This window comes from Rana temporaria, chromosome 12 (assembly GCF_905171775.1).
Source record: "Rana temporaria chromosome 12, aRanTem1.1, whole genome shotgun sequence".
NCBI lineage: Eukaryota > Metazoa > Chordata > Amphibia > Anura > Ranidae > Rana > Rana temporaria.
The window spans coordinates 138,866,741-138,929,398 of NC_053500.1; the positions used below are offsets into that span (position 1 = coordinate 138,866,741).

At 47.3% G+C, this 62,658-nt stretch overlaps 1 protein-coding gene across 3 annotated transcripts; it reads right to left on the minus strand.

Annotated features, from left to right (window-relative positions):
- Positions 1-14,600: 14,600 nt before the first annotated feature.
- BAHCC1 (BAH domain and coiled-coil containing 1) lies at positions 14,601-57,280 on the minus strand. Of its 3 annotated transcripts, none has more exons than XM_040330957.1 (18): positions 56,662-57,280; positions 48,889-49,082; positions 47,457-47,593; positions 46,091-46,201; positions 39,513-39,627; positions 38,156-38,405; positions 36,579-36,770; positions 34,989-35,224; positions 34,249-34,344; positions 33,396-33,516; positions 33,189-33,303; positions 31,907-31,982; positions 31,038-31,146; positions 28,000-28,116; positions 26,005-26,181; positions 24,655-25,730; positions 21,074-21,310; positions 14,601-18,949 (listed from the first exon to the last, which is right to left on the minus strand). In XM_040330957.1, the coding sequence occupies exons 1-18, from the start codon at positions 56,981-56,983 to the stop codon at positions 18,743-18,745; spliced, it is 3,888 nt and encodes a 1,295-aa protein (XP_040186891.1). In that variant the 5' UTR covers positions 56,984-57,280; the 3' UTR covers positions 14,601-18,742. The 3 variants fall into 3 exon arrangements, with proteins under 3 accessions (XP_040186891.1, XP_040186890.1, XP_040186892.1); XM_040330956.1 differs by having other exon boundaries at positions 36,579-36,773; XM_040330958.1 differs by lacking the exon at positions 26,005-26,181 and having other exon boundaries at positions 36,579-36,773.
- Between the last annotated feature and the right edge of the window lie 5,378 nt (positions 57,281-62,658).

Below are 62,658 nucleotides of genomic sequence, written 5' to 3' on the forward strand. Positions count from 1 at the left end.
CCCCAGTAAACAGACTGTACATTGTAAGTTTGTATAAGTTACAAGGTTAAAACCCGAAGCGTGGGACTGAGGAGGTCGCGTGACGTAACGCGTAGGGCGTGGCCGGAGCACATGGCGGACCGTGACGTGAGAGGTGGAAACCGCTGATGTATTATCATTTTGAGTGCTAATTATTATATCTTTATCTTCATACGTTAATACACTATTGGAGGCTTGTCTACGTTACCCTTCTATGTGAGACGGGATCTGCGGAGGCGACTCCGGGGGGAACGTTGCGCTCATCCCTATTGGATTTGAATCCAAGGCTTATGTTGTATGCCTGTGAGCGGGGGTGTTGGTAGGTCTGCAAAAGATCTGGGGCTGGAGCCCATAGCAGCGGCCACCAACCTTTGTAGGCCCCAGGGGGCGGTAAGAAAAAGGCTGGTGTTGGCGCTTCAATCATCACGGCCGCACCTTGGATATTGAAGAGGCCCGGCTGTGAGGGCAGCAGATGCAGGTCAGGCGGAGAGAGATGATGCCTTCCTGGCTCTCTCGTGCAGCCCGCCTACTTGCCGCCCGGCTGCAGAGAGGCCACGGCCCGCTGGTCAGGTAGAGACCCCCTGCAGTAAGACACTGGGGGTGACGGGCCCTAGATTCAGGGCTATAGCCCCAATAGCCACCCCCTAGCGACACCACTGCCTGTGAGGAGTTTTGTGAGCACTGAGGTGTTGGTTGGCGCTAGACTCTCTGGGAATCCTACCAATGTACACTATTTGCATGGGAACATTTGTATTGGGTCACTGGATTTGCTGCGTCTATTGGACTTTATTCACCATTCACTGATATATAAACAATAAGTGATAAATCGATCAATATATCGCCATGGATTTGATTATGTTGCTCCGTTGAAGGATTTGCGCAAAGATCACTGTACATTACATCCTTGCCCTGTTGCTGATGAGTACTCCTCGCCCTGTTGCTGATGAGTACTCCTCGCCCTGTTGCTGATGAGTACTCCTCGCCCTGTTGCTGATGAGTACTCCTCGCCCTGTTGCTGATGAGTACTCCTCGCCCTGTTGCTGATGAGTACTCCTCGCCCTGTTGCTGATGTGTACTCCTCGCCCTGTTGCTGATGTGTACTCCTCGCCCTGTTGCTGATGAGTGAGTACTCCTCGCCCTGTTGCTGATGTGTACTCCTCGCCCTGTTGCTGATGTGTACTCCTCGCCCTGTTGCTGATGAGTACTCCTCGCCCTGTTGCTGATGAGTACTCCTCGCCCTGTTGCTGATCTCTACTCCTCGCCCTGTTGCTAATGTGTACTCCTCGCCCTGTTGCTGATGAGTACTCCTCGCCCTGTTGCTGATGAGTACTCCTCGCCCTGTTGCTGATGAGTACTCCTCGCCCTGTTGCTGATGTGTACTCCTCGCCCTGTTGCTGATGAGTACTCCTCGCCCTGTTGCTGATGTGTACTCCTCGCCCTGTTGCTGATGAGTACTCCTCGCCCTGTTGCTGATGAGTACTCCTCGCCCTGTTGCTGATGAGTACTCCTCGCCCTGTTGCTGATGAGTACTCCTCGCCCTGTTGCTGATGAGTACTCCTCGCCCTGTTGCTGATGAGTACTCCTCGCCCTGTTGCTGATGAGTACTCCTCGCCCTGTTGCTGATGAGTACTCCTCGCCCTGTTGCTGATGAGTACTCCTCGCCCTGTTGCTGATGAGTACTCCTCGCCCTGTTGCTGATGAGTACTCCTCGCCCTGTTGCTGATCTCTACTCCTCGTCTTGTTGCTGATCTCTACTCCTCGCCTTGTTGCTGATCTCTACTCCTCGCCTTGTTGCTGATCTCTACTCCTCGCCTTGTTGCTGATCTCTACTCCTCGCTTTGTTGCTGATCTTTACTCCTCGCTGTATTCCTGATCTCTACTCCACGCCTTGTTGCTGATCTCTACTCCTCGCCTTGTTGCTGATCTCTACTCCTCGCTGTATTCCTGATCTCTACTCCTCGCCTTGTTGCTGATCTCTACTCCTCGCCTTGTTGCTGATCTCTACTCCTCGCTGTATTCCTGATCTCTACTCCTCGCCTTGTTGCTGATCTCTACTCCTCGCTGTATTCCTGATCTCTACTCCTCGCCTTGTTGCTGATCTCTACTCCTCGCCTTGTTGCTGATCTCTACTCCTCGCTGTATTCCTGATCTCTACTCCTCGCCTTGTTGCTGATGTCTACTCCTCGCCTTGTTGCTGATGTCTACTCCTCGCCTTGTTGCTGATCTCTACTCCTCGCCTTGTTGCTGATCTCTACTCCTCGCTGTATTCCTGATCTCTACTCCTCGCCTTGTTGCTGATCTCTACTCCTCGCCTTGTTGCTGATCTCTACTCCTCGCTGTATTCCTGATCTCTACTCCTCGCCTTGTTGCTGATGTCTACTCCTCGCCTTGTTGCTGATGTCTACTCCTCGCCTTGTTGCTGATGTCTACTCCTCGCCTTGTTGTTGATCTCTACTCCTCGCCTTGTTGCTGATGTCTACTCCTCGCCTTGTTGCTGATGTCTACTCCTCGCCTTGTTGCTGATCTCTACTCCTCGCCTTGTTGCTGATCTCTACTCCTCGCCTTGTTGCTGATCTCTACTCCTCGCCTTGTTGCTGATCTCTACTCCTCGCCTTGTTGCTGATCTCTACTCCTCGCCTTGTTGCTGATCTCTACTCCTCGCCTTGTTGCTGATCTCTACTCCTCGCTGTATTCCTGATCTCTACTCCTCGCTGTATTCCTGATCTCTACTCCTCGCCTTGTTGCTGATCTCTACTCCTCGCCTTGTTGTTGATCTCTACTCCTCGCCTTGTTGCTGATCTCTACTCCTCGCCTTGTTGCTGATCTCTACTCCTCGCCTTGTTGTTGATCTCTACTCCTCGCCTTGTTGCTGATCTCTACTCCTCGCTGTATTCCTGATCTCTACTCCTCGCTGTATTCCTGATCTCTACTCCTCGCCTTGTTGCTGATCTCTACTCCTCGCCTTGTTGTTGATCTCTACTCCTCGCCTTGTTGCTGATCTCTACTCCTCGCCTTGTTGCTGATCTCTACTCCTCGCCTTGTTGTTGATCTCTACTCCTCGCCTTGTTGCTGATCTCTACTCCTCGCCTTGTTGCTGATCTCTACTCCTCGCCTTGTTGCTGATGAGTACTCCTCGCCTTGTTGCTGATCTCTACTCCTCGCCTTGTTGTTGATCTCTACTCCTCGCCTTGTTGCTGATCTCTACTCCTCGCCTTGTTGCTGATCTCTACTCCTCGCCTTGTTGCTGATCTCTACTCCTCGCCTTGTTGCTGATGAGTACTCCTCGCCTTGTTGCTGATCTCTACTCCTCGCCTTGTTGTTGATCTCTACTCCTCGCCTTGTTGCTGATCTCTCTACTCCTCGCCTTGTTGCTGATCTCTACTCCTCGCCTTGTTGTTGATCTCTACTCCTCGCCTTGTTGCTGATCTCTACTCCTCGCTCTGTTGCTGATCTCTGTACTCCTTGCCCTGTTGCTGATCTCTGTACTCCTCGCTCTGTTGCTGATCTCTACTCCTCGCCTTGTTGCTGATCTCTACTCCTCGCCTTGTTGCTGATCTCTACTCCTCGCCTTGTTGCTGATCTCTACTCCTCGCCTTGTTTCTGATCTCTGCTCCTCGCCTTGTTGCTGATCTCTGTACTCCTCGCTGTATTCCTGATCTGCACTAAGCTGTGTGGACAGTCCCATAGACAACAATGCATCTATACTCAGATGGGTATAAAACGCTGAGTTTCTCTCTCCTGTGAGGCCCTAATAATGCACAGCAGCAACGCATCTCCAGAAATTCTTCGTGTGGCGGATTTTTTTGCTTTAGTTCTTCTGGGTAACTTTTTGGGGAGGAAAAAACTTGAAAACAAAAAAGTAACAATTCCACCTGAGCAACATCCCCTCCCCCCCACGTTGAAGGAAGTAGGAGGAGGAAGAGGAAACAGATGCAGAAGTAATGCGTCCGTCCGGTATAACTGGAACAAACGCGCGGCGTCCGGATCACAGCTGCAAGAAAATCCTGGCCAATGTAATCGCTGACTTTACTTATCGATATGGGATGTGGGAAGGTGTTAATACATAATTTTACCCCCCCCCCTTTATGACCAGGCCATTTTTTGCAATACGACACTGCATTACTTTTACTGACAATTGCGCGGTCGAGTGACGTTGTAGCCAATAAATAATACTTTCCCCCCCCACAGAGATTTATTTTGGTGGTATTTGATCACCCCTGCGTTTTTTAATTTTTTGTGCTGTAAACAAAAAAATTGTAAAAAATCGAATTTCTTCATCAATTTAGATCAATATGTATTCTTTTACATCTTTTTGGTAATAAAAATCCCACCCAGGTGTATTGCAATAACGAATGAATATTCTCTGTTGCAACACTGATCCTCCACCCGGCTAATCGGGAAGTGGGTCTGATACCCGTCACCCGAATGGCTGAAAGGACAGGCGATCCTGTTGGACGCCTAGTTGGAGGGGAGGAGACGCACGGCGGAAGCGAGGAGGAGAAGAGCCGCTCCATCCGTCGCTCCCTCGGGTGCCCAATTTTCCCCCTCGATGCCCAATTTTCCCCCTCGATGCCCGCCGCCTAGATGGGATGCCCTCTGATTGGCTCTCCCCCTAGTCCATCAGCGCACACCCCCTAGAGGCTATTGCAGGAAATTACGTACAGGTACATGGTTTCGTACAATAGAGCCGACCTGCCGCAGTACTGAACCCCATGACTAAGCTCCGGGGGGGGGCAGAATAAAAAAAATGTGTTGGGGGCGTGGCCTGGTTCAGAGTTTAGACTGAGGCTGCTACCCCATTCATTGTAGCAGGACATCATAGATGTGCGACTTCCAGGGGGGGGGGGGGGTCACCCTTTTCTTCCTTGAACGCAGTACAAGTACTTTAGGTGGTTGGAAAGTGTGTGTGTGTAAAAAAAAAATAATAATAAAAAAATATATAAGTAAATATATATATATGTGTGTGTATGTATGTATGTATGTATGTATATATATATATATATATATATATAAAATTACGTTTCGGATAGAGTGCAGAAGGATTAGACCCCCTGTCAGCAATAAAAACTGTCTGTACCCCCGTTAAGGAGATTCCCCCTCTCTATTTGTCCTATTTTACCATTAAAAGAAAAGGAAAATCCCAAATTTTGGGTTGTCCCCAGAGAAGTAATAGAGGAGAGATCTTCCAATGGGGACACTCAGGGCCGGCCTTAGGTGTTCAGGCGCCCTGTGCGAGCTAATCATGTGGCGCCCCCCCATCTTCACCCCTCGCCCTCTGGTCACCTAAACTGACTTACCTTTCGGTGGACGGTGCGGCTTTACATTTAAAAATGACGCCGCCGCCCGGCGCTTAGACGCCCCTGCGCATGCACCGTCTGCCCGAGAATAGCCAAGCGGTTTCTGGCTTTCCTGTGCAGCGGCGGCACATGCGCAGTGTGCCTGTCGGGGCCGGCAGCAGACATTTTTTTCAGGTGCCGCAACCGATGCATTGCTCTTCACCCAGTCCCAGGGCAGGGAGACCTGGCAGCGCCTGCTGCTGTGACTCATAGGAATCGGACTCCGGTGATGATCATGTGAGTAACTGACTGCGACGCACATTCTGCAAGCTGTGATGGCTGCATGGCGCCCCTGTTGCCCATGGTGCCCTGTGCGGCCGCACAGCCCAAAGGCCGGCCCTGGGGACACTAGTTCTGGTGACCTGGAGGGTCCCCAAAGAATTCCCTTAAAGCGGTAGTAAACCCGCCAATTATTATTTTTTTCTTTACACCTGTAAGGGAAAAGACATAATGAGCTAGTATGCACCGCAATTTAGAAATTGGATGAAAGGTTTAGCGCTGGAAAATGCTTTCTGAAGGATAAAAAAAAAGTGCATTTTATAGACTACTACATAGATCAGACCAACATGAGGGACAAATCAGGAGGGACAGAGGGATTTGCTCCAAATCAGGGACAGTCCCTCGAAGTAGTCACAGGCTGGGGAGATGGGTCCAGGATGACCTGGGCTCAGCAGAAGTGGATTGGATGATGCTGGCCTTTAGAAAGAGGACATCTAGTGGCAAAAAAAAGGTACTGCAGGGGAAAATCTTTGTGTTAAGAGCGAATCTATCGCAGCAAATGCTGTTTTTGTTGTTTAATTTTTTAAGAGGCTCTTCATTTTATTGTTATTTTTAGTTGGAGTTCTGTCTTAAAGAGCAACTTCGATCCCCCTGTAATGACGGCCTATGTTCGATGTTGTGGCCATCTTTGAAAATCTGGCAATTGCGCCAAAGGGCTCTGCCTGTCTTTTGGTACCCACCCCATCTTTGCATGGGTGGACACCCTGAAATCCAAGACCTTCCTACCTACGACATCTTTGCGCATGCGCGGGAAGCCCCTACAGGTCCTGAGACCCCCGCGGCTCATCTGCGCTCACACGTGAAATCTGAAATACGTTTGGCTTCAGATTCGTCCTCCTAGAAGGGCGTGAGGAATGTTTTATGGATCATCCTGGATCCAGTCCAGCCAGCAAGTTTGGCTGCGCGGTCCCGACTTTCCCAATCCTTCGGGGGGCGCTCCCGCAGAGTTTGCGCGCTCCCAGCACGACAGCTGCATTAATCGCTGCGCACGGGGTTCTTATTCAGCCGTCATGGAAATATTTCTCTCAAGACAATGCAGCATTGTGGACGGCGGCGTGAAGACGACAGGTGCGGGGTCAGCCGGATCAGCTGATGCGCTCACATGTGCGCCTGACGTTAACTTCCTGGATTTTTTTTTTTTCTCGGTTCAAAGGACCGATTCGCCTTTTTTAAAGTGAAATTCCCTCTGAAATGGCTGGATGGAGAAGGCAAGGGGTTTTGCACCCCCAACCAATCTACCGCCATCCAACGCCAGCGACGGGCTGCACTCAGGGCTTCCCCAACAGATCGGGTGGCCTGAGACTTTCTCAGGCCAGAGCCGAAACCGGGGGGGGGGGGGGGTTAGTAGGGGCGGCTTCCCTGGGCACTGTGGGTATCATTTGAGTTGGGGGGGGGGGGTCCCACAAAGAGATTAGAAGTGAGGTGATTTGTAATGGTAGAGGGAACTTGGGGGGCAGCAACGGATAAGAATTGTTATAGGAGGGGGGATTTGGAGAGTGGGGGGGCTCCTAGAAGTGGTGATTTAGGGGGCTTCATGTTGGGGAGGGGGCCGATGGGGGAGAAAAGGAATTGTGCTATGAAGGGGGGGCAGGGCGGGGTTTAAGCTAGAAGAGGTCATATTGTGGAGGGGGTAGGGGTATTGTACTGGGAGGAGAAATTTGGAGTGGGGGGGGGGTGCTAGGAGTGGTGATTTAGGGAGATTTGTGTTGGGGAGGGGGGAATTGGGAGGGGGGTTAAGTTAGTAGAGGTGACATGCTAGAGGAATTGTAGTAGGAGGGGAATTTTTTTTTTGAGGAGGGATTGGTGCTAGTAGGGATAATTGGGAGTGTTCTTACTAGGAGTGATTGGGGGGGGGGGGGGGGGTTTTTTGTTTGGGGGGGGGTAGAGAATTTGTGCTAGGAGGGGTGATTTTTATATTTTCTGTGTGTGTGTGTGTGTGTGTGTGTGTGTGTGTGTGAGTGTGTGAGTGTGTGATCACCGGTCCTCCTGTAGAGGGCCCCAGGCACACAGCGGGGCGGGGGATCGGTGTGGCAGAATGGGAGGACAATTACAGAACAATGCCCTATGTCTGTGTCTCTCCCTCCAGCAGATGAAAGTCGGTTTCCCCCCCCTCTCCCTCCCTTTTAGCTGCTGGAGGGAGAGACACAGACATAGTGCATCATTCTGTAATTGTCCTCCTGTCCCACCACACCAATCCCCCCCCCTCCACGGGGCTGCCCACATCTGATTTCCCTGCCCTATGTGCTGCCGGCTTTCCTCTCCCACTGGCTGTTGCGGGTACACAGACGGGTGAAGGGTGGAGAGTATGCCATTTACCGACTCCCCCCCCTCCCCACTTCCTTTTCTGAACTGGATATAGTGAGTGATCGGTACTGATTGCTCCTGTGTCCATTCATAACTGAGCATAGTAAACGGTGTCTGTGCTTCAGTTTATGAATGGGAGGAGCCTCCTGTTCATTCATCTTTAGTGCAGCTGAGGCTACAAAAGAAGAATCTGTGTCCACAATTTTTCTCTGTCTCAAAAGAGAGATGTCAGGGGGTCTGTTTAGATCCCTGATATTACATCCAATGTCCCCCAAAACGGTGTTTTTTTTTTTAAATGTATGTTTTATTTTTGTAATTTAATTTGGGGGGGCTGTAAGGCACCCTGTGATTTCTAACAGGGCTGTCTTAATGAGAGGGCACTGCCCAGGGGCCCCAGCTGCATGGGGGGCCCCCCCTGCACTTTGCCCAAAGCAGCTGGTTCTTGAGTCCATACTGCCCCAAAATTGTGGGCTCCATGATGGCACTGAGAGTGATGGATACACAGGGGAGGCAGTCTGCCTCCTACCTACTTGATATCTGTTTACCTTCACTGTCATCATTGTAGGGGCCCCAGAGCATTACTTTGCCCAGGGGCCCATGATGCTATTAAGACGGCCCTGATTTCTAATGCGGGGGGGCCCTGGGTGCAACCAAGAGCAAGTCCGCTTCTGTACATTGGGCAAGCTTATTCATTTCAATGGGCTGCCCCACTATGTGTGAAAAATTAATGAGTCATTTGTTAACGCACGCGTTTGAGCGCACCAAACCCGCATTTTGGAGAATGGTCAGGAACTCCCTTTTTCGCGTTTCTCGCACGCAGGACAGTCCATTTGAAACGAATGTGCTGCCATGTTATACGCCGCGCATGGAAACGCATTCGCACCTGGAGGGGTGCGCCTTTTTGTGTGAGTGTTGTTAGGCTTTGTCCATAACCTGTATACTAATATGTGTATATCAGTAAATATTTGGAACACAAAAAAAAAAAACTGGTACATATGTTTCTAATCTCTGACATTCCACAATGTATCCAGTTATACAATATTTATAATTTTTTTATGAAATTAGTTTCTTTTATGAAGAGATCAGCAGCTTGTGTGTGTTTTTTGCATTACGGCGGTGACACGGAGGCCGCCAACGGCGCCTCGTCCAATCAGAGGAGAGAAAAAGTTTTCTCCAACAGTAACTGTGTGTTCTTTGTCACTCCTTTAAGAGCTTCTGGTAAACAACTTCCTTCGCTCAGGCAGCCAACATCTGCGCGTCTGGATCTGTGTCAGTTCGGTCGTCATCTTCTGGCAGGTCATCACAGCGCTTTCGCTGAGAAAGTGAGAGACGCACGTGACTGCGCGGGAGGCGCGAAAGGCGAGGGAGTTAAAGTGAACCAGTCACAAGATACGGTCCTGAAGTGTTCTAGCTGTGCAGGCGCCAGGGCTGTCTTAATGAGAGGGCAAAGCCCAGGGGCCCCTGCCCTTTCCCCAAAGCAGCTGTCCTTGAGCCCGGGCTGCCTTGAAATTTGGGCAGCCCCTCTACATCCCAGATATCCCCCATCACTCTGACCCCTCTACACCCCAGATATCCCCCCAGAACTCTGACCCTTCTACACCCCAGATATCCTCCCCAGCACTCTGACCCCTCTACACCCCAGATATCCTCCCAGCACTCTGACCCCTGTACACACCAGATATCCCCCCAGCACTCTGACCCCTCTACACCCCAGATATCCCCCCATCACTCTGACCCCTCTACACCCCAGATATCCCCCCCAGCACTCTGACCCCTCTACACCCCAGATATCCCCCCAGCACTCTGACCCCTCTACACCCCAGAAATCCCCCCATCACTCTGACCCCTCTACACCCCAGATATCCCCCCAGCACTCTGACCCCTCTACACCCCAGATATCCCCCCCAGCACTCTGACCCCTCTACACCCCAGATATCCCCCCATCACTCTGACCCCTCTACACCCCAGATATCCTCCCAGCACTCTGACCTCTCTACATCCCAGATATCCCCCCAGCACTCTGACCCCTCTACACCCCAGATATCCCCCCAGCACTCTAACCCCTCTACACCCCAGTCCCCCCCATCACTGACCCCTCTACATCCCAGATATTCCCCCAGCACTCTGACCCCTCTACACCTTAGATATCCCCTACCTACTTGATTTCTGTTTACCTGCACCGTCTCCATTGTAGGGGCCCCAGAGCATTACTTGGGGGGGGGGGGGGGGGGTGCCCAAGAAAATTTTTGCCCAGGGTCCAGTCAATATTAAAGATGGCCCCGGAATATGGAGTAATAAGGTGTAATATTCAGGGGCGCCCGGCCTATATTTTTAGCCCCGGGACTCTTTGTACACCAGAGCAGCGATATTCTGCCCAAAAATAGATGATTGCGCGGATAACGAGCCGGTTACAGTCTGCGGCGCTGGCAAGATAATGATAATTACGGCGCGATTTTCTTCCCTTCTGGGGAAATCTATTCTTCACATATCTCCATCAGGAGCCGGTTCAACACTTAAAGGATCAGTCCACAAATCACAAGCCGGGCTGCCTGAAAGAGTTTTTAAGTAACGTTCACCACGGCTGATAAATACGTTTTGGAAGGCACGCTTCAGTAAAAGTGTGGGGGAGGGGAGTGGGTCGCAGGAATTCAATATTTGTTTTTTTTTATAAAAGATTACAGTCAAATCCGTTTTGTATGGCAATTTTCAATCTTTTTTAAGTTGAAGTTTAGGTATGACAATTTTTACATTGGTCCAGTATGAATGTATGATACCCAGGGGCCAGGAAAAGGGGTGGGCAAGAGGGAAAGGTGTCCTTAGGCACAGCAGAGAATGGGCACAGAACGGTACGCTCATTCTACAGCATACATTAGCAGCAGTGGCGGCTGGTGCTCAAATTTTTTTTTGGGGGGGGGAGTGCAAACAAACTGAGAAAAAAACCCCCTCAATTGCCGCCACTGTGCCCATGAAACGCAGCCACTGTGCCCATCATTTGTCACCACTGTGCCCATGACACGCAGCCACTGTGCCCATGACACACAGCCACTGTGCCCATGACACGCAGCCACTGTGCCCATCAATTGTCACCACTGTGCCCATGAAACGCAGCCACTGTGCCCATCATTTGTCACCACTGTGCCCATGACACGCAGCCACTGTGCCCATGACACGCAGCCACTGTGCCCATGACACGCAACCACTGTGCCCATGAAACGCAGCCACTGTGCCCATGAAACGCAGCCACTGTGCCCATCAATTGTCACCACTGTGCCCATGAAACGCAACCACTGTGCCAATTGTCACCACTGTGCCCATGAAACGCAGCCACTGTGCCCATGAAACGCAGCCACTGTGCCCATGAAACGCAGCCACTGTGCCCATGAAACGCAGCCACTGTGCCCATGAAACGCAGCCACTGTGCCCATGAATTGTCACCACTGTGCCCATGACACGCAGCCACTGTGCCCATGAAACACAGCCACTGTGCCCATGAAACACAGCCACTGTGCCCAGTGGGTCATGGCGATGTCCTCCACGCTCCTCAGTGTCTTCTCCCGTCCTCTTTCCCATCCTCTGCTATGATTGGATGCCCGATAGCATTCCAATAACAGCGCCTGTCATTTCAGCCAATTAGGTGACAGGTAACAGACCCCCAGCGCCTGATTGGCTGAGAGGCAGTTCAGTGTTAGAATATTAATTTGCTTTCCTAACACAACGCTGAGTGAACAGCAAGCGCCCAGCATGGCACCTGCTGTTCCTTCTTTTTGCACGCCTATGGCTCTAATCTGGTGCTTGCAAAAAAAAAAAAAGCGCCGCTGTAATTCAGGCCACCGGCGCCCAAAAAGGGGCCAGACACCTAAACAGCGACCATGAAAAGATTCACGCAATGCATGAATATCTATGGTGATAGTGGGGTGGCAGGCCGCAGGAGAAAGGGTGCGGCGCCCCTTATGGACGCACCGATTAGCAGTGGGGGCGGGTGGCGCAGTTCCTCAGCGTGTGAGTAACTTTTGCGGGTTATTGTATATAGCAAAACCTTGGATTGCGAGCATAATTTGTTCCAGAAAAATGCTTGTAATCCAAAGCACTTGTATATCAAAGCGAATTTCCCCATTAGAAATAATGGAAACTCAAATGTTTCGTTCCACAACCATTTATTCATAAGTCCTTCAGTTTTATAGTCCAAATAAAAAAAAGATTGTAGCAATGTGATAAATTGTATAACTATAAAATGTCCATCCACAAATGGAAGCCTCCGCAAGGGGATTAGAAGCAAAATCCAGCAGGAGCTCCAGAGTATAAAAGAGAAGAGAGGAGCCTCTAAGTGTAGCAACATGTTGTCCCTTCATTAAATGTAACCATATTGCTACACTTAGAGGCGCCTCTCTTCTCTTTTATACTCAGTTGTGACATGACGCTACTTGTATATCAAGACAAATTTTATTTTAAAATGTTGCTTGTCTTGCAAAACGCTCTCAAACCAAGGTTTTACTGTCTATTTACACACATATACGATCTGTAAAGAAGAGCGGAGCAAAATCCCTCCTGAGATGTGACAACCTGGAAACCAACCACAAGGAACCTCACACATCTGATTGCCAACAAGGGTTTCTCCACCAACCACAAAGTCTGTTTTGCTTGGGGCTCAAATACTTATTTCACTCACTGAAATGCAACTTAATAACATTTGTATCGTGTGTGTGTTCTGGATTTTTGGTTGATATTCTGTCTCTACCATTGAAAATACAAAGAAATGAAGGAGCCATCATTTTTTTTATCATAGGTGTAAGTGGGCAAGCTGCTGGTGGCAGGCGACAGTGGCAAGCAGCATCTGAAGACAATTGACGTGGCAAGCGAAAAACGCTGCATCTGGTGGCAGGCGACACACTCTGGGCTTCCATGATTCGGCATTATGGCGAGTTGAATGATTTCATTTTATAATACAATGTAATAATAGAAATAATGCACTTCAATCATCCTGACACCATATCAACCGTGGTGCCGTGATGATTGGAGCGCCAACACCAGGTGTTTGGAGGATCTTTAATCGACTGATTGTTAAACTTCCTGGAATACACATTTTTATTGTGGTGTAGGATCTGGACTCTCTCTCCCCTTCCTTCTCCCTCCTTCCCTCTCTCTGTTCCTTCCTTCCCTCTCTCTGTTCCTTCCTTCCCTCTCTCTGTTCCTTCCTTCCCTCTCTCTGTTCCTTCCTTCCCTCTCTCTGTTCCTTCCTTCCCTCTCTCTGTTCCTTCCTTCCCTCTCTCTGTTCCTTCCTTCCCTCTCTCTGTTCCTTCCTTCCCTCTCTCTGTTCCTTCCTTCCCTCTCTCTGTTCCTTCCTTCCCTCTCTCTGTTCCTTCCTTCCCTCTCTGTTCCTTCCTTCCCTCTCTCTGTTCCTTCCTTCCCTCTCTCTGTTCCTTCCTTCCCTCTCTCTGTTCCTTCCTTCCCTCTCTCTGTTCCTTCCTTCCCTCTCTCTGTTCCTTCCTTCTCTCTCTCTGTTCCTTCCTTCCCTCTCTCTGTTCCTTCCTTCCCTCTCTCTGTTCCTTCCTTCCCTCTCTCTGTTCCTTCTCTGTTACTTTTCTCCCTCCATGTCTCTTTCGTTCCTTTCTTCTCCCTCTCCTTCCCTCCCTACCTCTTTCCTTTCTTTCCTTCCTTCTCCCTCTCCTTCCCTACCCTTTTCTTTCCTTCTCCCTCTCCTTTCTTTCTTTCCTTCCTTCTCCCTCCCTCCCTACCTCTTTCTTTCCTTCTCCCTCTCCTTTCTTTCTTTTCTTTCCTTCCTTCCTTCCTTCCTTCCTCCTCCTCCTTCCCTCCCTACCTCTTTCTTTCTTTTCTTTCCTTCCTCCTCCCTCTCCTTCCTTCCCTACCTCTTTCTTTCCTTCCTTCCTTCTCCCCCTCCCTACCTCTTTCCTTCCTTCCCTCTCCCTCTGCTTCCTTCCCTACCTCTTTCTTTCCTTCCTTCCTTCTTTCCTTCCTTCCTTCTCCCTCTCCTTCCTTCCTCCTCCTCCTCTCCCTTCCCCCTCTCCTTCCCTCCCTACCTCCTTTCTTTCCTTCTCTCCCTCCATATCTCTCTCTCTGTTCCTTCTCCCTCTTTCATCTCAGACTCTAACCACACTTAGTTTAAACCATGCCCATTTTCACAGCTTTTTTTTTTATTTTAATTTTTTTTAAGTACACTGCATTTCATGGACTCTGAAGTCCAGTCACATCCTTGAAATTCTCTGTGAACAAAATAAATTCAGTTCCTAAATTGGTACCCCTCTTTGCTAAGATGGCATGAAGGTGAAGTGTAGCGGTTTAATTGCCAGAATTACTTATTTTAAAAAATTAAATAAAAAATAAACACACAGAGCATGTCAACCTTCCCTGTTCACCCTAGAAAGCCCAATGAAACTCATACACACACTCACAAGTATATACTCGACCACTGTTAGCTTTGTTTCTTTAACAACTGCGGAACTCTTCGATTGAAAGAACTGAAGACAGACCACACCACTCTTAATTTATATAATATATATTTATATAATAATTTCCTTTTTATTCCATCGGACCATATTGACATTCCCAATACATTTTCTTTTACTTTTTTTCCTTAAAAAATGTCTTAAACAACACAAAAAAAAATATTTCAGACAATCTATTTACATATTTTCAGGAATTTGGTGGTTTTTTTTTTTAACAATAAAAGCATTTAAATGTGACGATTTTTTATTTTTATTTTTTTAAGATATTTAAATTGTCTCTCATTGCCCCCTTCAAGTCCCTGCCTAGACCCCCAAGTGCTTTTTTTTTTTTTTTACTTTCTTCAACTCCCAATATAATTACAAATTATACATAATTCCTAAATATTCCCAGCCTTGCCAAGAGGACACAGTGCATAATTTATACTTTAGCGACAGCAAAATAAGGGGGTTTTTTTTTTTCCCGTCGAGTTTTTTTTTTTTCTTTTTTTTTTCCTTTTTTGGAGGATTTTTTTTTTTTGTACTTTTTGTTTTGTTAATAAAAATTTTCCAAAAGTTCTGTATTTACACAGTGAATAAATAGAATATTATTACACCTGATCTTGCCTTTCGGGAAGAAAAGCTGAAAGAGGTACTGGGGAGAATATGGCTTGAAACTTGAGGCTGTTGAAGATAAATTAGGAAAAAAAATAAAAAAAATACAAACACGCCCACCCTCCCCAGTAAAAAAAAAAATACAAATAATTACAAAAAAAAAAAAAAAACGTAATGCAAAAAATAACAAAAGAAACATTAAGATGGATGTAGCAGTTTTGCTAGAAAAAATCAGTTTGATACGTGCATCTCAGAATCGACAAAATGTTGAGGACAATTTTTTTTGAGCAGCCTGAAGGCAAAAAAAAAAAAAGTTTCACAGCAGTTTTAATGCTTCGTGTGTAATATTGTGTGTAGATTTTGGGCACTGTGTAATTCAGTATTTATTTTTTTTGCCTGCAAATACTGTTAAGTGCCCTTATATTATAAGCACCCTCATGGTTTAGCAGACTTTTTCTGTAGTAGGTTAGGTTTTTTTTTATTTTATTTTTTATTTACTGTAGTGTTCTGAAGTGCTACACTGTACCAGCTGACCAAAAACGGTTGCAATGTAAAAAAAATAATACTGTAAACTGTTTAGGAGCAGACATATTTTTTGGGCAGGTATCAAATAAAGGACAATCCTAGCATTTGCTGCCTGTAGCCCTTCTGGGTTCAGTCTTGCATTTTGTTCTGTGAGATACATTGCTCTGCAACGTACTTGGGCAGGGGAGGGAAAAAAAAAATCAAGATGTTAGCAAGGCTTAAAATGCACAGGATTGGTTGTACCTTTTTGTGTCGATTTTAAATTTGTTCAACGTCGGCCTTAAAATCCAAAAACGCCCATTTAAAGATTTTCAATTTTTGGACATTTATGAAAAACGTACACAAAAAAAAACACATTTTTTTAAAAATTCTGGTTCTTGGGCTTGATATCAACACTCATTCAAAAATCAGTCACTCGAAAGATTCCAATTTTTGGATCAATATCAAAATAGATCTAAACATCTATTCACAGATTCTGATTTTTGTAGCACCACAAACAGGAATTTAAAACCATCTATTCAAAAAAAACAATTAAGGTTCTTGGGCCAATTTTAAGATGGATCAAAAAAAAAATATATATATATTTTTAAGGATTAACATTTTTGAAACATCACAAAAAAGATCCAAAAAAAATAAATAAAATCAGTAATTCAAAGATTCCGATTCTTTGACTAGATGTTTTCATCATTATAGATCCAAGATTCAGATTTTTGTAGCAACACAAACAGGAATTTAAAAAAGTCCATTTTTTTTTTGTTTTTATCATTCTTGGATCAATTTTAAGATGGATCCAAAAACTTATATTTAAAGATTTGGACCGATATCAAAATAGTTCCAAAAATCAGTCCTTCGAAGATTCAATTTTTTGGATAAATATCAACATGAATCCAAAAACATCTATTCAAATAATATGATTTTAGGAAATGTATTTAAAATTGAAAAAACTTTTTTGGACCACTTTTGAAATGAAACAAAAAATGAAATATTTAAAGATGTCCTTTTTAAGAAAAAAAAAATTACTAAAATATTTCCATTTTTGGACCAAAAATCTAAATAGAGCCAAAAAACATCTATTTAAATATTTCTATTTTTAGACCAAAACGCAAAATAAATCCAAACCCCTCATCTATTTAATTATTTCAATTTGTTGGACCAATATCAAGATCGTTCCAAAATTCAGTCCTCTGAAGATTAAATTTCTAGGATAAATATCTCAACATCGGTCCAAAAACATCATCTATTCAAAGATTTTGATTTTAGTAACAATACAAAAAATGTATTTAAAATAATTCATATTTCTTTGGACCAATTTTAAAATAGACTAAAAATAAATGTATTTATTTTTTTTAGTTTTTGTACCGATATCAAAGAAAGAACCAAAAACCATTAATTCAAATATTTTAAATACATTTTTGTATTGTTACCAAAATCAAAAACTTTAAATCGCTATCAACATCGATCCAAAAACCGCTATTCAAAAAGCTAGATTTTAGTAACAATACAAAAACGTATTTAATTTTTTTTTTAAATTGGTCCAAAGAAATCTGAATCAACTAAAAATAAATTCAAAAGATTTCAGTTTTTGGACTAATTTGAATTAATGGATCTTATTTTGATATTAGTCCAAAAACTGAAATATTTGAATTTAATGGTTTTTGGATCTTATTTTTGATATTGGTCCAAAAAACTTATAAATATTTGAATAAATGTTTTTTTGGATCTATCTTGATATTGGTTAAAAAAATTGAAATATTTGGGTTAATATTTGTTATTATTTGCACTGAAGCAGTAGGACACCAAAGGAAAGTTGAACTGTGCCTTGTTTACATGTGCCTCTTCATGCTGCGACATGTGGCTTTGTGTTACGCAAGATATGTACTCCTTTTTCTTATTTTCAATAAAAAGTTACTTGATAAAAAAAATTGAAATATTTGAATTAATGGTTTTTGGATCTTATTTTGACATATTTAAATTTCTTAACCAATATCAAGATAGATCCAAAAAAAACATTTATTCGAATATTTCTGTTTTTGGACCAATATCAAAAATAAGATCCAAAAACCATTAAATTCAAATATTTCAGTTTTTGAACAAATATCAAAATAAAAAAAATCTTTTGAAGATTTCGTCTTAGACAAATTTCAACATGGATCCAGAAAACATTGATTCAAAGATTGTGATTTTCAGGATAATACTACATTTTAAATTTAGAAATTCAGATTTCTTTGGGCCAATTTTAAAATGAAACAAAAAAATATAATATTTAAAAGATTTCAGTTTTTGGACCAATATCAAAATAGACCCAAAAAACATCTATTCAAATATTCAGATTTTTGGAGCATTTTTGAAAGAGATCCAAGGAACAACATACTGCTTCACGTGGCTTTTGAACCCCTAGACCAGCGATGGCGAACCTCGGCACCCCAGATATTTTGAAACTACATTTCCCATGATGCTCATGCACTCGGCAGTGTAGTTCAGCATCATGGGAAATGTAGTTCCAAAACATCTGGGGTGCTAAGGTTTGCCATCACCGACCCTAGACAATTGTCCTAGGGAATGGGTAATTTTTTTTCACATTTTTACTCCTCACTCTATCTTCAAGATCATCCAGCTTAAAATGGCCCAAAAAACAAAACCTGTGCAATTTCACCTTCAGATAATTAAAGGACAAAACAAAGTTTTGGACTGTCAGAGAACTGGTCTACTACGATTGTCTTACGTGTGGCGATATCTAGACACGTCTGTGATAATAAATCACTGAGGTTTTGACAAAAGAAAAAAAAAAAAAGGAATATAAAGAGTTGCTCAGGTTTGAATAGGCCGGAACAACAGTTCTTTAGTGTGGGGTGCCCCCAATGCCTCGTACATCATGGAGCTTCAGACCTGATCAGAAATGTGTAACCATCATCTTCCCTAACAGAGAAGGATCTGCCGATTTCAGGAACAGTCCAAGTAAACTCGACTCCTGGAGGTGCTTTAGGAGCCCGTTGTCTTGTAGTAGTGTTGGCGTGTCGGTTCACGCGTTGTTCGCCTCTTAGGTGGCCAGGAATTGTGCGTATTTGTTTCTGTGAGGGTTGGTGGATGTGACAATTGTTCTGTGTATCGAGGATTCTGGATTGGTACATGCTACCGGCGAGCCTTTGATGTACGATGGTGCGAAGTGCTGTCTAGTAAGAGTGATAACCTCCCCCCCCCCTCCCCCCCAGTCAACTCCCGTGTGGCATTTCAGCACAGCACTGGCACACCCTCCGCAGTTACCAGCCTCCCAGTTCCTGGGTCATAAGTCCCTGCCAGGTAGTAGAGGTTTTGCCGGTCCTGGTAGCGTTTGCTGTGGCTCATCTTTTCATACTGCTGGCGGCTCACCACCTGGCACTTGTGTGAGATTGTCTGTACGTCATTTTCATCCTCGTGCGACGACTGGTACAATGCGTTCTGCAGGGGTGGGGAAAAGAACATAAGATGCTCAGTAAATTGCATTAGGAAAGAGACAAGGGGCAAATCTTAATTCAAGTGTACCAGTGCTCAGACAGTAGGGTATGGAGGATTATAGAAGACCACCTAGTATGACATTTCTGGAACATTGACCCTTTCTGAAGGTTGGCTTGTTGTAGAAGAGGGCATTGGTCCATGGTGGGACTTAATTGTAGCCATTCAATAAAAACATTTGAGACTTTTTGTAGCCTGAACATTAATTTGGTAGGTACTTGTGACAAAAATAGACACCATATCATTGACTTCTTAGATCTTGAGGACTGCAAAGTTGGGAAATCCCCAACAAAATGTATGGCTTAGTTCAACTGTTGGGACATTACAAAGCCAAAACTATGGTGTTACCTTCTTCCTAGTGAATTCTTTAATACACATAAGATAGGCCAATAGCTGGGGTATTCAGTGACTTAAAGTGGTTGTAAACCCGTTACAACCACTTTTACCTACAGGTAAGCCTAGATTAAGGTTTAGCTGTAGGTGTTAAATATCTCCTAAACCTCCACGGTTTATGAGACATTTACAAAAATCACGGGTGGCGCAAGGGCGAGCGTGCCATTCCTAATGGAGGCCGTGACTGACGTCATCGCGCCTCCGGCCAATCACAGCGCCGGAGCCACAATACCCGGAAGTCAATCTCGTGAGAGATGTCGCCCGCCCGAGCGGTGTATGAGGACGGCAGCGGGGGCTTCGATCTGAGGTGAGTATTACATAATGAGCTAGTATGCTATCCACACTAGCTCATTATGCCTTTGTCTTGCAGGATTTTTTTTATAGGCTAGGGAAAGCATTCCAAATTTAACCCCCCCCCCCCCAAGATGTCTGAGCATTATGCTTCGGCAAAAATCCTCGACTTCCCCTCCAAAAAAATTAGGAACTAATCTGCATGCTTATCCCCCCAAGCATAACTCCCTACTTCTCCCAGTAGAAAATCACGTCCCTGCTGAAATTCCAGCTCAAATCTTTGCCCCCCTCCTAACACAAATCCTCCGCAAATTTCCCCTCCAAATCCCCCGCGTAGCACAAAAAAAACCCTCATCACCCCTACTAGCACAACCTCCCTCGTTAAACCATATCACTTCTAGCACAAACCCCCCAAATCCCCCCACCTAGCACAAATTGTCTCCACCCCCCCCCAAACCTATTCCCCCCCTTAATCATAACTCCTAGCACCCCTCCCAATTTCCCCGCCTACAATAATTCTTACCCCCCCTCAAATTCCCCTGCCCAACACAAATACCCTCCCCCAATATCCTTAGTGTTCCACCTCACATGATACCGGAGTGGCCAGGGCAGCCGTCCCACCCCCCAAACATCCCTTGTCCCAGCCCTGGGAAGAGGTTCTGAAGGAGGAGATAGAAATCAGACCAATGGAGCTTCCAAACGATTCTAGACCAGCCTCTCAACTTTTTTTTTTTTTTTTTTAACATGGGAGGAACCCCTAAACGAACTTTTAAGGCTCAGGGAACCCCTAATACCAATGACTACATCTACAGTTTAGTGTAAATTAGTGTGATGGTCAGGTCAGTGGTGATGATCCTTACATTTGTGGCCATTGGGAAGAATTCTCTTTAAAGACAGATAAAACATCATTGGTGTGATCATTAAGCCCCTTATCTCAGGGGCTTAAAATTTGCCTATTGCTCAAGAAATCCCTGGCAACCTCTGTACGAACCCTAGGTTTCCATGGAACCCTGGTTGGAAAAGGCTGTACTAGATGTTGGTGGGACTATTAAGCCTACTAGTGAGGTAAACCTGGCCTCTATGGCCAAGCTCCAGACAACCTAGAAAGTTGTATGTTCATGGGCAACACGTCTTCCTTACCCATGCTTTTTCCAAGATTGATTTTGGATGGGCCTTCAACTAGACCAGGGGTAGGCAACCTCAGCCATCCAGCTGTTTTGAAACTACAAGTATCAACAGAAAAATTGCAAGACCCAATCACAGGCATGACTCCTAGAGGCAGAGGCATGATGGCATTTGTAGTTTCACCATAGCTGTGGAGGGCTGAGGTTTCCTACCCCTAAACTAGACAATCCCGAAAGAACTCAATCATCACTAGATTCTTACTTTGCCATCGCTGTGCCTTTTGCCCAGTTTCGTTTCTTCAGGATGGTAAAACCACTTGACTTTCACCACCATATTGCCGCCCCAGGATTCCCACATGCTCTCGATGCGTCCGATGTAGGGCAGGTTCGGGCGTCCGGCCGACAGGAAAACCGCACATTCGCCCACATGCAAGGTCTCCTTCCCCCGCACGATCGACTTGTAGAAGAGTTTTCTGGCTTTGCCTTTCATTCCCCGCCTCTGGAGAGAAGAAACAAACCGGTTAGCTACATTTTGGCATTCATATCAGAGGAGATTGTTCGAAGTTGAAGGACCTCTGTAAGGCATTTGAGTCCTTCTGCAACAATTGTTGCTTCATATAAAAAGTAAACCAATGCCATAGAAGAAGGAAAATCACCGCTCAAGGTGGGTCTGCTATAGGGTCATACACAGGTGTAGGATTCCAAGGGTGCTGGCAGTGCACTAGGCAAGCATGGGCGTAAAATGAAGGATGGATGGCCGCACTCCAAACCAAACAGGTTGTCTTTATTTAAACGAACAGCAAAACATACCAGATCACAGCAACAGAAACAGGAGGATAACCGACGTTTCGCACTGACTTAGTGCTTATTCATGGCTAAAAACCAATGCCATGATTTACATTTAAAGAACCCACCCTTATCACTGAACTCTGGGCAGATATAAAGACAATAATTAATGCATCCCAGTTTATTATTATTTTTTTTTTTTATAAATCCAAAAAAGTCAATGTATCAGAATTTGGACCCAACATCAGCACATTAAAGCTCAGACCTGTAGAGGGAAAGTAACATGAAGCCAATCATACTCTACAATACAGTTAGGGAACACAGTGCTGGTCTAGTCTATCCATGGAACAGATTTAGTCTTCCTCTAGATCACAGGTGTCAAACACAAGGCCCATGGGCCGAATCCGGCCCTCCAGGCCATTTCATTTGGCCCTCACACCTCTCTTGCAGCTGTGACAACCTTCTTGTTCCTGTCCCCACCTTGTCTCACCAGTTGGCAGCATAGAGGAGGACAGATCTCCTCTGCCAGATCTTGCCCTTCTCTGTGCAGCTGCAGAGAGGCTCATGTCTGCCCCCCCTCCCCATCTCAGTAGTTGGCAGCAGATAGGAGGCCATAACTCCTTCTACTGAACCCGTGCCTCCTACAGATCTAGCCATTCAGCTGGCTCCAACCCTCCTCTGGTCTTGCTCCAGACCCTGCACTTTTTGCTTCCCAGCTTCTTCCTGGCAGCTGCACAATGTAAGGGGTGTGAACTGTGATGTAAGAGAGGGTGGGGGCTCTTAACATCTGGTGTAAAGTGGTGTGTGGTGCTCAACTGGCCTTTTGAGGACAACTATAATGCCCATGTGGCCCACAATTAAAATGGGTTTGACACCCCTGCTCTAGATCAATGGTTGGTATCCATTTATTCTATATTTTTTTTTGGTTCAACTAGATGAACTTGTCTTTTTTTTCAACCGACCGTGGATATAAAAAGTCTACAAAATAAAATCATACACTGATACATACATACATACTCATACAATTACTTTAAAAAACGCTTGCGTGATTAAACGTTGGGGTGTGCACCCTAACGCAATAGGCTTTTGCACACCTATGGTCAGCGCCACACATTAATATAAAAAGTAGATCAAGATCTGCAACTGAAATGGATATTATGGTTATTTCAGAAGCTTTGGGAAGAGAATTAAAATACTGTATAACTAAAGGAGAGGGAATGGAATGCTTGTCAGGTTTTTATTGCCGTCTGTGCCCCCACGAGGGAGATTCCCCCTCTCTATTTGTCCTCTTTGCCATTATCATTGAAAGTGAAGATAAAAGAAAAATATCAAATTTTGGGTTGTCCCCAGAAAAGTAATAGAGAGTAAATCTGCCAATGGGGACACAGTTGGTGGGAAAAAATGTGACAAGTGTTATAAAACCCTCCATTGCTCTATCCAAAAATAAAAAATAAAGTTTTTAATTTAGTTGTAATAAAGTTTTTTTATTTTAAAGTTTTTTAGAGTAGTTCTACTTTAAAAATAAAAATAAACTCTGGGTTATAAAATGACAGGTCCACTTATTTCACATTTTCACTTCCCCATGTAAAACATTACTTTATTTTTTTTAAATCGGACATTAGGAGAAAAGTGAAGGTCCTTCTTTTACTCGATCCTCTGCCCTCGGTGCTTAGGCATTATGGGCAGTGCCATCTTTTCGCATGGGCACGCTGGGAAGTTGCCCGGGGGCCCCACTTGCCTGGGGTGCCCCACCTGCCCAGCGACCCCAGCCAAGCATCATTCAGATGTCACAAAGTTCGCTGTGCATTGTGCCAGTGCTGTGTGGCTCCCTCACAAAGAGTGCCACGCGATCAGTCCTGATATCCGTCAGCGACTCAGCGGCGGGCAGTGTGAGTCAGCCGTCACTGTAAAGAAGGGAGCCAATGTTTAGCCGTTCTACTTTATTACAGTAGAACGGCTGGTACTGGTAGGCAGTACCAGTGGGGAAGCTAGACATTAAGTCACACGGGGCAAAGAATCAGTTTGGTGCCCCTATTATGGGACAAGATTAGGCAGAAGTGAGAAACTCCCAGCCCATAGCTGTTGAATCAGCTGTCTGTCCCCTCCCCCCATGCTCCTCTGTCGTCCCCCCCTGTTCCTCTGGTCTTCCCCCTGCTTCTTTGTTCCCCCCAGGTGAGCGCTGCAGGGAGGGAGAGACAGAGGAGCGGAGGAGTTCGCTGTCACTGAAGCCGGCCCACCGGGAAACTCCCTGTAGTCCCAATGGCCAGTCCATCCCTGTACACACGCCAGCATTAATACCCACCAGCAGTACCCACAACAGCATTAATACCCACCAGCAGTACCCACGCCAGCATTAAAAAATGAGCTTTGCAGCACAATGGGGCAGCAGCATTTGAACTGGCTTTCACTCATGTGTATAGAAAATTACATCCTAAAAACCATTGACTTCAAGCCAATTATAAAAGGAATTCTCTACAAAGTAGTAATCGCAAATGTAATAATTAATTAGTGCTTTTGCACTGTCCCATTTCAAGCTGTAATTTCTTGTTTTTCAATTTCTTGCTTTTTCAAGCTCGTGTTATATTGTCCAAACGTTGTGTTAATGTTTAAACACTGATTTTGTGAAATATAGCCTTATTGATCATTTGAATTTTTATTCTCGTGCGTGATAGTGTAGACAGGGCCCCAGTGCACTGTATTGCCTGGCGGCCTATAATGCTCTTAAGATGGCACCGATTACTGGTCCTCCAACCAGAAAAGCAGAGGACCCCAAATTTCATAAGCAGATTTTCCAGCTCCGTGTGAATCTTCTCACGAAATTTGGAATTCTCCGCTTTTTCAAAGATCCCTCCAGAAGGCCCATGGCATCATATATTTCAATTCTCTTGTAATTGTTTGATCTTCGGGAGATCTAAAGGATAACCGGTCCTAGCCTTTTGACGTTGGGCTTATGGAAGATGAAAGACTGAACTTGAGGGATGTTTTTGTGAAAACTTTGTAAATAACAAGCCTATTTGATTTTGTGTATCAAGCACCATAAGGAAGAAGACTTCATACCTGGGTAGGCTCTCCAGACCACCTCCAGAGCTGGCGTGCGGGTAGGAAGGTGGAAATCTTTGGCCGGTTTTCCACGGAGGGCAGGCGTTGCTGTCTGGGTAGGGGCTCTTTGGTTTTAGGAAAATTTGATGGGGTCCCTTTCCTCCTCTGTTTGGCTTTTTGTCCTGAGACAAAGCAACCCCGGGACCCTTGTGCGCCATCCTCTGCGTGCTGCGCTAACAAAGCAGGCACAGGGTGCGTGAGGCAGGGCTGCAAAAGCATGGCAGAGTCCGCTTCGTCTGAACTCTCCGAGAAGTCCTCATTGTCCGTAGAGCATATGCTGGAGCTGGATATGGAGCCAGAGCTAGAAGATGAAGAAGACCCAGAGGAGGAAGAAGAAACAGATAGTCCCGTCAGAAATCTAGACGGGACCCTCGCTCGTATCCCCCCCGTGTTATCCTCCTCATCCTGATCAGAGTATGAGCAGTCACTGTCACAGTTCACGCCAAATTCAGTTTGCCCAGTATACTTCCCGAGTGCAAGGCCCATGGACAGGTGCTCGTGCAAAGGTGGCTTCCGCTTCTTGTCCTTGGCCAATCCCGATGAAGCACCGTAGCTCTGTCCAATCCGGAGCCCAAAGTCTTTGTCGCACAGCAGGAGGGCTTTACCGTTCTTTGTTTTCGGGGACATGACCCCCTCGTGGTCAAGTTTGACCAGAAACTCATTACTCGACTTGCGTTTTCCCCCCTTGCCCTTGTCCTCCTCCTCCGGCCTCTCCCCTTTCTTTGTCCGTATTGGCTTTTGTCCTGAGGCAATGCTGCTGTTGGCACTGCCCCCAAAGGGGCTGTAGGAGTTGGCCAGGCTGCTGAAGGAGTCCGCTCCAAAACCATTACCGAAAACATGCGGCTGCTCCCGGGATTTTTGCTTTTTGCCGCTCCCTTGGGATTGGAAGGGATCGGGAAGCCCGCCACTTGTCTTGCTTGCAGCTCGACGCTTGCCTTGAGAGGGCCAGCTCAACTCCATACTGCTCGAGCGGCCCAGGAAGTTGGTTGCAGGCTGAGGAGTCTTTGCACCTGAGTTGAACACGTCCACATTATCTGCAGAAGAAGACAGAACATGACATGTAAAAGATCCGTAAAAGATCCGTAATGAAACAATTACTTATTTGATCCAAACCGTAACAGTGCTCAGATCCTAACAGGCAAGTATCCACAAGCAAGCCTGCTAAACACTCTTTGAAAAATGTATAATCTGTTTTTTTATTTTTTATGGATTATCTGTATCCAGTCCACCCAAAACTGATATTTTAGGAACAATGAATGCTTTACTGGTGTCAGGTCACCTGGCTGGCATTTCCTCGCTGTCACTCACCTGTTTTCTCCTTGCTCATGGTTTTCTTGCCAGTGTTCCTCGGTGTGTCTGCCGCTGCCTCTCGGTTTTCCGGGCCAGGGTTCTGTGAGGACTCCGATGTAGTTGTTGTGTTACTGGCAAACCGCTTCGTTCTACGGCATTCAGCGGACAGCAGTAGAGCTGGCGAGGGTTCCGTGCCTGCAGATCAATTGGAAAGCCAACATGTCCAATTGTGTATTGGGAACAGTTTAGCTTGTACTATGAATGTTGGCCTTAAGAGAAAAAGGGGGGGGGGGATCAAGGAGATCTCAGGTTTTATAATTAAAGTATAACGAAAGGCAAAACTTAATTTTTATTTGTTAGTTTTGGATGGAGTGGAGAGGGATTAGAACCGTTAGTTTTAATTACGGTTTGTGTCCCTGATAATGAGACGCATTGTCTGTTTGTTCTGTTTACCATCACCATTGGAAGTGAAAGCAAAAGAAAATCCCAAATTTTGGGTTTCCCCCAGAAAAATAATTGGGGTAGGTGAAATCTTAATCTTCCAATGGGGACACTAGTTCTGGTGACCAGGGGGTCCCCAAAGGGATTTCCTCACTTCCTGTATGGCTATGGGACAGGAAGTGAATGGAGATCTCCCCAATGGGACACAAATGGTGAAAGTAAATCTAACAAGGGTTATAAACCTCCCTTGCCACATCCAAAATGAAAAATAAATGTTTTGCCTATAGTTCTACTTTACGTTTGACACCTTTTTAAAAGGTTTTCCATACTACCTTTGACTTGCCAGCCTGTAAAGGGGGGGGGGGTACTGCCCTTAATAGACTGTACCCATCCATTGGTGTGGAGCCAAGGGAGAGGTCCAGGTACAGTTTAAAAGGGCCAGTAGATTGGGGGGGGGGGGGGGGGTTGGATTTTGGGTCAAGAAGGAAAGATCAAAATGGAGGAGCAGCGCGGAGCTCTTCATTGTGGGGCCTATGGCCTGGTAGGGGAAGCCACAATTGGTTAGTCAGGTTGAAAAAAGACACAAGTCCATCAAGTTCAACCACACTTGGTTGAACTAGATGGACTAATATCTTTAAGCCTATGACTTTGAGAACATGAATGAACCACTTTGGTGCCTTATTTCTATGAACACTCCTGGATTGGACAAGTTGGGGAATGTGAGTTTTCCATAGTTAAAGACTTTATCCATGGGTTTGGGACGAATATTATCAAACGTTTGGAAAGGAACTGTATTGCTTATGTGGAAGTTGGTGCAATTGGTTAAAAGCAGCAGGCAGTTAGGTACAGCAATAAAGCCCTACGTCATCCCAAGGACAGGAGATAGAACTGGCCTACACTTATGCTTAGCCTATACTTGAGGAAAACCCAAGAGAAGCTGCTTTATGGATACGATTGGTGGTGATCAAGCAAGGAGGCGACCAGGTAGTTTGCCTCGTGCACCAGCTGAAAAGCCTGGTGACCGGTGTCACACTGTTCCCAGCCCTGGATGTGACCATTTGGACCGCCATATTATGAGGTGTTGGCGGGAAAGCAGGTAGTTCTGCCTAGGCCCAGGGCCTGCAAAGAGACGCATCAAGAAGCAGTAGAGGAGACCGGTAGGGTGAGGCGACGCTTCGGTGCGATGTCCCAGGCAAAGCTGCTGAACCAAAGCAGACCCAAGAAATGGCTTCACAACCCAGATGCAAGGGGTGCAATAAAACTTTGGAAGTTCCCAGGGCTACAAGACGCGACACCAACATTGTGAGCTCCAACAGAGCAGCAAGCAATCAATCAATAATATGGCCGGATGTGTTTACTGTAAAAAGTCACATGGCCCAGATCCAACCAGGTGAGCTTTAAGAACATTGATAACAAAAACACAACCTGCTCCCTGGTTTGTTATTTATCTTAAATCCTAAAATCAAAGCTCTGTGTATTGAGCAAAAAAACATTCAAAGTCATTTTTGTACCTGAAGACAGCCTGGTACTATATGCTGCCACCCCCCCATACTCTGGTGGATCAACACTTACACTGAATTGTGAAGTCCGGAGGCAGCAGGCGGATGTTGTTGAGTGTAATTCTCCCCCGGTCTCCATCGTCAAACGCCACAGTCACAGAGTCTGACTCCCCTTCATCACTCGAAGACCCTGGAGAATAGGAAGAAGGGGCGCTGTAATACAGGAGGAGGGTCATGGCTAAGCTACAGGCTTCCTGCTGATCTCCATCTGCTGGCACAGTATCTGACATCACCAAACAAACCTGACCGTAATGGAACCGCATCCAGAACTCAAATATGTTACAGCCAGAACCCGCTACAACTACTGGCTGCTATGTAGGGGTTTCAAAAAGATAGAATGCGATGAAGATAGATTGTATGTATATATATATATATATATATATATATATATATATATATATATATATATATATATATATATATATATATATATATATATATATATATATATATATATATATATATATGTATATATATAATAGAAAAAGGAGCATTACAGACAGAGCATGAGAGAGAGCACGAGAGAGTGCATTAGAACGAGAGAGAAGAAAGAAAGGGAGTGAACAAGCGGGAAAAAAAAAAAAAAAAAAACGAACAAGAAGAGGGAGAGAGAAAAGTAGGTAAGAAAAGAAAGGGTGATAGAAAGACAGAGAAGGAAAGAGAGAAAGAGAAAAGTAGGTAAGAAAAAGGGTGATAGAAAGACAGAGAAGGGAAAGAGAAGAAGAGAAAAGTAGGTAAGAAAAGAAAGGGTGATAGAAGGTCAGAGAAGGAAAAAGAGAAAGAAGAAGAAAGAGAAAAATAGGTAAGAAAAAATTAATTAGACAGGGTGATTGAGAGAAAGGCGGAGAAGGAAAAAAGGCGGAGAAGGAAAAAAGGCGGAGAAGGAAAAAAGGCGGAGAAGGAGAAAAGGCGGAGAAGGAGAAAAGGCGGAGAAGGAGAAAAGGCGGAGAAGGAGAAAAGGCGGAGAAGGAGAAAAGGCGGAGAAGGAGAAAAGAAAAAAAAAAAAGACAGAAAGAAAAGGACAAGAGAAGGAAAAGGACAAGAGAAGGAAAAGGACAAGAGAAGGAAAAGGACAAGAGAAGGAAAAGGACAAGAGAAGGAAAAGGACAAGAGAAGGAAAAGGACAAGAGAAGGAAAAGGACAAGAGAAGGAAAAGGACAAGAGAAGGAAAAGGAGAAAAAAAAAAAAAAAAAAAAGGAGAAAAAAAAAAAAAGAGAAAGGTAGAAAAAAAAAGAGAGAAAGGAAAAAGACAGAGAAAGACAAAGAATAACACATTTAGAAATAGAAAGAAGTAAAAATAAGAAAAAAAAGAAAAGGAATGGAGGAGAGGAAAGGAAGAAATGTTTTGGATATTTAACATTTCTATAACTTTGCTTCTGATCTGACTTCCCATTTTCGATAACTGGAGCCGAGTTGAAAAGCGACATCTGGCAGTAAAATCCATTGGAAGCGGTTTGGAAAATCTCCCCCCGGCAATGCGACCTTTATGTTACATTTTTTCTGCTCAGACAGGTTGATGGAATATTAAATACCAATATACTCTTATTTATTTCTATAGTCTCCTGTAGTGCAGTACAAAGTAACAGATACAACAAAGAGCAGTACAGGTAATACAATGTATTAGTCATACTAATTACATTAAGGGTCACTCCACCAGACGGTGGGAAGTCACCTATAGAAGGAACATGCCTGGGTTCAGTCACTCGCTGGCTTGTGTGATATATATATATATATTTATATATATTTCCCCTCAGTATGTCTTTCCTGGGCAGACAATACAAATCAGCTCATCTGAGCAGAATGATGTCCGGGCGGGGGGATGTATGACGGCCGGGCTCTGGTAACACATCCACAGTACAGGTGCTTTTCATTCTGCGTTCCATCAAAAAATCAATTCGGAATTCTAAAACAGTCACGTGACCAGCTGGCCAGTGGAAGGGGTTGCTAGGCAACATGCCCCCGACGGCAAGTGTCAATTACTATATGAAGCGTGAACCACTACTTGTCATACAGCAAGGAGGCAACGGCCGGCTGAAGAAAGGAGGGGGGGCTCATTACACCGCGTAGCCCTTCTCCTTCTCCCACCGCACAGAAACAATTAGAAAAATTAAAAAATAAAACTGAAAATAAAATTCCTTCCAGCAATTTTCTAAAATACGATCAATGGATACCAAATGGCAATATATCTCTATATATATATTCTATCGATCGATTTCTCTCTAATCTATAAATCTCGCCCCCTCCATCTCTATAGACATTTCTTGCTACCCTCCGTCTATAGAGATCTCCAATCTCACCTTCCCTCTGTATCTCTCCATCTCACTCTCTCTATCCATCATTCCCAATAATCTTTCTCATTCTCCATCTATATGTGATCATCTTTCTCCCTCGCTCTGTATTTCTCTCCCTCCAATATATCTACCAATCTCTCTTCATATATCCAGTACTAATCTATCAATCTCGCTTTTGCTCGGTTCAAATTTCCATCTAATATATCTATCCGTTACTTTCTCTCGCTCTTTAGGTGTCTCTGTAGCAATCTCCCCCCCCCCCCCCCCACACACACACACACACACACACACACACACACCTCTCTCCCCCCCCCCACACCCACACCTCTCTCAATTTAAGACAGAGAATGGTATTGAGGACAGACTCCCCCAGGCCCTTTCTCTGCAGCCTTGGCTGCACTGCACAGGGATTGAATTGGAAGTGCTCTGTGCTGAGCGGCTTCCTGTTCATTCACAAACACAGTTTACTAGGTTTCCGTTATGAACACAGTGAGTGATCGGTACCGATCACTCACTCAGAATATATATACAAGAGAGCGAGAGAGTGTTCAGCTTCCTCCTGCCTGCACCAGGTAACAATCTCCCTCTAGGTAAAATCTAGTGAAGCTCGAGATCGACTCCTTCCCAGCTCGTCATCCCCGGTGGCATGAAGGGCTGTGCGATGTAATGACTACGGGGTTTGGTTGTCACAGTGATCACGTGATCAAGAGCCCATCCCACCAAGCAGTATTTTCCTTATTAAACGCTCAGGGCCAATTACCTTTCACCACATTCCCCGGGTACAGACATCGGGACTTTTGGCTCCAGTAGGCGCAGACACGAGTGCCGTGCGGTAAGCAGCGCGAGGATTGAGGTCGAACGTCTATCACCTGCAGAGAGACAGAGAAAGTATGAATGGGAAGTATAGCTGGGTCGGAAAAGAGCTTTAAAAGAGACCCCAAATGTGATATAAAAGACAGGGTCTCTTTAAAACCAACGTTTAATCTGCTTATGTGTTTTTTTTACTTCCCTGGTAACATAGGTAACGCCCACATGTGGCGCTGAGCCTCCATTAATAAGAGAACTGAAATCCAATGAATAAAAGGGGCGGGGCCGTTCAGTCTGGGGAGGAAACTGCTAGATAATACTGAGAGTCCTCCAGCCAGGCGGGCTCCATCTATCTGACTTGCTGTAATGCACATTGCGTCATTTTGCCGCATGCAATGGAATCTCCGTGCGTCTCGGAATTCGCACCCCCCCAGAAAGAACGCATGCAGGTTTCCCATTTAAACAAGGAAACCGGCGGTGAAAATTTCCTTCCTCGCCGAGAGTTAACCGGCGGATCATTATCTGAGTGTTAAAGACACCAATTTAGTCATTTGTGTGGGTGACAGGTCTGATTAACGCACAGCTGTTGAGGTTTGTGCGCGATGCTGTTTGTCGCTTAGTCATGGAGCTGAAAGTGACACGACAGCTTTTATTTAATAACACGCCGCAAACACCGCGGGACCTGCCGCGCACGCCGACCAATCGGCTTTCAGGAGAAGGGTGAACGGGCCGATGGGGTCCCTGCAGGTCAGAGAGCTGGTGACACGTTTCAGCTAATCGGACACCACCATTAAAAAAAAAAATGGACAAAGACCGACTCACCGCTTCCTGCAGGAGCTGCTCCTGGGAGTAGACCCGCGGCCGGTTTCCTCGCTCCCCCTCTATGACAACGCTGTATCTGCAATAAAGGAAACCAACAATCCCAATGTTACATTGTAAGACCCAGAGAGAGGAGAGGAAGGAAGGAGGATCAGCAAGAGGAGGGTGTTGGAGAAGAAAGGAGAAGAAAGAAGAAGCAAGAAGAGGAAAGAAGGAGCAAGAAGGAGCAAGAAGAGGCAGAAGAAGAGAAAAGCAAGAGGCAGAAGAAGAGAAAAGCAAGAGGCAGAAGAAGAGGAAAGCAAGAGGCAGAAGAAGAGAAAAGCAAGAGGCAGAAGAAGAGAAAAGCAAGAGGCAGAAGAAGAGAAAAGCAAGAGGCAGAAGAAGAGGAAAGCAAGAGGCAGAAGAAGAGAAAAGCAAGAGGCAGAAGAAGAGAAAAGCAAGAGGCAGAAGAAGAGGAAAGCAAGAGGCAGAAGAAGAGAAAAGCAAGAGGCAGAAGAAGAGAAAAGCAAGAGCCAGAAGAAGAAAGCAAGAGCCAGAAGAAGAGGAAAGCAAGAGCCAGAAGAGCCAGAAGAAGAAAGCAAGAGCCAGAAGAAGAAGATGAAAGCAAGAGCCAGAAGAAGAAGATGAAAGCAAGAGCCAGAAGAAGAAGATGAAAGCAAGAGCCAGAAGAAGAAGAGGAAAGCAAGAGCCAGAAGAAGAAGAGGAAAGCAAGAGCCAGAAGAAGAGGAAAGCAAGAGCCAGAAGAAGAGGAAAGCAAGAGCCAGAAGAAGAGGAAAGCAAGAGCCAGAAGAAGAGGAAAGCAAGAGCCAGAAGAAGAGGAAAGCAAGAGCCAGAAGAAGAGGAAAGCAAGAGCAAGAAGAGGAAAGCAAGAGCAAGAAGAAGAGGAAAGCAAGAGCAAGAAGAGGAAAGTAGAAAGGAGGAGCAAGAGGAGGAAGCAAAGAGGATCGGTCATGCTGGAATCACAAAGAGGACATTGCCGCACGATTGGTCAAGTATGTAGGCAGTGGGGGCGGAGATATTAGCTCATGAGGTATACAGTGAGGAAAATTATTATTTTATCCCTGCAGATTGTTGCCTTCATTTTTTTTCCGAAGTGGGCAAACTTACACAATCTTCAGGGGATCAAATTATTATTTTTCCCACTGTATTTTCACATGTTCAGTGCATAAATGTGTTCATATAACACTCCCAGATATTTATTATATCAAAGGACTCCCCCGACAATGTATTCATCTGCTTCTCTCCAGAGGAAACTGATGTAGAGTCTCAGGCCACCACTACTTACATGTCGGGGGGCTGCAGACTCCGGATGCTGGCGGCGTACAGGAGATTGTCCTCTTTGGGGATGAGAACCTGCAGACCTTCCCTCAGGTCCCTCTTGGACAATGAGCAGATGTGAGCTGTGACAAAACAAATCCATCGTTTAGAAAACGGGAAAAACCTTCTGGGTTCTCGTAAACTGGAGTTGTCTCCTGGCGAGCGGCGGTCTTACATTTGTTGCCCGTTGAGCTGGCCTCCTCTTCTCCTTCCGAAAAACTGCTGTTATCATCAAACTGGAAGTCGTCTTCTACGGCAAAGCTTTGCAGAAGGCGGCTGATGGCGCGTCCTCGCTCCTGGGGGGAGCAAACAAGACAGACATTGGTACAAGGGATGGGTCTGTGCCGCGGGACACAACTAACCAGGGAGGTGGCATAAGACTTCAGGTTTCAAAAAGACCCCCTCAGGTCTCTTTCCTACTTCTGACTTAAGGTTACTTGGTACTTCTCGGTATAGATGGTATGTGGTCTCCCAGGGGTGGACTGACAATTCATGGGGCCCCCCGGGCAATAGGAGATTATGGGTGCCCCCCGGGCAATAGGAGATTATGGGTGCCCCCCAGGCAATAGGAGATTATGGGTGCCCCCCAGGCAATAGGAGATTATGGGTGCCCCCCAGGCAATAGGAGATTATGGGTGCCCCCCAGGCAATAGGAGATTATGGGTGCCCCCCAGGCAATAGGAGATTATGGGGCCCCCCAGGCAATAGGAGATTATGGGGCCCCCCAGGCAATAGGAGATTATGGGGCCCCCCAGGCAATAGGAGATTATGGGGCCCCCCAGGCAATAGGAGATTATGGGGCCCCCCAGGCAATGATTTTACTGAGGCTGGCAACCCTGGTGGGGGGCAGTGCTCGAGTGGTCAGTCCACCCCTGTGGACTCCTTTCATGACAGAGGTCCTGGAGGCCATTACCAACGTCCAAACACTGTCACATGACAGAGGGGATTATGTCATAGCTCACTGCAAGCTCCAATACCCAAGAGTAGCCAAGTCTGGAGAAACTAGATATTTAAAACCACCAGCATACCTGTTTGGACTTTAGCCTCCCCATCTTCATCCCTTCTTTCAAAAGATTCTTCGGAGACCTCGATGTCAGGGAAAGACTCAGAACCCCATTCTTTCTCTAAAAAGGACAGAAAACGGGTCTTCAGTCACAGATGTATATTATGAGACCCATGGTCTAATTTTGCATCCCGTCTTCCCTACCCATTTAAATCTAAAAGTACAGGTTCTCTTTAAAAAGTTAAGTGCCCCTCTCTACCTTTTCTAGTCAACATGCAGTTCCCAGAATACCTGCCAACGCTTTGCTGCAGACTCCATAGCTGTGCAATCTGCTGGTCAGTTGCTTGATAACAGATCAGGCAGCTGATCAGCAGATTGCACAGCTCTAGTCTGCAGCACCCAGGGAGCATGCACATCCAAAAAGCTGCAAGAGGCGGGGAGAGGGAATCGATACGGACTTAAGATGTTCAGACTAGAAATGAAGGCAGGATCAAGATAGTGGGCAGCAGAATGAATGGAGAGACGAGCTAGTCTACCGATTCTGGTCCAATCAAAGGCTAAGGATGGGGAGGTGACCAGGCTGTACTGATCCAACAGCAGCAGAAAAATATCAGGTCACCAGACTGACCTTGCTGTCTGACAGAGCTGTGTATATCTCAGGACTGAATGGACAAAAATACAAATTTCCTTGACAGGTAAAGCAGCTCCTGTATTTCATTTGCATATTTAGCCTTTAGGCTGGAAGTGGCAGGTTTCCTCACTCACCTGGATGTTTTTGCTTTTTTTGTCCTTCTTCAGGACCTGGTTTGGGGTGCAGAATAAGCCCTTGTTGGGTGTCAGCGTCCCATTGTCGGAAGGCGATTTGCGCTTGAGACTCCCTTCTGGTTTCCCCTTGTGGCTCAGGGATTTCTTCTTTAGAGTCTTGTCAGGACGAGCTTCCATTTTAGCTGAACGTTTGCGGATCTTGACCTCGTTCTCCGGGCTGGTGATGCCACATGAGCCTGACAACAGAAGAAGATTGGAATTAAAGCAACCAACACTATGTGCCCCCCCCCCCCATGTATAGGGATACAGCATCCTCAGAATCTCTTGAGGTGTGACAAAAGTTGCTGCAAGATACATCATACAAGTCAACAGTTTGTGGACAGATGACCATCAGGCCTACATGAGCTGGTTGAACATCCCATTCCAAAACCTTGGCCATTTATATAGAGTTGCCCCCCCCACCATGGCCACCAATATGGAGTTGTCCCCCCCCCCACCACGGCCACCAATATGCAGTTGTCGTCCCCCTACTCTGGCCACCAATATGAAGTTGTCGTCCCCCACCATAGCCATTAATGTTGAGTTGTGCCCCACACCATGGCCACCAATGTTGAGTTGTGCCCCACACCATGGCCACCAATGTTGAGTTGTGCCCCCACCATGGCCATTAATGTTGAGTTGTCCCCCCCCCCCATCATGGCCATTAATAGGGAATTGTCCCCCCCCCCACCATGGCCACTAATATGGAGTCCCCCCCCCCCCCCCAACCATTATTCTGGAGTTGCACCCTTCCCTCTATTGCATTATGGAGTTGACCTCCTGTAACGTTCTCCACTCTTCTAGAAAGGCTTTCCACAAGATTTTGGAGGGTGTGTTAATTGTTATCATTGGCGAAGTCAGGCACTGATGTTGGAGGAAAAGACCTGGATTACCATAGGCCTTTCAATTCATCTCAAAAGGTGTTCGGTAGGGATAAGTTCGGGGCTCTGTGCGGGATAATCAAGTTTCTTCACACCTAACTGGTTAAACTATGGAGGGGAATTCACCAAAAAGATGTCGTAGATGCCCTTTAGAACTCCATCTGACTGCAACATCAAAAAATTGCCCCCCAACCACCCCAAAATTCCCATGGCTTAAACATCCTCCACTCTTCTAGAACGCCTTACCACAAGATTTTGGAGGGTGACCAGTGGAATATTTGCTCATTTGTGAAGTCAAGTACTGATGTTGGATGGGGAGACCCGGCTCACATTTCAGCCTCACATTGGGCGCCAATAAAAAAAAAGACCTGGATCACAATTGGCATTTCGAAGGATCCACTAGCGAGGAGTTACCATTGTGATCCATGGGAATCACAATGGTAACCAATTCACCCCAAAGGTGATCACTAGAGTTGAGGTCAGGACTCTGTACAGAACACTGGAGTTCCTCCACACCAAACTGGTCACACCATGTCTTTATGAAGTTGCCCTCCCCCAAAGGCCATTAAGATGAAGTTGTCCCCTTTGTGACGACTGGGAATTGCGGGATCCAATGTGTGTTCAAAGTGGAAGAATTTGAAGGAATTTGCCAGGATTATACAAGTCTCACCTAGTAATCCCTGCCGCTCGATCTTCTTCTTTGCCTTTTGGTTGGCCTCCATCTTCACCACCGCAGAGGCCGAGGGACCCACCAGCGAGGAGTTACCAGGAGTGCTCAGCGACAAGCTGGACTCGTGGCTAGAATGCCCGGGAAGGTCCTGCTCCCCTTCGTCGCTGTCTGAGTCCTCGTCATGGTCCTCATCTGCTGAGAAAAAACATTTAATGAGCTACACAATTCAGAGGAAGTCATAGAAGAAATGTAAAAAAGAGCGACAGCAGAAAAAGAGAGGTCTTTCAAGTCTACCCAATTTCTACTATTTTTCCTTTTTTTTTTTAACCTGTTTTATCAGAATATAGATTCTGGGTTGGGTGCACTACCTCTCTGAAGTCTGCTCCAAGTATCAACTACTCTTTCGGTAAAATAATACTTTCAATGGTTAGTTTTGAACTCTCCTCCTGCTAGTTAAGACAGCTAGTGGCACCGACTACTCCTCCTCCTCCCTGATGAAGGAGGATTTGTGAGCCTCTGATAACAGGTTGGCTTTATATCTTATACTGGACTGAATAGGTTTGGCATTCTCAATCTTCCAATCCTTCCACTTTTTCTGGAACCCCGTTAACAGAAAGCCACCTCCAAAAAGATGAAAAGTCCAGATACCTGTCTTTGTCCACCCAAAGAGTCCAGCGCCCTTATTATACACATCTACTTCATGTCCCCGTGTTCTTGGCCTTTGCCTTGGACATGGTAGCATCTGAGAACACGGCCATCAGCAACCCATACTGAGCAAGGAACCCAACCACCAGGGCAGGGACAAGGGGGTGGGCAGGAGGGGAGGCTGCCCTGTGGTATCATGTGAGGTTCAGGGGCACCACAAGGAGATCGGGGGGGGGGGGGATTTATGTTGGGAGAGGGAATTTGGGGGGCAAAGATAAGAATTGTTCTAGGAGGGGACATTTGGGGAGGTGTGGTGATTTTAGGGGGCTTGTGTTGAGAGGGTAGATGGAAGAACAGGGTTTGTGCTAGAAAAGGTAAAATGGAGGGGGGGGGGGAACTTGTGCTAGGTGGGGGCATTTGTACTAGTAGGGATGATTGGGGGCATTTGCGCCAAGAGGGGAAATGTGTGCTAGGATGAAGGAGAGGGGGGGGGGGGATTTGTGCCTGAAGAATTTTGGGGTAGAGGATTTCATTTTTTTGGGGGGGGGGGGTTGTGCTGGGAGAATATGTTGAATGGCAGAATTTGAGATAAGCAATGCAGATTAGCACTCAATTTTCTTGCGGGAGGGAATTTTTGCGGACACAATGCGCAATTTGGCACGCTTGCCCCTGGGCTCCCGATGACCTTGTCCCGGCACTGCCAACCACTAGCTATGGCCCAGAAGACATGTTTTTCCCCTATCCCGTCAGTCATCTCAAACCAATTATGAAATTTTCTAACTCCATTTCATCTCTAGATGGCTTATCTTCCAGTTGGTTTTATGTCAACAGATGTTCATTAGGGGAGTGGAATGACCTGGCATTTAGAAGACTCCGCCCACCTAAAAATGACAAACCAGAAAACGATGGCACACAGGGCAAGTCTTACTCACCGGCCTCAGCAGCCCCTTCTGAGCTGACCCCCGACCTCGGCCTTTCTTGCCCTTTCCTCTCCACTCCCTCCATCTTCAGGCAGGAGCCTTTATGGTGCGGCAGTTTCTTCTGCAGCTTGCTGGCGGGGAGAACCTCCCGGTGATGAAAAGGGCCGGAGCCCAACGCCTTGGTCTTCAGCTGGGAAACCTTTCGTGCCAGATTGGACACCAGCTTGTTCTGAGGGCAGACCATCTTACAGTGCATTTTAACCTGGGGAAGCAAAAAGATCATCATTTAGACTTTATGGGAAACCTTTAATTCTGCAGCCATGGTGCTGACCTCACCGCTCTTATCCGAGGACATACAGGTACGTCCTACGGGCGGGGAATGGTTAAAGGGCAACTCCACTTTTGTGGAAAAAAAATAACAAATAATAAAAAAATAAAAAAATAGGGTACGCAATTGTTACACAAGTCATATTATAATTGAATGTTATTAAAAAAAATATATTTTTTCAGTCTGCAGCTCTGTAATTTTTTGTAAAATTCAATATGGCCACCTGGAGGCGCTCTGTACACAGATATACAAAGCGCCCCCACAGAAATTCAATATGGCCACCTGGAGGCGCTCTGTACACAGATATACAGAGCGCCCCCACAGAAATTCAATATGGCCACCTGGAGGCGCTCTGTACACAGATATACAGAGCGTCCCCACAGAAATTCAATATGGCCACCTGGAGGCGCTCTGTACACAGATATACAGAGCGCCCCCACAGAAATTCAATATGGCCACCTGGAGGCGCTCTGTACACAGATGGTATACAGAACTCCCCCCCACCCCCAGAAATGTAATTTCCTGCTTGTGCGATTGGCTCACTGATTTTCCCAGAAGTCTGCACTAAGATACAAGTCAGATTTTGGGCATCCTCTGCAACACAAACGTCATTTTGGGGGAGATACTTCAACAGGAAACAGCATCTAAAAAGGGATGCAGACCATGCCGCTTTCCTCATTAGAACCCTGCAGGTGCAGCAGCTGATAATTATGAAACCACTACCCATTGGATTCTCTTTCCACATGGACACAGAAAAACACACAGGGATTTACTTCACAACAACAAAAGGTCGGAATCTGCTAGAAAGTTTGTTACAATTCCTGTACAGAGGATCACCTAGAGGGGGAGGGATTTATTTCTCAACAAAAGCGGAGTTACTCTTTAAAAAAAATGTGTGTGTGTATACATATATACATACACACACACACACACAGATATATACAGTGTTGTTGGGTATATACACTGTGTATTGGAGCTGGAGGAAAAGTTTGCTGTAAGGTGGGATACAACCCGCCATCGCCCATCATTAGAACAACCTACCGCTTTGTGATCCGCGTCGCTGTAACTCTCCTCCGATGTTTTACTTTTCTTCTTCTTCGGCTCCCCATCGCCGCGCAGCTCAGCGCACAGGAGGCTCAGGCTTCTACTCAGAGACCTTAAAAAAAAAAAAAAAAAAAAACACTTAAATATGTAAATCAACATTTTCCTCAGTACTCTGGTGTTTCTGATTGGGTTTAAGGCTACAAAGGAATTCCATAAAAAAAAAACAAAAAAAAAACGCAATCAATTTTCAGCAAGCGCCAGACAATAAACACTCATATGGCAAACAAAACACAACAATGGCTGCAGAAGGTTCAAATAATAATACATTCTCTCAATAAAAATCATAATTAAAAAAAAAAAAAAAATACATTTTCTAAATACATTCTGTAAAAGGTACTAGTAGTATAATAATAATGATAATAAGAATAATAAGAATAATAATAAAAAAAATACTACAAATAAATTCTGTCAATACATTCTGTAAATTATAATTCGTATAATAATTTTTAGAATTTCTCATAATTTTTTACAGAAATTATTTTATATTACTACTACTCTTTACTATGGTTTTAATAAAAAAATAAGCATGATTTTATAGGTGCTGCTAGTATCAATATTGAGATTTATTAAACATTAAGGGGGGGGGGGTATTTACTAAAACTGGAGCGTGCAAAATCTGGTGCAACTTTGCACAGAAACCAATCAGCTTCCAAGTTTTATTAAAGCCTAATTGAAAAAAAAGCTTAGTTTTTTTAAAAAAAAGACTCTGCGAGAAAAGGAAAATACGCGTTGATGCACGGGGGATGCACTCAGCTCCCGATTTATGGTTGTGGACTGGGTGGTGTCAGCCCTGCCTATTTGTCTTTTGCTAAACGAGTGAATCCATCCCCTTCTCATCTCAACAACCAACAGGCTGTCAACATAATATATAAGAGATCAAAAGGAAGCAAATAAGGAGTTTATTGTTCGGATGTACATACACTTTAAAAAAAAAAAAAAAAAGAAAAAAAAAAAGGGAGATAAATAAAAACAAAAACAAAGATAAAAAAAAAAAAAAAGCATATATATATATATATTTATAAAAAAAAAATGATAGGCTTTATTTCTTATTCTTTGATCTTATAAGCCCACGCAGGTTTGTGAATCACCTCCACCGGCATTAATGTCTCTGTTAGGAAAGCGCAGAAGACAGACGTTCCCGTTAGCAGGTACACACTGGAAGTGGCGCGCACAGCGGGAATACAGCGAGGAACCTGCGTGAGAGTTGTCACTTCCAAACACCCTTCAGCACAGAGATGTGTCTCTAGCCAGGGAGAAGATCCCTCCCCACCGCCCCCCTCTTTGCGCCGCTGTTAACCTCACCTTCGTGTGCCAAATTCCAGCAAACGGGGAGGGCTGCGGGAATCCCCCATCGCAGGGAACGCACATCCCAGTCTAATTTATTCCAACTCATTCAGACAGTCGGGGGGGCTTTTCTGAAAACACGCTAGAGAGGAGGGACTGTCACATCCCATAAGGATGGATCGGAATTCTGCGGATCTATTTGCGATCTTCTATCATCATATAAAAGCTTTCAGAGGACCAGATCAAGTGTGTTCCCCTACCGAGGATTACCATCTGGCTTATATGTTACCAGCTGGGCCAGAAAAAAAAATGAGGCTCCTTACCAAATAATTAAAGGGAAAAGTGATGACAATGTTCACATTGTTGCCAAGAAATGGGGGCAATCTCATCTTTACGACCCAAATTCCTACTATTACCCAGCTTTTGGTCTCATAACAGATCTCTCAATCTTCTAAGACAAGGAAGTCCTTGCACAAAAGGAAAGGACAACCCTTCTACAGTACTCCCAACAATGTGACCCAAAAGAATAGACTAAATGATTGGTTGAACCTGCAAGTTTTTTTTGCTACCACTACTTTTCCTTTGTACTGACTTTTCAAAACAAGAGGGTGCTACTGTATATCTAGTAGTAGTTGGTCTCATGGATCCAGGTCATGGTATATCTAGTAGTAGTAGGCCTCATGGATCCAGGTCATGGTATATCTAGTAGTTGGTCTCATGGATCCAGGTCATGGTATATCTAGTAGTTGTTGGTCTTGTGGATCCAAGTCATGGTATATCTAGTAGTAGGTCTCATGGATCCAGGTCATGGTATATCTAGTAGTAGGTCTCATGGATCCAGGTCATGGTATATCTAGTAGTAAGTCTCATGGACTCAGGTCATGGTATATCTAGTAGTTGTTGGTCTTGTGGATCCAAGTCATGGTATATCTAGTAGTAGTTGGTCTTGTGGATCCAAGTCATGGTATATCTAGTAGTAGTTGGTCTCATGGATCCAGGTCATGGTATATTTAGTAGTAAGTCTCATGGATCCAAGCCATGGTATTTCTAGTAGTAGTTGCTCTCATGGATCCAGGTCATGGTATATCTAGTGGTAGCTGCTTACATGCAATCAGACTTGCTCTGTAAAGAGAGATTTAAAACACTTAGTAGTAAATAGAAACATTTTGTTATAGAGGTCTATAGATCAATTCAGAAAAAGGAACAACCAAGGAGGAATGTAGAACAGAGGGATTTGGTTCCAAAAAAATAAAAATAAAAAAAATGGATGGATGGTTAGGAGCTATGCTTGCCACCACTACCATCTCCTAGAGGAAGACAAGAGTTTCTCAGTAAGTGGTTTCCAGCTTTGGAAAAAACGTACGTCTTAAAAAAATTCCAGCACCAAGATCCTTTAACTAGGCAGACCTTGGTACCAGAATACTCTCTTGTACATACTAATGCTAAAAGGTGACTGTCTCCTCTAAGATGATGTTGAGTGACCAAAAGGTGCAAAAGAAGGACTTGATGCCTCTATTTTTGGCAATGTTGGTAGGAAGCCCCATTTTTACCAGCCCATCTGGTAAAATACTGGGCCAGATGGCAAAGCTAGGCAGGAAAAAGTAGACCTTGATTCTTCAGGATCTGGGGTGGATACTGGTTGAGTTGTACTTCATATTTCTATGAGCTCCAAGAGACTATGTAAGTATGTGAATTGTTTTTAGTCTTTTAGATTTAACAAAAATTGGTGTTATCCTTGACAACTCCAAACGGAATTTAAAGACTCGAAATGTTGTAGTTATAAGAGATCCAAGAAGCTAGAGTAGATACAACCCATATGATCCACCCCAGAGGGTGGATTTTCTGTAGCCATTTTAAAAAGGAACTGTCCACCCAACACTAGTATTTGGTCGCTGGTCCTCCACAAGGTTTAAGGTTCTCTGGAACACAAGTGGCAAGTTTTGCCCAAGAAAGTGCTCATCTTAAATCCATCTAGGAGACCAAATTCAATCATGGTGGACCAAGAAATGCAGGCAATGAGAGCTTACAGATAGAATCTCCGAAAACCTAAGAAACCATTGGGTTGCGTAGTGTGTGAACAACGTTGCGAAATGGAAAGTCGTCAGGCACGAAAACACAAGACGTGGCCAAGTGATTCAGCATTATTGTTGACCCGACACGGCGATCAATGGTAAGATGGCTACGATGATAGCTGCATGCGTTTAATCGCCAACTCTGTGGCATTGGGGGGCCAGGCCATGGAGTCGAGGCTACCAGAAAAAGGTAGACGGGAGGTCATTGTGACCACAGGGGATTTCTGTGCAGACTGCGCTTCTCGGGGAGAGGATTTCATCTAGCTTTTTAAATCTGCAGAAGAAGGAACCTCCTGCAGGCAGAGCCATCAAAGCCTTTTAAATCCGCATTGGAATCTCAGCTGGAACGATTTAACTCTTGCGGTGGAGCCTCGCAGGCCGAAGCCTCACCATCTCATGAAATATTCAGAGAGCTCGCAGAGGGCCCCAGCACTTTTGCCGGTTGCGTTACCTTGCACTCCTCCTGCGTGTTTTTTTTTTCTTTTGCAAGCTTGTAGAGTGCTCCATGCATTAATGGCGATGCATTAATAAATTAAAAGCATCAATAATTCAGGATGGTCTTGAGAGGGTCTCCATAGTCCGCTATGGAAGAAGAAAAAAAAAATTTGGACGAGGAGCTAAGACCGTAACGACGACCTTTGTTCTTGCAGTAGCGGAACGTTAATAGAAGTTTTACGATTCGGGATGAAAGGTTGCCTCGGCTCCATCACCTTAGTTTCCATCTCCAGCATATCACACTGTGCCGAAATTCACCAAACAGCAGGGAGGAATGGAAAAAGGGGGGTTGCTAGGCAACTATCGGTGCTCTTGGCCTACTAGCTCATAGCCCACATCGAGCCAGAAGGGAGAGAGCAATGGTTATATCACAGAGGGCCAATGAGGAAGAGTATGAAGGGGGAACCTCTGTGAACAGGGGTGGCCTCATTCTTGAAGGCCATAAAGAAGAAGCACCATTAAGGAGGAAAGTTAGGAGACCCTTTGTTGGCTCCGAGTTATGGAACACACGGAAGGCGGGATTCTCATGGACTTCAATGAAGTAGTGTAGATGGGTGCAGTTGACCTGCTTAATGTTGTGGTGGACCCCTCGCCAACAAGGGGGCTCCGCTGGTGGACCCCTCGCCAACAAGGGGGCTCCGCTGGTGGACCCCTCGCCAACATGGGCTCTGGAAAGGGCAGCTCATTTAGCAGTTTAGACTAAGGCAGGGTAAATAATTATTTTTTATTGCTAGTAGCTCAGCATTTAAAGCAAAATCCAAGTATGATTTTCCAGATCTTCTTGGTACACCGCGCCTTCCTCACTCATAGAAGATCTACCATGTAGTAATCACGGCGTTGTAAGCGGTGTCCCCCCCCCACCCTCCCCCTTTCCTTGTCCGACGCAGCTTCTTTTTTTGATGAAAATGTGTTTCTTTTTCTCCAACTGAGCAACATTTTCTAATGTTTTCTGACATAAAGCCGCACATTTATCCCCCCCCCCCCTTCCCTCCATCTTAATTGAGGGAGCCATTTAGTGGAGATTTAACTATTATTACCAAATCATGGTGCTTGATGCATTGCGCGCTCTCCAATCGCGTTTGGACGAGCGCGGAGGATTTATGCAAATGGCTCTGCTGGGAGAGGCAATTTGTAGCAGAGGAGGACAATTATACGGGGCCCGCGAGTGCCAGAATAGCTGCACCAGGCGGTTAATGGGTAATAGCTGTGCACTGGAACCAGTCAGCGGCACCATAATGTGACCAGAGGCGGCTTGCATGGCACAGGCTGGGGCCGCCGCGCTGTGCGCCACTTTTCTGGGATGAACACCCACCACCCCTCCTCCTCTCCCCTCCCTTCGCCATCCTGAAAACAGACAGCAAACATGACTGGAGGGATAATACGGGGACATAAAAATAAAGGAGAACTCCGGAAATAGATTTTAATTTTATTTATTTTTTTGGTAGGGGCTGAAAAAAAAAATGGGTTCAAAATTGGCACTGCTAGAGGGTAATGGGGGGGCCACTCGCCATTTTATTCTTTATAACGGAAGGAGTGTGGCGTCACCTGAGTTTGTAATGGCTGCAGGGGTTGGATGGAAATAGTTTTTACATTTATCAAAAAAAAAAAATTATATATAAATAAATATATATATATAAATATAAATAAATATATATATATAAATATAAATAAATATATATATATAAATATAAATAAATATATATATATATAAATATAAATAAATATATATATATATATATATAAATAAATATATATATATATATATATAAATAAATATATATATATATATATATAAATAAATATATATATATATATATAAATAAATATATATATATATATATATAAATAAATATATATATATATATATATATATATATATAAATATATATATATATATATATATATAAATAAATATATATATATATATATATAAATAAATATATATATATATATAAATAAATAAATATATATATATATATAAATAAATATATATATATATATATAAATAAATATATATATATATAAATAAATATATATATATATATATAAATAAATAAATATATATATATATATAAATAAATATATATATAAATAAATATATATATAAATATATATATAAATATATATATATATAAATATATATATATAAATATATATATATAAATATATATATATAAATATATAAATATATATATATATATATATATATATATATATATATATATATATATATATAAATATATAAATATATATATATATATATATATATATATATATATATATATATATATACAAATATATAAAATTTTCAGCCACTTCCTGTGACCAGAGGTGGCTTGCATGGCACAGGATGGGGCGCAACTTTTGTGAGATGAACAACAAGGAAGAGGAAGTATAATGAAACTATTTTTTTTTTAGATAATAAAACACACAAAGCACACAGCTTATTAAAAAAAAAAAATAAAGAGCGCACATCTTTCATGATGAAAGGGAAAGCAGGCTGCTGATTGGCCCCTCGGGGGAGAAGATACATCCATGCAATATTTACATTGTGGTCGGCAGAGAACGGGTCTGAAGGGAGGGAAGGAGGACGCCGCTTCAGCCCATCATCTTCCACCCCCAACAATCATTTTTTTCTGAAGAAGGGGCTCTGACGCAACTTACTTGGGCTTCTTGTTGTCGTACGGCCGAAGCGAGGAGGGGACGCGGCAGTGCGGCCGTTTTCTGGGCCTTCCCGGACCTCGTCGCACGGGACTCCTGGAAATCTCCTCCTTGCTGCGGGAAGAAGGGACAACGGAAGATCAGTAACAAATCCAAGCTTTCCTCCCATCGCCACCAGCATACAAGAATTAGAAAATTTGCAGTGGTGGAAACCTAACAAAGGGGTGTGCGCCCCAGAAACAGGCTGGCAAAACAGAAGGAAAATGCAAAGTGTTTCGGTAGCTCACACCCCTTTGTCGGGTCTCTACCACTGCCACTTTTCTAATTGCCACTTGCTATTTGTTATTACAGTCCAAAATTTTCTCCCATCACCACCAGCCTCCAATCCCCTATACAGGAGCCATGAGCCCCAGAAACAGAAGGAAAAACCAACATGTTTCGGGGGCTCACAACTCATCCTTTATCAGGGTGCCACCACTGCCACTTTTCAAATCCTTGCCATTGGTTATTATTGTCCAGTATTTTCTCCCATCACCACTGAAATCCAAGCCCTAATGAAGGAGTTGTGAGCCCCAGAAACAGGTTGGCAAAGCAGAAGGAAAAACCAACATGTTTCGGGGGCTCACACCTCTTTGTTAGGTTTCCACCACTGCAACTTTTTTTAATTCTTGCTATCGGTTATTACACTCCAGTAATTTTCTCCCATCACTACCAGCCTCCGTGCCCCTATAAAAGAGCCGTGAGCCCCAGAAACATGTTGGCAAAGCAGAAGAAATTCCAACACGTTTTGGAGGCCCCCCTTCATCAGGGTGCTACCACTTTTCAAATCCTTGCCATTGGTTATTATTGTGCAGTATTTTCTCCCATCGTCACTGAAATCCAAGCCCTAACGAAAGAGCTGTGAACACGTTGAAAAAGCAGAAGGAAAATGCAGCGCGTTTCAGGGGCTCACACCCCTTTGTCAGGTTTCTAACATTGCCATTGGTTATTGCCCAGTATTCTCCCCTATCAACAGCAACATCCAAGCCCTGATGAAGGAGTTGCGAGTCCCCGAAATGCGGTTTTACCTTCTGATCCGTTATCAAGAATAATAAAACGGATAATGGATTGGTTACAAACTTGTGGCGCTCTCACCATTGTGGGGACTAAAACTTGGTAGCTTTACAGACCACCCCCCAATTCCAGAACTTTTTTTCCCAGGAGGTCTCTGTGTTGCCCAAATCAACCAATAAGATTGTTCCTCTCTACCCGGGAATTCTTGTAGGAAATCAAATTGGTCAGTAGAGGCAGCACAGATCCAGATCCCACCATGTGTGGGGCCCCGGACTGAGCAATGGGTCTGGTTTCGGGTCGCCTGGTGTTCACTCACTCGTGGTCGTGCCGTCTCTGTAGTTTGGCGAGCTCCCTCTGCTTTTCCTTGTACCGCCGCTGAATCTCCGCCAGCTTCATCCGCATCTCCACCTCCTGAGTGTCCAGGTTATCAATGGCGGCCTTGAGTGGACACACCTGTGTATGGGGGAGGGGGGAAAAACGGTCATTAGTAACGAAGAGGTCCAAAAGCCTAGTCACTTTTATTCCAGTATCAGCCGGTCACATGACATTTGCCCCCAGGTCTCTTGACTTAGAGTGGCTTCTTCCTCTTGCAGCATCCTATGGGGGGTAACCCATGCTTGGAGTAGAGTTGCGTCTCCCTACACTGTGTGCATCAATAGAAACACACAGCCCCATAGACTAGAATGGCAAGGCACCTCCTACAAAAAGTTACAACGTACAGTCTGATCACTGGGGGAGGGGGTGACTAACTTTGTAGGAGGGGGGAAGAATTTCCTCAGTCTCCCCTCCCCCAGTGATCAGACTGTACATGTTTAAATTTGGAGGAGGAGGAGGAGGAGGAGGAGGAGGAGGAGGAGGAGGAGGAGGAGGAAGAGGAGGAAGAGGAGGAAGAGGAGGAAGAGGAAGGAGGAGGCTCAGAGGAAGCAGAGGAAGGAGGAGGAGGAAGAGGAAGAGGAGGCTCAGAGGAAGCAGAGGAAGAGGAGGAGGAGGAGGAAGCAGGAGGAGGAAGCAGGAGGAGGAGGAGGAAGCAGAGGGAGGAGGAGGAAGGAGGAGGAGGAAGGAGGAGGAGGAAGCAGAGGAAGGAGGAGGAGGAAGCAGAGGAAGGAGGAGGAGGAGGAGGAGGAGGAGGAGGAGGAGGAGGAGGACAAACCTCTTTGTACAGTGACCAGACTGTACATTGAGGAAATGCTTCCCCCAGCTTCTACAAAGTTACAATGTACAGTCTGATCACTGGGGGGAGGGGAGACTGAGGAAATGTTTCCCCCAGCTTCTACAAAGTTACAGTCTCCCGTCCCCCCAGTGATCAGACTGTACATTGTAATTTTGTAAAAGGAGGAGGAACATTTTCCTCGGGTCTCCCCTCCCCCCAGTGATCTCCCCTCCCCCCAGCAATCAGACTGTATATTTTAACTTTGTAGTAGGAGGAGGAAGAGTTTCCTGGGGGGGAGGGGAGACTGAGGAAATGCCTAGACAATGTCACTGACTGGCGCTTTAATGAAGGATACTGTTGCTGTACATTCGAATGTGACGGATTTATTTATTTATACAGACTTGTAAAGTTACTGACAGGTCCACTTTGATATTAAAAGCCGCAGAAATAGGCGGGGCCGTCAGTAACGACCATCTAAAATTCTCGGTTTCCTGGCTGTGAGAACCGCTGAGCCCAAACCAGCGCGGCTTATTGATGGAAATCATTGGATGATGCGATTATTCGGCCTGCAGGGCGTCAGACACAACGATCGGCTCACCGGTTTGGTTTTGGGCGTCCAGCTGTACGTCCTGCGGGACAGGCGGACGCGCGGAGGAGCGGCGGCGGGGCAGCAGGTCAGGTGACACGCTGGTTTAGCACCATCCGGAGTATCCGCTTCGGCCAGCGACCAGGCAGCAGCAATGGTGGCGAAGACTTGAAGATCCGAAACCGACAAATCGTCATCTTCACCGGCTGGAGGGAGGAAGGAAGAGCGGGATTCATTAAAAATCGGCAGGTGAAGATACAAAAAACACGCCGCGCGTCCCCGTACACCAGAGACGCGTTTCATCATATCCACCCCTCCCCCCTGGGGAGGATTCCTCCCGACACTTTCCTAGAGAACACACAATACAATCTACAAACACAATGCATCAAACTACAGGATCATTATTTATTTTTTTAACCTTTTGTTGCCCAAGTAACAGCAGCAGAAGGGTCGGCTTTACCGCTCACACGTCACATATATACGCCTCACTTGGCAGGCCGATGACCGCGCACTCCCAGCACAGAGACCGAGCGGTCAAAAACAGAGATTGACACAATTACAATGGCCACATGATCGCCGATCATTCCCACCCACGGGGCGGTTAAGAACAAGTCACAACTCCGGCCTGCCCTCCAGCCTTGCACAGGTGTACCGGCCCTTTAAATAATCGCTCTATGCCTCACCTTAAGTGTTGCACAGGTGTACCGGTTCTTTAAAAAAAATCCCTATATCCCTCACCTTCAGTCTAGCACAGGTGTAGCCCTTTAAATAATACCTCTATCCTCCCTTCGTCTTTTACGGGTGTACCGGCCCTTTAAATCCTCCCTCCAGCCCTCACCTTTAGTCTAGCACAGGTGTACCGGCCCTTTAAATAATCCCTCTATCCTCCCTTTGTCTTGCACAGGTGTACCGGCCCTTTAAATCCTCCCTCTATCCTTCACCTTCAGTCTAGCACAGGAGTATCGGCCCCTTAAATCCTTCGCAATCCTCTCCAGTCTAGCAGTCTAGGGGAGAAATTAGAACCAGGGCAGTAGGGGGAATCTATGTTGCACAGGGTGATTAGGGTGTGCCTGGGCACAACTGGCACACCTATCATAACAAGGTATTTAATTAAAGGGGAAAGATTCAAAGTCAGGGAAGAAGATTTTGGTGCCAAAATTTTTAAAAAAAAGTCTCCATCCTCCTTCGGCTCAGAGAATAGGGTAGTATGCCAGTGCGCTTTGTTTAACAGCATGGCTTCATCGGACCGAGTAATAGAAATATATATACCGTATTTATCGGCGTATACCACGCACTTTTTTGCCCCGAATCAGGGCAAAATCATGGGTGCGCGATATACGCCGATACCCGTGCTTTGTTCGAACCACTGCGCCGACATATACCGAGCGCAGTACACTCGGGTATAGTCGGGCAGGCTCGGCTCTCGCGGTCACGGCCTGTGCGTCCTTTACGCGAGAGGAGCCGAGCCCGCCCGACTGTACCAGAGTGTACTCCGCTCGATATATGTCGGCGCAGTGGTTCGAACACAGCGCGGGAAGCAGGGATCGAGCAGGGATGGCCGCAGAAGGACGCTGGACCGGATGAGACTGTCGATGGACGACGGGCAAGACACCGACGAGGGGCATCCAAACTAAGTATTTTTTTTTTTTTTGCAGGAATCTTCCTTCAAGTTCGGGGGTGCGCGCTATACGCCAGGGCGCGTTATAGCCCGATAAATACGGTATATATATATAGGCGGCCCATAAAAGAACCCATTTCTGCCTAACCAGCAGGTGCAAGGAGAGGTGTGGAGGTCCCTCCGGAACATTCGGCAGTTATCCTCACCGTCAGCCATAAAGATGGCCGAGCGAGTGCGCTTAATGCCCCATCCCCCCCCCTCATATCTGCTCATTACTCTGCGCGCTACGGTGAGAGCGGATCGATGCTAAAAGCTACTCTGAGAACATTGGCCTATTTACGTTCGGCTTCCTGTGTGAAATCGCTGCGCGGCACATGTGTGCTCATCTGTCTTACAACTGACAACGCACTACTTCCAACGACTCCCGGGACACTCGCTGCGAGGGGCTGGACTAGAATATGCAGCTGTAATTATCACTCCCTTCATCGCTCCGCGCAATTCCTCATCTGTCAGGCAAAGCAAAAAAAAAAAAAGCACACCAGAGCCGAGAAGGCCAAATGGGCTTTGGGTAGATTCTTACGGAAGGAGGAGTCGTGGTTTACGGCCCTCGGGAGAGCTGAGGGCTGTGCGATGCCCGAGACCTTATCTGGGTACAGCCAGGCTGAGACCAACTACTGGTGATGCCATGATCTCCTATTCCATTAGCGAACAAACTAGCCTGCCTCAGTGTAGATGGCTCAAGCATGTAGATAGCTGTGGGCTGTGTGATGCCCGAGCCCTTCTCTTGGTACAGCTGGACCCGACTGCTGGCAATGCCATGGACTCCTATACCATTAGCAAACAACCCTCCTGCCTTAGTGTAGATGGCTCAAGCATCTAGATAGCCGAGGGCTGTGCCATGCCCTAGTCCTTATCTGGGTACAACCAGGCTTGGACTGCTGGCAATGCCACAGATTCCTATTCCATTAGAAGAACCTCTATGGCTGCAGCTCAACAGCCAGCCTGCCATGGTGTAGATGGCTCAAGCATCCAGATAGCTGAGGGCTGTGTGATGCCTAAGCCCTTATCTGGGTACAGCCGGGCTGGGACCAACTGCTGGCAATGCCATGGATTCCTATTCCATTAGAAGAGCCTCTATGGCTGCAGCTCAACAGCCAGCCTGCCATGGTGTAGATGGCTCAAGCATCCAGATAGCTGAGGGCTGTGTGATGCCTAAGCCCTTATCTGGGTACAGCCGGGCTGGGACCAACTGCTGGCGATGCCATGGATTCCTATTCCATTAGCAGAAAATCTATGGTTGCAGCTCAACAACCAACCTGCCTTAGTGTAGATGACTCAAGCATCCAGCTAGCTGAGGGCTGTGTGATGCCTAAGCCCGTATCTGGGTACAGCGGGGCTGAGGCAGACTGCCGATTAGAAGTGCTGGCAATGCCATGGATTCCTATTCCTTTGCAGAACATCTATGGCTGCAGCTCAACAATCAGCCTGGATTTTTGCAGATGATTTCAGATAGGGCCCAACCACCTAGAGAGCTGAGGGCTGTACAATGTCAAAGCCCTTATCTGGGCACAGCCATGCCCAGACTGACTCTGTAGAGGAAGTGCTGGCAATGCTATGGATAACTATTCCGTTACCAGATCAATGGCTCCAGCTAAACAACTAGTCTGCCTTAGTACAGATGATTTCAGATGAGGGTTGTAGCATCCAGAGAGCTGAGGGCTGTGTAATGGCGAAAGCCCTTATCTGAGCAGTGTACTGAGATGGGCTGCTTGTTAGAAGAAATGTTGGCAATGCCATGGATAGATCATCAGAGCACCCAAGGACCGCAGCTCAACAACCTTCCTACACTTGGAACATATTTCAGATAAGGGCTCAGAAAGCCGAGGGCTACGTAATGTTAAAGTCCTTATCTGACAGGACATGGGCTGCTTGTGTTGGGAAGTGCTGGCAATGCCATGGGTACCTATGGTGGTGGCTCTCTAGTATGCCACAGTTTGGGCTTGTAAGTGTGAACACTTGACACCCGTGTGTATGGCGAGCACCTTGGCCAAAAGACTCCAACAAGTCGCGGGCGGCGCCGCGGTCGGAGGAACAATTCAGAAAAGATCGGAGGATCTTGGCGAATAGTCAGAATCTTATGATAAAGCAAAAAGTGTAAGAGGATTATAGATAATAAGGATTATAGGTTGTTTGTGTTTAGGATAACGCCGCGAAGGATTAGAACCCGGCGGGTTTTATTGCTGATCAGGTCTTCATTCATGAAATTTCAATACAGAATTTGTGAAATAAAACATTTCCTAAATAGGAATAAAAAAAAAGCCAGAAAACCTAGAGCGAGAGAAAGAGGGGGGGGAGGGGAGAGCGCGAGAGAAAGAGGGTGGGGGGAGAGAGCGCAAGAGAAAGAGGGTGGGGGGAGAGAGCGCAAGAGAAAGAGGGTGGGGGGAGAGAGCGCAAGAGAAAGAGGGTGGGGGGAGAGAGCGCAAGAGAAAGAGGGTGGGGGGAGAGAGCGCAAGAGAAAGAGGGTGGGGGGAGAGAGCGCAAGAGAAAGAGGGTGGGGGGAGAGAGGGGAGAGCGCGAGAGAAAGAGGGGGGAGGAGGGGAGAGCGCGAGAGAAAGAGGGGGAGGAGGGGAGAGCGCGAGAGAAAGAGGGGGAGGAGGGGAGAGCGCGGGAGAAAGAGGGGGAGGAGGGGAGAGCGCGAGAGAAAGAGGGGGAGGAGGGGAGAGCGCGAGAGAAAGAGGGGGGAGGAGGGGAGAGCGCGAGAGAAAGAGGGGGGAGGAGGGGAGAGCGCGAGAGAAAGAGGGGGGAGGAGGGGAGAGCGCGAGAGAAAGGGGGGGGGGGAGAGCGTGAGAGAAAGGGGGGGGGGAGAGCGTGAGAGAAGGGGGGGGGGAGCGTGAGAGAAAGGGGGGGGAGCGTGGGAGAGGGGGGGGGAGAGCGTGAGAGAAAGGGGGGGGGAGAGCGTGAGAGAAAGGGGGGGGGAGAGCGTGAGAGAAAGGGGGGGGAGAGCGTGAGAGAAAGGGGGGGGGAGAGCGTGAGAGAAAGGGGGGGGAGAGCGTGGGGGGGGGGGGGGGGGGGGGGGGGGGGGGGAGGGGGGGGGGGGAGGGGGGGGGGGGGGGGGGGGGGGGGGGGGGGGGGGGGGGGGGAGGGGGGGGGGGGGGGGGGAGGGGGGGGGGGGGGGGGGGGGGGGGGGGGGGGGGGGGGGGGGGGGGGGAGGGGGGGGGGGGGGGGGAGGAGGGGGGGGGGGGGGGGGGGGGGGGGGGGGGGGGGGGGGGGGGGGGGGAGGGGGGGGGGGGGGGGGGAGGGGGGGGGGGGGGGGAGGGGGGGGGTGGGGGGGGGGGGAGGGGGGGGGGGGGGGAGGGGGGGGGGGGGGGGGGGGGGGAGGGGGCGGGGGGGGGGGGGGGGGGGGGGGGGGGGGAGGGGGGGGGGGGGGGGAGGGGGGGGGGGGGGGGGGGGAGGGAGGGGGGGGGGGGGGGGGGGGGGGGGGGGGAGGGGGGGGGGGGGGGGGGAGGGGGGGGGGGGGGGGGGGGGCGGGGGGGGGGGGGGGAGGGGGGGGGGGGGGGGGGGTGGGGGAGGGGGGAGGGGGGGGGGGGGGGGAGAGGGCGGGGGGGGGGGAGGGGGGAGGGGGGGGGGGAGGGGGGGAGGGGGGGGGGGGGGGGGGGGAGGGGGGGGGGGGGAGGCGGGGGGGGGGAGGGGGGGGGGAGGGGGGGGAGGGGGGGGGGGGGGGGGAGAGGGGAGGGGGGGGGGGGGGGGGGGGGGGGGGGGGAGGGGGGGGGGGGAGGGGGGGGGAGGGGGGGGGGGGGGGGGGGGAGGGGGGGGGGCGAGGGAGTGGGGGGGGAGGGGGGGAAGGGGGGGGGGGGGGGGGAGGGGGGGGGGGAGGGGGGGGGGGGGGGGGGAGGGGGGGGGGGGGAGGGGGGGGGGGGGGGGGGGGGGGGAGGGGGGGGAGGGGGGGAGGGGGGGGGGAGGGGAGGGGGGGGAGGGGAGGGAGGAGGGGGGGAGAGCGCGAGAGAAGGGGGGGAGAGCGCGAGAGAAGGGGGGGGAGAGCGCGAGAGAAGGGGGGGGAGAGCGCGAGAGAAAGGGGGGGAGAGCGCGAGAGAAAGGGGGGGGAGAGCGCGAGAGAAGGGGGGGGAGAGCGCGAGAGAAGGGGGGGGGAGCGCGAGAGAAAGGGGGGGGGGAGAGCGCGAGAGAAAGAGGGGGCGAGAGCACGAGAGAAAGGGGGCGGAGAGCGTGAGAGAAAGGGGGGGGAGAGCGTGAGAGAGAAGGGGGGGGAGAGCGCGAGAGAGAAAGGGGGGGAGAGCGCGAGAGAGAAAGGGGGGAGAGCGCGAGAGAGAAAGGGGGGGAGAGCGCGAGAGAGAAAGGGGGGAGAGCGCGAGAGAGAAAGGGGGGAGAGCGCGAGAGAGAAAGGGGGGAGAGCGCGAGAGAGAAAGGGGGGAGAGCGCGAGAGAGAAAGGGGGGAGAGCGCGAGAGAGAAAGGGGGGAGAGCGCGAGAGAAAAAAGGGGGAGAGTGCGAGAGAAAAAGGGGGGGAGAGCGCGAGAGAAAAAGGGGGGGAGAGCGCGAGAGAAAAAGGGGGGGAGAGCGCGAGAGAAAAAGGGCGGGAGAGGGCGAGAGAAAAAGGGGGGGCGCATGAAAAACACTAGATTATAAAACTCCTTCACAATGTGACCAGTAAACAGGAAGAGTATCCCATCCTCCGCTGTAGGAGGCTCTCTGGATGGGCTTTGCAGGGTATTGGGGGGTTAATCCCTGGGGGGCATTAGCGGCTGTGATGAAGTGACACGCTGCACTTAGAGGCCAGGCTGCAGTGTTTGAGTGGAATACTCCCTGGGGGGGAGGGGGAGAGCAATATTAATTTCTGGGGAATGAAGAACCTCTCTCTTAGAAGCTCTCAGCACACCGCTCTCTCCTCCTCCCTGCAGGCCTCTAATGAGCTCAGGAAGTACAATTCTTCTCCATTATTCCCCACCTAGGAATAGAAATCTCTGGTCTCCGCTTTTCACCAGTAACTGTCAGGAGTGCCCACCTACCTACTGACAGGGGCAAACTGTATGACCAGGGAAGGGAATGAGAAAACCTGCAGATTATACAGGAACCCAAAGGCCGACTCCTCAGTCACAATGTGGCTTGTGTTATGGGGGGAGACAAAAGGTTTTTACTTGCCAAAAACCAGTTCTGCCTGGCCAGATTGGAGACCTGATTTTCTCTGCTGCAGTTTCACTTTCACTTACAGGTCTCCTCCCCGCCCTGTGACTGGACAATGGAAAGAGAAGCGGATCTACGATGAGCTCAGCTCTCTGCTCTCGTCTCCCATCATTGTGGTCCTTGCACAGCACCAGCTATTGGTTCCTTGACCCCTCCCCCCTCCCTGACTGAGATCCGCTGTACAATAGACTGCAATTGGCTGATATCAAATCAGACTCCGGTACTTACATAGGTCGTTTGATTACTGTTCCAGATGAAAGCTCAAGGCGCATACAGAAGCACAAGCCCACGGGCATAGTCATGTGCACATGCATGCGCGCACCCACCGTGATACTGGAGCCAAATGGACTAGATGCAACAGTTGTGTGATCTACAGCTGACCAGACCTTCCCACCCCCCTGACCAGACCTTCCCACCCCCCTGACTAGACCTTCCCACCCCCCTGACCAGACCTTCCCACCCCCCCTGACCAGACCTTCCCACCCCCCCTGACCAGACCTTCCCACCCCCCTGACCAGACCTTCCCACCCCCCCTGACCCAGACCCTTCCCAACCCCCCTGACCAGACCTTCCCAACCCCCCCTGACCAGACCTTCCACCCCCCCTGACCAGACCTTCCCACCCCCCCCGACCAGACCTTCCCACCCCCCCCCGACCAGACCTTCCCACCCCCCCCCGACCAGACCTCCCCCCCCCCCCGACCAGACCTTCCCCCACCCCCCCCAACCAGACCTTCCCACCCCCCCGACCAGACCTCCCACCCCGACCAGACTGAAAGCTACCCTGCTCTGACCAGGCTTGTTCTCTGCTCACCTGCCTGCTCCAGTGTTGCTGACCTCCGCCTGTATCCTGACCATTCTCTTGCCTGCTGCCCATGCCTGTATGCAACTCCATTTAACATTTCCGAGGCGCTTCAGTTGCCGTGTAATTGGCGTGCAAAATAATTTAAAAAAGCCAGGGGCGAGGGTCTTACCTTTCGCATCTTTCATCTGGTCTGTAGAGCCAGGTCTGCGAGTCTCGCTGAGTAGAGCAATCCCATGGATCCCTGAGCTGGAGGTTGTGGACAAACGTTTGGGCCGGAAGGAAGGAGCCCATGTCCTCTCGGAGGGCAAATCCCCCAGGGAGATACTGGCCGCTATGAGGCTTTCCAGGCTGTAGAGGGCCTCCTGGTGGTCGGTGACCTCCGGTGAACAAGGTGCAGAAGAAGATGTGAAAACAGCTCCTCCTCTTCCACTGAGGTTCTCCCGCCTCCAAATGTTCCGCCACGTCCTGCAACAAAGCCTGATCCACCGCATCCTGCTTTACCTCTTCCTCCTCTCCTCCTACCTCCTCCTCCTCCTCCTCCACAACAGCTGCAATAGGGGTGGCGATGGGGCGGCAGGTGAACCCTCCGAAATATTTGGCAACTGTTCCGCCGAAAGGTCCTGAAAACCACAACCGTCGTCGGGCCCCCCCTCGCCTCCTCCACCAAGGTGTTCTCAGGTTCCGCTTCTTCCGCCACTGGTGCGTCCTCCTTAGGCTGGTCCAGGCTCTCGCCAATGGCGGCTTCGCCGCCAGTCCGGGGACTTGGCAGGCTTCTTGGCTAACATAACTCCCTCGCTCAAGTCCGTCTCCCCTAAACGAGGCAGCTCTTCGCTGGCCTCACTCGGCTCCTCCGCGGCGGGGGTGCTGCAGGGGATTTTTTAGAGGGTGTAAACGTCCTGGACTGCTCGGGTTCCGCCGCCGTGGATGCGTTTGCATAGTTTCGGTGTCACGGGGGTCCGCGGAGTGCACGTGGGGGGAGACGGAGAGGTATAGGACTGGACGACATCTGGATAGGTGTATCCGGGAGCAGATCTGCAGAAAAAAAAAAAAAAGTCAATAAGATTCTCCTTACAAGAATAAAATGTTACTTTTTTACATTTGTTATTTTTTTTTATTTATTTTAGGCCCATGTACAAACATAACCTTGATCTAAACATTTTCCTCAAACAGCCAAAAAAAGGACGAAATCTACTCCGGTGCACCAAATGCCTTTACATACCCAGATATTACCTAGTGAAAGAAGCAGTGACATCACTGTGTGCTGTACATAACCTGTGCAGAGAGCAGAGCTGTGTGAGGAGCCCACCAGGTTCCACCTACTACAGGAGGGGCGGAGATAAGACCAATCACACTGCACAAGGAGATAAATCAGAGCTGGAGGGGCCCATTAGGCTCCACCCACTATAAGAGAAGGGGGAGACCAGACAAGTCACCCTGCCCAAGGAGAGAGCAAGGCTGTGGGAGGGGCCATCAGGCTCCACCTACTACCGGAAACCAGACACACCGCTCAAAGAGAGCGAAGAGCTGTGGGAGGGGCCCATCAGGCTCCACCCACTATAGAAGGCGGAGACCAGACAGGTCACCCTGCACAGAGCGCGATCAAGGCTGTGGGAGGGGTCCATCAGGCTCCACCCACTACAAGAGGGGCGGAGACCAGACCAGTCCCCCTGCACAAGGAGAAAGAGCAGAGCTGTGGGAGGGGCCCAGCAGGCTCCACCCACTACAGGTAGGTGGAGACAAGACCAGTCCCCCTGCACAAGGAGAGCGAGCAGAGCTGTGGGAGGGGCCCAGCAGGCTCCACCCACTAGAGAAGGGGGCGAAGAGAAGACCAGTCCCCATGCACAAGGAGAGAGAGCAGCAGTGAGCGGCCTTTATTACAGGAAGTCTCACACTGGATTACCGCACAGATCTGGAAGAAATACACAAAGCTCACGAGATTCCACATGACCGATAAATTTATTATCCCGGGGATCCAATTAAAATGCATCTATAGCCGTACTTTTTTGGCTGGTTTTCCCTTCACTTCCAGAGTTGAAAACACAACAGGAAGTAAATCTAAATCTCTCCAAAAGAGACATTTTTCCTCTCTCCAGCAAGTGTCGGCAGCTGCTCCTTGGTGACAGGAGTGAAATCGCGATCACTCACTGTCCGAGAGGCTCCAGGACTGCGCCTGACCAGCCCACCGAGCCATCGGCCCACCGGGAAACTCCCGATGGCCAATACATGCCTGAAGCCAATGACAGCAAGGATATTTACATTTTTTCATAGGCCAACGCAGTTTTAAAAAAATAAATAAATAACTGAATTGGCCAATTTAAACCTTTAGCTCCTCACTTAACAACTGCAGAGGCCCATCATTGGCTTCAATATAACCAGTTGCCGATCCCTGCAATTACATCCCAGGGTCAATGACTTGGAGAACACCAAAGCCACGGATTGCCACGGTATCCTGGGACAGAGGTCAGGGTTGGCAGCCTAGGAGCCTTTTAGCCGGGGTTTCATTTTTTCACGACTACGAAGGCCCAAGGCCCGTCTCGGAACCATCCAGCATTCGCCACCGCGACCGGGCCTTCGAGCATGCAATCCCCAGTGGGGGGGGGGGGGGCTGTAACACGGGAAGGGCAGACAATGAGGAATGCAGTTGGTGGAGAAAAGAGAAGAATGATAAAAGGAGAGCAGAACTGTGGAAGCCTTAGATAAATGAACTGAAGACTGCATGAAAGGGAGGGAGAGTGATTGAAGATGGGGGAAGATGGATGGACAGAAGGGGGCTGGATGGATTAGACAAGTTGTGAAGATGGATGCCGGCTGCGGGATTCATTACCCTGGCTGTTTTCTGGGTGTTTATGCAGCTGACACAGACTAAGGAGCGGGAAATAAATGGCATCTCGCTCTTTCGTAAAAGGCTCTGAAGGTGCCCCGCATTGCCAGCACCCCCCCCCCCCCCAATCCACCCGTCGTCAGAGGGTTATTAATGGCCTTCTTCCACCCTCTTGACAGCATGGCCAAATGAAGAGCATATCCATCCTCAAGCCCGTGCAAGGATTGCTCAAGGAGACCACATTGACTTATAACCTTGGGCGCCAACAGCACTAACAAGTGAAAGAGCCCGTGTTGTTGCCCATAGTAACCAATCCAAAAAAACTGCCCTCCATGTTTCTAGTAGATGGCAATTTTAACATCTCTTTTCCACCATGTTCTCAGCATGGCCACATGAAGAGCATCTCTGTCGTTGGGGCCTAGCCCCCGTGCAAGGACTACTCAAGGACAACGCGTTGACTAACAAACCTGGGTTCCAACAAAAAGGAAAGGTCCCTTATTGTTGCCCATAGCAACCAATCCACAAAATTCTCTCCGCGTTCCCAGTGGAGTGCAGGACGACTGATGGTAGACATTAAAGTCCTATCTTCTTCCACCCACTTGTCACCATGGTCAAACAAAGAGCATATCTATTCCTCATGCCTACCCCTGGGCAAGGACCACATTGACTTAGAACCTTGGATGCCCACAGCACTTACAATGGAGACATCCTTTGTCACCCATATCAACCAATCGAAAAAACGTTTTTCCCATGTGCCCAGAACAATTAACAGTAGATGTTAATAGTCCCATCTTCCTCCACCCTCTTGACAATATGGCCAAATCAGGAGCATCTCTGTCCTTGGGGCCTAGCCCCATGCATGGACTACTCAAAGACTTATAAAACTTTGGGCTCCAACATGGGAAAGATTACTTGTCGTTGCCCATAGCAACCAATTTAAAAAACTGCTCCCTGTTCCTAGTAGAGTACAGGACCATCGAGGGTAGACATTAAAAGTCCTATTTTCGTCCACCATCTTGACAGCATGGCCAAATCAGGAGCATCTCTGTCCTTGGGGCCTAGCCCCATGCATGGACTACTCAAAGACTTATAAAACTTTGGGCTCCAACATGGGAAAAATTACTTGTCGTTGCCCATAGCAACCAATTTAAAAACTGCTCTCCCTGTTCCCAGTGGAGAAAAGGACCATCGAGGGTAGACATTAAAAGTCATATTTTTGTCCACCATCTTGACAGCATAGCTAAATGAAGAGCATCTCTGGCCTTGGGGCTTAGCCTCATGCAAGGACTACTTAAGGACACAACGTTGACTTATAACCTTAGGCTTTCTACTACTTTCTATGCTTCCAGTGAAGTACATGATTATCTAGGGTAGACATTAAAAGTCCTACTTTCTTCCACCATCTTGACAGCATGGCCAAATGAAGATCATATCCACCCTCGGGCCAAGCCCCGTGTAATGCCTGCTCCAAAATGCCACACTGACATACAACAGCACCAACGTGGGAGAGATCTCCTTTCATTGCCCATAGAAACCAATCCATAAGCTGCTTCTCCATGTTTACAGTGAAGTAAAGGACCATTGACGAGAGACATTAAAAGTTCTATTTGTTGGTCCGATCTACAAAAACCAAAGGCAGAGATTGACCTAATGGCCAGTTATTTGGGCTATCGGGTTCTAATTGACCTTCGGGGTTTCACAAATGAACCACAATGTGCAAGCGTCCGAGGTAAAAAACAGTTTTACCCACTTTCAACCTTCCATTGCATTCTAGAAATGGGCTGGCTGCTACAGGCAGAAGAAAAATGATTGCGTCAGGTATGCGGCCCAACGTCAAAGAAAGGTTTTGTTGGCCATTTAAGGTGTTGGACTAGGAATATGAGTGACGTACTCACTGGTTGCTAGGGGCAACGAGACCATTTTTTTTTTGCCCATTTAGGATTCTTGGTGTTGGATTAGGAATGTGAGTGACGTACTCTGACCGATTGCTAGAGGCAAGACTAGGTTTTGTTGGTCATTAAAAATTCTTGGAGCTGGATTAGGATAGTGAATGAGGCATTCACTGGTTGCTAGGGTCAACAAGACTAGGTTTTGTTGGCCATTAAGAAATCTTGGAGTTGGATTAGGAATGTGAATGAGGCATTCACTGGTTGCTGGGTCAACAGGACTATCTGGTTGCTTTGAGCCCTCAGACGTCTGAACGAGGCCCAATGTGTCTTTAAAAATGCTTAAGGTCTTGTTGCCCCCCCATTCATACCACACCGGAAACAAGAAAGTGAGAATTTGATTGGTTGCTATGGGCAGCAGGGGGCTCTCTGGCCTTTGACGCTTATGACCCAGGAAGGTCTCTTAATGAGGGAAAAGTCCCGTTCTGTGATCCCAGTCCAACACGGCGTGGCCACAGGCCGCCGAAATAACGCTGAAAAACACCCAGTCATGCCGCTTCCCAGAATACGGACGGCGGGACTGTGGAAGTCCAATTTTAACTCCATAAGTGTTTGATGGCGCTAGAAAGCGGCTGCAATGATTCAGCCGAGAGCTGGCAGGACCTTACAGAGGAACAGAACAGATTTCCAAGCATACGCGGAGAGGAGACGTGGTGACAAATTGGCCTTGCGGCATGCAAATATGTTTTTAATTTAAAAGGCAATCAATAGCACTGTGCAATCCGTTTAATGGGATGGCGGGTTCTTGCCCCACCCTCCCCCCCTCCCGGCTCGCCTGTGAAGTTTTCCTTTTTTTTTTTTCGTCTTTGAAGCCACTGTTAACCTCTTTACTGCATAAGGCTACAAATTAGGCTTCAGCCGCGCAGCCAAGGAGCCGTTCACATTTTTCCAGTAACAGATTCTATTTTATTCTGCTTACTCAGGAGAACTGAGGGCTTTGTCCGGCCCGAGTCCATAAATGGAATGAGCCGACCTGGATTGACTGTTAGAAATGGAGATACGTTTTTTGGTTTAGAGAATGAAAGGAAACTTCTGGACAGCCGTACGTTAAAAAAATATTTGCCTTTAAATATCAAAATGGGGTTGAGGCTCACATCGAGGTTTAGCTATCTTTATAAATGTATTTATAGCGGTGACGCAGCACACCGCCCGTGTCACGGATGATGTTATTGTATGACGAAACGTGTAAGGCAGAGCAACGTGACGTCACCACAATCCTAGAGTCTGGAAAGGACAGGTTGCTGCATATGTGCTGGTACTTTTGATTTCAAGGCTGTTTTGATACCGTTTTGATGTACTTTCAATCCTAAATAACTTCTTTAATAAAGTGTCTACAATTAACAATTAAAAAAAAATATATATCAAAATGGGATCAAAAATCCATGCCACAGACAGAAGA

Bases quoted from the DNA above. Each gene is read 5' to 3' on its own strand.
- BAHCC1 (XM_040330956.1), bottom strand. From the start codon at position 56,983: ATGCGGTGGATCAGGCTTTGTTGCAGGACGTGGCGGAACATTTGGAGG. The intron at 49,083-56,661 runs GTAAGACCCTCG...TCCTCCCTCCAG, and splicing joins CCAGATGAAAGATGCGAAAG to CCGGTGAAGATGACGATTTG. The intron at 47,594-48,888 runs GTGAGCCGATCG...CCCCATACACAG, and splicing joins GGACGCCCAAAACCAAACCG to GTGTGTCCACTCAAGGCCGC.